Raw genomic sequence first — 72,089 nt, forward strand, 5'->3', positions numbered from 1 at the left:
CAAATTCAGGTTAATATTACAATCATTCCAACAGAGGCTAGAACCCCCAGCCCTACCGTCCCCACTAGCAAAGAAAATATTAGAGAACCTTTTAGACAATAACACATTAAGCCTTCTATCAAGGCTAGCTCTAGGAACAACAATGCAAAAAACATCTAACTAACAGAGACAACAAAGAAAATTAAATTGCAAGGAAAAATCAGGCATGCCCTAACCCCTACGGTTCCACAGCAACGACTTCATTAATCAACATCTTCTAAATTGTTGCTCGGACCCTCTCCACCTTTACCTTCACTTCTCACCCTCTTCCTGTTACCTCCAGCTTCAATCTGCTCAAAGTCGTCATCCTCAGTTTCCATAAACACCTCATCCATGTCCAGATCAGTAACTTCCTTAACTCCCTTTTCCTTTATTCTCATTGTCCGTAGCCTTCTCAGAAACCTCACACCTTTCTACAATAACTCCAGAACCGAATCCCCTATCCGCATGATGACCCCACCTAGAAACTAGGTCAGCCTTTGACACCTAAGTTCTATTACCGCAAACCATATTTTCATAGCTTCTATCATCCCTACGCCCAGAGTTCATGCCTCTGCTAGCACTTTTTCTCCTTCTAGCTAGGACAGTGTTCCATACCTCTTCATCCTCAATTTGCTTTTGGACCATCTCACCCTTCACCAGTGTTTCGCCCTCAGCAAAACCCATCTCATCAACAAGGGTAGGCTGGGGAAATAATAGCATTACCCCCTCATAAAGCTCACTCTTTGTTTCGTCGCTCACTGGGAAGTTTGCAGGGCACACCAAAGGTTCATCCTCAAATATTCTGTCCACAAGAAGACACCTATCATTGTCAAAATCAGCAAGGCACGAATGCTTATTACTCATTTTCCTCCCACAATAAAAACAAACTTAAAACAACTTCTCATAGCTCAGCAACAAAGGGCATTCTTCATCATCATTCACCACTAGGATTCTCTTTAGGGGTAATCTCAGGTCAACTTCCAGCAGAACTCTAACAAACAAGCCATTAAGCCCCAAAATAGTAGTTTCATCCGCACGAATAAAATTACCCACAGGTTGAGTGATAACCTCCAAAATCTCAGCATCCCGCTATTGGACTGGGACTCTAGGAATTCTAATCCATACCCTCAAATTAGAGATGAAGTATGTGTCTCTGAAATGAACATTCCACTTCTCCATATGGAAAATTTGACCCCACACATACCAAGGCCTATTATCTAATGCAAACTCTAGCTCTTCTTCATTAGTAAACTCAATAGCATACCACCTATGCCCAAAGTGGTCCAATTAGAAAGGATTCTTAACTCTAGAACCCCAAGTTAACCCCAACTTCCATTTGATAGTCCTAGCATCCAATTGCTTTCCCACTAACTTACCCATGATCACCCTACTCTCCATGTACTCAACATTCAGATTTGAATGAAGGCTAGTCAACACTTTAGTAATGCCATTCTCTATGGTGAAAGTAAAGAAACTGAGAGAGAAAATATCTTTCTGAAATATTACACTTTCATTACTTACTGAAATAATTACATAAAGTGGTATTTATAGGCATAACAACAATAACAACTCTAACTAACTTGTACACATAGCACATTACAATTAGGTGATTAAAAACAGAAGTTATGTCATGATTTGGCATCCTCATCTTTACACCCCCTCAAGCTGAGCTTGGAAGAAGTTGGAGTTCCAAGAGAGAGCTTGGATTGAAGAAGAAGGAACCGGTTCTTGGTCAAAGACTTAGTATGAATATCAGCAATTTGATCCTCAGAACACACATACTGAACTTGCAGCAGATTAGCAAGAACTAACTCTCGAATGTAATGATAATCAATCTCAACATGCTTTGTACGAGCCTGAAAGACAGGATTGGAGGCAAGAGAGATAGCAGAAATGTTATCACACCAGATTGTAGGTTTGGAAGATAAGGGAAAACCAAAATCATGAAACACCTTACAGATCCATGGAAGTTCAGCTGCAGTATGGGCCAGAGATCGATATTCAGCTTCAGTGGAGGATCGAGCCACTGTAGGCTGCTTCTTAGCACTCCAGCTGATTAAGTTGGTTCCAAGATAGACACAAAAGCCGCTGGTGGAACGACGATCGAATAAACAACCAGCCCAATCGGCATCAGAAAAAGCAGAAAGATGAAGAGAACTTTTCTGAAACCATGAACCATGATCAGAGGTGCCTTTGAGGAAACGTAGAATCCGTTTTGCAGCTTGCAGATGAATATCAGTGGGTTGATGCATGAACTGGCATACTTGATTGACAGCAAAAGAGATATCAGGCCTAGTCCAAGTCAAATACTGCAAGGCACCAACCAGGGATCTATATTAAGTAGGATTGGAGAGAGGAATGCCACTGTGATCCAGTTTAGTAGTGCCAAGAGGAGTACAACATGGCTTGGCACCGTCCATTTTGGTTTTCTGAAGCAAATCTAGAAGATATTTGCTTTGATGAAGAAATAATCCCTTGGATGAGCGTTGAACTTCCAAACCCAAGAAAAAATGAAGAGGACCTAAGTCCTTGACAGGAAACAGAGATCCAATTTTCTGAATAACCTGCTGGCACACTGCCGGATCAGAACCACTGACCAATATGTCATCCACATAAACCAATACAATAACGAGGACAAGAACTTTGATGACAAAGAGAGAGGCATCAGAGCAGGATTGAGTGAAACCAAAGGACTTGAGAGCTTGAAAGAGTTTATCAAACCATGCCCGAGGAGCCTGTTTGAGGCCATAGAGAGACTTGTGGAGTTTACAGACATGATTTGGCAGAGTAGAATCAATAAAACCAGGAGGTTGTTGCATAAACACCTCTTCGTGTAAGTCACCATGAAGAAATGCATTACTGATGTCAATCTGATTGAGAAACCAATTAAACTGAACTGCAACAGTTAACAGAATCCGAATAGTGACTGGTTTAGCGACAGGGCTAAACGTTTCTTGATAGTCGAGACCGTATTGTTGGTGAAAACCCTTGGTAACCAATCTGGCCTTGTAACGTTCAACAGAACCATCAGGCCGTTTCTTAATTCGAAACACCCATTTGCAACCAACCACATTTTGAGAAGGGGAAGAAGGAACTAAGGACCAAGTGCCAGTAGATTGAAGAGCATTGAACTCATGTTGCATAGCTAGGCGCCAGTCACTGTGCTTGGAAGCTTGATTATAAGTAGTGGGAATAGAATCAAGAGTGGATGGTAAATGGTGTTTAGTAGCAGAGTAAGCTTTAGGGCGGAAAACACCATTTTTTGATCGAGTAACCATGGGATGATGGTTAGAAATGGCTACAGAAGGGGAAGGAGCAAGAGAGGGACCAGGAGACGGAGAAGGGGAGGGTGAGGATATATGGGAAACAGCATGAGGAGGAGATAGAGGAGCAGGAGAAGGAGAAGAGGAAGAAAGAGGAAAGTGAAGATCAACAATGGGAGGAGCAGGATCAGGTGATGATAAGCCTGGGGAAATAGGAGGGTGTGAGAAGGGAAAGACTGTCTCATTAAACAGTACATGCCGGGATATGTAAACTCGGTTGGTGAGAGGATCCAAGCATCTGTAGCCCTTGTGTTGTAGACTGTAGCCAAGGAAAACACATTCCTTACTTTTACCATCCAACTTAGAAGAGACATATGGCTTCAACCAAGGATAGCAACGGCAGCCAAAGATCTTAAGTCGAGTATAATCTGGTGCAGTGTGAAACAACAATTCCCACGGAGAACAAAGAAGACCAGATATAGGCAAGTGATTGATCAAATAGAGAGCAGTAGAGATAGCCTCAACCCAATATTTGTGAGGAACATGAGATGTAACTAAGAGAGTTCGAGCTGTCTCTACAAGATGCCTGTGTTTCCGTTCGACACAACCATTTTGCTCAGGAGTATGTGGGCAACTAAGTTGATGAGAAATGCCATGTAATTGAAGAAATGCTTGCAAAGAAGAATTGACAAATTCACCCCCTGAATCTGAACGAATAGCCTTGATTTTATTGCCAACAGTATTTTCTACATATGATTTGAAGGCGACAAATGTAGAGTACACCTCAGATTTTGCTTTCAATGGAAAAAACCAGCTATACTTAGTATGATCATCTACTATCAACAGATAATATCGAAAACTACTAACTGAAAGGACAGGAGCAGGGCCCCAAACATCACAGTGAAGTAAGGCCAAGCTGTGAGATGCAGAGGAACTGGCAGCTTTGAAGGGAAGCTTATGGTGTTTAGCAATAGCACAATCTGAGCAGAAAAAGGCAACCGAAGAAGTACCATGTACAGCAAGTTTATTCCGAGCTAAAACCTTGCGAAAAATTGGAGAAGAAGGATGGCCTAACCGACTGTGCCATATCTTGATTGGAGCTTTAATACTGACAAGAGCTGAGGCAGAGAGTGAAGGAGAACCTTGACCAGAGAAAGAACAATTAGAAGACTGCAGAGGATAGAAACCGTCTTCAACGGAACCTCGCAAAAGCGTCTTCCCCGTAGAACGATCCTTAACAACAGATCCATTAGAATCAAGAGTTAATGAACAAGAATTGTCACGGAGAAATTGAAAAGCAGACAACAAATTATGCTTCATGTGAGGTACATGAAGGACATTGTTCAGTTTAAAGGAAGTAGCAGGGGTACGGAATGTAGAGGGGCCAACATGAGAAATGGACAAACCTTGACCATCACCTATGTATACTTTGTCTTCACCAGTGTAGAGAGTAGGAGAGTGAATATTGGAGATGTCATTGGTGATGTGCGAGGTAGCTCCAGAATCAATCAACCAAGTAGGAGAGGACTTGGCACTGTGACGAGCACACATCGCTTGGAGCTTGGAAGGAGGAATTCGACCAGAAATCTCCGAATTCATACGGTCATAGCAATCAAGAGCTTCATGACTGGAATTGCCACAGATTTGACAAGGGGCGCGAGGACTAGAAGAAGAGCCTCGAGAGTGAGCAGCAGTATTGGTGCGATTGAAGTTACTGGTGAAATTGTTACCACGATAATTGCCCCGATGACCACGATTATGGGAGAAGCGATTGGACTTTCCACGATTCGAATTATACCGAAAAGAGTGCTGCAGTGGTTGATTCTGAAGAACATACGCCTGAGGCGGTGTGGGAAGTAATGGTGGTTGAGTGTTGACCGATAAGGCATGAAAGGGTTCAGTAAGAGTGGAGGAGGTAGCTTTCTTGCGACGAAGCATAGAGAGTTCTTTGGTGAGTAACAGGTCGTGCAATTCATCCAAAGATGTGGTGGATAAGCGAAGCATGATGGAATCCGTAAAGGACTCAAAATCATCAGGAAGACCAGCAAGAGTGGCGGCGATGAGATCGCGATCAGAGATTGGGGCTCCAGCAGCAGTGAGAGAATCTGAGATCTCTTTGAGCTCTTGCAGGTAATCAGACATGGATTGTGATCCTTTTTGAATGCTTTGAAGACGCGATCGAAGCTGATGAACATGCACATCAGAAATACCCCCAAATCGTTGCTCGAGTTTGAGCCAGAGATCACGAGATGACGAAACACCAACGGTGAACGGAATGACCTCTTCAGATAATGTGGAATTGAACCAGATCAAGAGGTTTTGATCTTTCTCATACCAAACTTCAAACTCCGGATTCAGAGAGCGATCAGGCATAAGAGGTGACGGACAGGGTTCGGTACCATCAACGATACCAAGAAGACGATAGCGCCGAAGAATTGGAGCAAAAAGAGCACACCATGGGAGGTAATTGGACCGCTTGAGCTTGATTGGCACCATGCTACCAATATTTTGGATCGTGAGAGAGGTATAAGGAGAAGAATTAGGGTTTGAAAAGGGATTAGGGTTTGAAGAGGCATTTGGAATTGGAACCGACTCAGAAGGAGAGGCAGTCGCAGACGGAGATGCCATTGAAAAGCAAGAAAACAGAACGAGGATCGAAGATTCAGCAAGAAATGTGATCGAATCAGAGAGAGATCAGAGAAAAAGAGCGGAAGAGAAGAGGATCGAGAGAAGCCGTGAGGCGATCGGCGATGAAACCATAAAGAAACTGAGAGAGAAAATATCTTTCTGAAATATTACACTTTCATTACTTACTGAAATAATTACATAAAGTGGTATTTATAGGCATAACAACAATAACAACTCTAACTAACTTGTACACATAGCACATTACAATTAGGTGATTAAAAACAGAAGTTATGTCATGATTTGGCATCCTCATCTTTAGAAAGTGCCACGAGCACCCTCAACCACAACAGGGGGTGACCAGATAGTGGATTGGCAAATTTGTTAGCCCAAACAAGGATTCTAAGGCTAGTGGGAATTCTAGCATGTCTGGAAGAGGAAGCCTCAAGTTGGAAAATGACAGTCATGGTTAAGGTACACAAGCTCTAGAGGGTAATACTAAGCCTAACCAACCCACTCCTATAAATACTAAGGGTCGAGCTTCTAAAAATGTTCCTGGAAGACGAAGAGGGCAATCCTAGAAGCTCAAGGGACACACACAAGCTCTTAGCAATAATTAACACCCTATTGGTCCTAAAACTAGCCCAGACAGTGGAGACGACATGCAAGAACTCGAAAAACGAAATAAATGGGAACCAATACACTCCAAACCAATAGCTAAGATTTAAGCAATCATAATTAAGCGTAGAGATTAAAATCACCATCAAATCAAAGCGGCTGTTTAGCTTCCTGCAGGTGTTATAATTATCTTCGCCCAAAAAAACCAATGATAATCAAACCATACCTTGCACGCTCTGATTAGTAGGTTATTAATTATACAATAGCATATGACAACTCGCGTCATCACCCAACTCACCCACCTTGGGTAAATCCCCAGAATTTTGAACTTCTCATTGAGCATGCACTCACCACACACACCTTCTTTAGCATAATGATTATAATTACCTCCCCGAGACAAAGATTCATCTAAACAAGCAAGCTCAACAGCCTTATCGGAATGACTAAACCCCAACTTCTCTTGGAAACCTGCCTTATTTGAAATTCCCTCTCCTCTCTTATCCAACTAGTTAACCAATCGATTACAACCCAGCAAAAATTTGCAGAACTCAACTGATTAGCCAAGTGTGGATTAATTGCACCAGGATGAGCCCTAACCCTAATCCTAGAAATTTCCCCCTTTTTCCCCTCTCGACTCTCATCCCTCTTTGCACAAGTTTGATGGACTGTTTAGAGTTCAATTTTTGTCAATACTACTATATTTAGCCTATTTTTTCAACATATTAATGTAGATAATAATATTTATTAAAAAAAAAATGTTACGCATGGAAACTGGATTTACATAATAAGCGAAGGTAGCGACCACGAAAGTGACGGTCCACTGGTTCGAGAAGATGACCTCATCTTCAAAGTGATGTCCGCTACACGTCGTTCACTTGAAAAGAAAAATAATAACGTCCCAATTTAACTTTTTTTTTTTATGCAATTGGAGTTTTAACTTTTTTTCATTTGATTGTTGTCTGTAACAGTTCGTAACGGCGCATCACCGCCTCCTGTCCAGTCCATGTGCTGTGATCATGGAGAGAGACTTTTTTTTTTTTTTTTCTTTTTTTGAGAGAGATTCACTGTTTTCGTCGGTTTTTTTTAATTTTTTTTCAGAAACCGGAATTTTGGAGCAAAAGTGAAGAGTACACCGAAAGCCCAGGAAGGACTAGCAATAAGTATACAATAAAATAAATCAGACACTTTTTATGATCTCATATTACTAGCACAAAACGTCATATAAATTATTATAATAACGATGACTTCATTCAACTATGTCTTCCTCACAATTGTGAAGAAAAGTAATGAAAGGTTCTGGACAACAAATATAAAGTCATATATAAAACCCTTTTCCTCGTAACTCTTTTTTTTTTTTTTGGAAACTACGTGATTTTGTATTAGTGAAAAGTAAATGCCACAATTGCATAAACTCATTTTACTGAAGTCTTTATCGTGGTTAGTCATTCAGTACTACAGTCTGGTGATATTTTTTTTCACTTGTAAATGAGAGGTTTTAAGTTCAAATCTCGTGAATTCAATACCTAATTAAGCTGCCAATTATATGGCTCAACCGAACTTTTTCTTTTTTAAGTGTAAAATATATCGATGTACTCATAAATCTCTATCGTGATTGTGAAGTGGAAGCAATAGAGAGAAGCTTGAGCTCCACCAGATGTTCGACACGTGCCCTCATTTTATAGCCGTGATTCGCACTAGCTTACGTTGTAATAGTTGCACACCATGCATCTATATCTCCCTCGTACTTTTTTTTCTCTTTAAGCAATTTTGCAATTTTGGATGGGAAGCATTGTACTTGATCCCACGACATTACATATTTGTTGGAGTGTGAGTAATATGCTGCAGTACGATTTGATGGAGTATGGGACTGAGATAAGTTAAATTAAACTTGTGTATAGAATACACACACACACACATATATACATATACATATATATATATATATATTTATATATATAATAAGATATTATATGTCTACAATAGCATAAGATATTATTTGCTAAAAAAACATTACATTTGAATTTGCAACTGGTAGATTGATATTGTGGTTAGGGTCTAACTCTGCATCCGGAGTTCACTGTCTCCATCTCCCTATAATTGTATTTAGTATAGTAATATCACTTGAACTCACCAAAGATTATTATCCAAATAAGAGAAATTACTTATTACATTTGGCTATTTTGCATTTTAATTATTTATTATATATGGAACCAAGCACTCTCTATTCATGTGTATGGAAAAATATTGAAGTACCATACTCGTATGTCATCATTATGAAATTGAAAAGAAAAAAAAAACACTATTATTGTCATCTTAATCATTCATATATTGAAGTTTATAAAAACTATTGTGTTTCTTTATTAATTTTGCCACAACTTCTTGTGAGGATATTCTTTCCATGAGGACCTAAATAGTGACCGCTTTGTACCATATGACTAGACTGTGGTCGAAAATATTGTATTAAGTTACATAGCAATTTGTATACTTAATGGCTTTTTTTTTTTTTTTGGTCATATGGTAGGTTTTGTTAGATTAGTCACCGACATGGTTCTAACCCACGTTGTCATGCAAAAGCTCAACTCATTTTCACCATTGTGGTAAAGGGCCACTTACTTGTATACTTAATGGTTCGTGTATGTAAATGAAAATAAACAAGTTAAATGTCATTATTAATAATTTTTAATCATGTGGTTCACGCAATATAGCACCCAAATAAAAATAATTTGATAAAGGTCGATCGTGTTTGGAAACACATATGTCTAGAAGATAACAAGTTTGAAGTCTTCGAATTGCTTAGAATGTTTCTCAATGTTTAAGGAGGGTCTTGCAAATTGGCTTACCTAAACGTTTGCTAGCAGCAACGTTGCCCCACGAGTTCCCCACCCGTGCGGTCAAACCCTTAAAATCTTAAGAATGTACAAACGCTTATGATTATATTAGCATTGGCTTTGCCACTTTTAAGTTTGATATGTGTTTTAAATTGCACACTGTCACCCCAAAATGGGGCAACTTAGCTGCTAATTAAAAGCCTAAGAGTGATTAACTAGTCAACACACTTCATAAAGAAGGAGAGTTCAATAAACTATTTCATTGAAGTGCAAAAGAATTAAAGTAGTCAAAAAAATTTGGACCAGACTAATCATGAAACTATTATTATCAAGCTTTTAGAGTGTATGTTCGTCAAACCATAAAAGGGCCTGTATTGTTGACTAATTTTCTAATTATTGTTTAGGACTAATGATGCTGTAACTTGCGTGTTATGCTAATGTAATACAGTTGGACAGATGTATAAATCTTTCATATCTTAAAACTTCAGAGTATAAACTTGTAGGTTGTAGGCTTGTGCGGCAATAGGGGCAGGTCTCCTTTGACTATGCTTTCGACGAGGGAGCAGATATTCTAAACCCTAATTCATCACAACTGTCCTACTCTTTCATGATTCAATTCATATAATGAGAAAATAGTATTGGTTTTTTTGACTTTTTTTCTCAATTGAAGGTTTGGTCCTTCAATTAAAAATCGCGGAGTATCGATTCATTAACTTGTCATATTGTGTCCTTTTGAATAATACAATTAGTGATCATTGGTATACAAACAAATATTGACGGTTTTTTAGTTGAGGAACCAAAACTCCAATTCAACTAAAATATAAAGACAAAAGGCCTAGCTTTCTCTCATATAATGCTCAATCTGGGATTTTCATACACTAGTAGTATACTCTATATAGAGAGAGGTTTGGCTCCTTAAGATATTTTATAATCAATTTACGAAACTTTGTGCTTATGATCTGATTCGTTCATATTATAAATTACTTTGCAAAGATCATTTATGCAAAATAATAATAATAATAATAATAATTAAAAATAGGATCATTTAGTCAATTAATTGTAGCAAATAGATAGACACTTCGCAATTCTTTATCAAATTCGTCCACCTGTATTTATATAGTTCAATGACTAAACGATCTCATATTTTATTAATTTTTCATATATAATCTTTACAAAATAATTTATAATATGAACGATTCCAATCATAAATATGAAATTCGTAAATCAGTCACGTAATAAATTAAGGAGGAACTCATCCTCATTCATTGAGTAGTCAAGTTATAATTCCATCTATATATAAAATCAAGTTCCTTTCTTAATTGTTGACTTGTCCTTGTCCGGATCATCTTTTGTTGGTTTGCTCTGTAATCCAGCCCAGAATTCGTGGATTGTATAAGAATGCATATATCAAGATTAATTAATTCACATATAATATATATATATATATATATATATCGATCATATAAACAGTGGTGGCAGCTTATTATTTTGTCATACATCGCCTTAATTCATGTTACTTTCAAACTGTTATTTTCAAACCACGTTTAAATATCAACTTAATCAAAGTCACGCGTTTTATCTAATTACCTCGAGTTATCATACCTCAGTTTGATACTAAACGGAAAATTTATAGGGTAAAGCTAATTAGCAATGATCTTAAGGAGATTAGAGAAAATGAGTTTGCATAACTTGAGTTCATCTCGGTTTGCACAAACAAAATAAAGTTTGAGGGAGACACAAATAAGATCTAACGGACAGAAATAAAAAGTGTATGATGGGGAAGAAAATAAGAGGTTCTCAAATACCCTACAAATTCAAACATTTGAACTCTGTGATTTTCTAGTAAATTAGCGGAGTATAGTGGAATACCATATATTTTGGTAAAAATACTTTTACCCTTTTAATTTAAAAGCATCGACTTTCTTTCTTTCTTTCTTTGTGTTTGTGTGTGAGTGTGTGTGTGTGTGTGTGTGTGTAGTACGTGTACATTCTAATACGATATATATTGCTAGATAATCTATGCATATGCTTGAGTCTCTCCACACATTATTGGTTGATAGGATCCGCAGCTCAAATTTAAGCCATGAAACAAGTAGTTGGCAAATCAAAATTGGAATTGGCACAATTTGCAGAATTAGAAGCCTTTACACAATTCGCTTCTGATGTCAATAATAGTTGGATTTTCACATTCTAATGTTGGATAATTCAAATTATTCTTTACTGTATCTTCTAAAAAGTCATGTTCTCCTAGATTTTAGTGCGCAAGAAATTGTCGTCACTCACTATTTAATTTTAATTCAATTATAAGTGATCAATTATTTTTTGTTGTTGTATTTTCTCCTCCATCATTGAATTAATGGGGCGTTTACATAACCGTAATGAAAATAAGGAGAATTGAATTGAGAAGTAGTAGGAATGAAGAGAAGTCAGAATCAGATTCCTATTGAAGCTGTTTACTTAAATGTTCTGGAATCAAAATAAAAATGACACTTATTCCATAAAGTTGTTTACTAATTCAAAATAATCGGAATATAAATCAGTATGATTACTAAAATGCCCTTATCCCAAAAGAAATATTTATATACTTTTTTTAATAAAATTTGATATAATATATAATAGTAAAAAAATTAAATTGTTTTTTATTTCATAGACACACTAAAATGCTTTTGTTTATTTTTTATTTTTTATAAATTTAAGTAATTACTTTAATATTTAAATTTTCTCGCTCAAATTGTAGTTTCTTCTCTTCGGCATATGCATGGAGTTGTGCATAATGTGTATGAGCATGAAGTTGTGCATAATGTGAATAAGCATGGAAATAAAAATAATAATAAAAATTAAGGAGTTGTGCATAATTAAAATGGGTTTATAAATGATAGTACTGGAAATAGAAAAAGTAAGTGAGGGCATAAAGGGAACAAAAGTGTTATTCCGATTGCCCAAACAACCAGGAATCCAAATACCATGTTAATCTAAGGAATCCAAATCCTCCAAATTTTGGAATTCAATTCCAAAATTTTGTGTGAGTCCCACCTTTTGTTTTACTTCCCAAGTTTAGTAAACAAAGGTATACCAATAATTAGAATTTAATTTCGTTTTTTGATTCCGATAACGGTTACGTAAACGTGCCCTAAAGGGTTTAGGAGGAAGGGACTTATCTTTTACAATATCAAATGAAATAAAAATTTAACTAGGGTTTATTAACTTTATTGGTACAGTAAATTAAGCCCAATAACCAAAGGCAAGTTGGCAATCATATAAACGTAGTATAATAACAGATCAGATCACGGATCCTAGATTTGAATAGGAAAGTAAGTGACACAGTAAACAAATAAATATACTACTGCTAGGGTTTTAAGGGACAGGAAATGGATCTCGCCGAATCCTTTTCTTAAGGATCTTAGGAATTTTGTAATCGTTATTATTTATCGTACATTGTACGATAAAAAATTATTTTAAATTTTAAATTTTAAAATTAAACATAAATAGTATATAATAAAAAAATAATCGTATGATGTATAATAAACAGTCACGATCACAAAATTTCTAAATATTCTAAAAAAATATCTGGCGAGAATCCTTGTCCTGAAGGACACACACGATGAACAGTGTACCGAATGACATACGGGCCTCCTGGCTCCTGTTTGGAGATAGGGAAGGGTGTTCGTACCAGAGTTGAAGCGAGGACTGATGAGATGAGGACAAGTGGCAGTTGGTACCAATATATGTTCTAGTGCTCTTACGTCAACAACTTTGAATTGCACTGCATGGTTTTCTGTGTTGCAAAATAAACCATTGGGATGACAGCAGAGTCAGTGTCTTGTGCTTGACTGATGACTAAAATGACGAATGACAGATTTTACCGAATCACTCACTCACTAGGCTGTTGTACATGTCATGCACGTCCACCTCACCATCAATGAGTTTCACTTCTTTATTTTTGCTCGAGGAAACATATTCATTAAAACAGGAGGGAAACCTCCAAAGAAGAAACACATAACAAACAGAAGGGTAAAGCACAGGGAGCTAAACCCAAACCGCAGAGCATGAAAGTTTTAAAAAATAAAAAATAAAAAAAAATAAACGAGCAGGAACGCGAAATGGTTATGGGGAAGAGGACCTTAAAAAGGGGTCAAGGAAAACAAACACAGTACTAAGGGGATTCCCTGCCTATAACCATAATAAACACCTAATGTGGACATGGCAGACCATTTTTTGATAGGATATGAACTAGAACGGAAGGAAGGTTTGGCCCTCTAGATTTCCAGGCACGTCCCTCCTTTAAAATGCGACGCAACCCAGTCGGCCACAAAATTCTCTTGGTGGGGAATTAACCAAAATGTGATACATATAACATTCTTGATGATGATAGCTAGTAGTCATCTCATCTCGCAGGGTTGATATGAGCAACTCCTCTCACTTGTCAAAATATACATGGACCACGTATACAGGTGCACTGGTAGAATAGTAATACAATTCGTAAGGTGAATGGTAGAGACCTGCACATCATATCTGAATACAGTATTTAAACTTATGCAAGTAGCTAAGCTGATAACCGCCTTGTTTGTTTGCTTAACGCAAACTACTCCACTTCTTCTCTGCTTGACGTGATTTTAAAGTTTAAACCAAATATATATATATATATATATATATATATATATATCAAGCCCCTCCTCCCACCTCCACTCGCACAAACGAACGCACCACCCTCTATCCCCCTCTCTCACTCAAACACGTGGGAGTATTGAATATATGCCACCCAGAATATTATCTAAATTAAAGCATGCTTATATTCAATGTATTACTTAATTTTAGCGCTGAAGTATGTCCGATTGCAAGTCATTCAAGCCAAGTTTGAAAAAGTGGGACTCTAGTAATACAAGGATATCATATTTTATAGCTAACATATATAATGATAACAATCCTCTCATCCTAAGGTCAAGTATTCTGACTAACTCAGGTCGCGCTAGTTAAGAAAATTACGCTGATAATCTTGTTGTGTTGTGGCATGTTATGCTTAAGCTCATGTCAGGCATTAATCAACTCAAATTCGTGAGTTTTAGGCTTAGTTTGATCCATCCTTTTCTTTCGAAGATTTAAACGAGAGAAAAGATCATTAAAATTGAAAATTGAGTCCCTATTTGACACTCAGTTGACCAAATTTACTTTGTTCTCAGATGACTAAACTATGTTCAAAAATCAGAAATGACATTTACTGTGTTCTTAGATGACAAAATTGTAGTTACATTGTTCTTAGGAATTTTGGCCCCACAGTCATCTGTCTCTATAAACACATTTAAATATGGACAATTGGATATCAGTAGCTAGTGGATGTTTATCTTCAAAGTGATCATTTCCACTTTGCCAGACTTTGGTACCTGTGATAAGTTGTTTGGATAGTGAAATTATATTCTAAAACAAGTTTAATAGGTGATTTATGCCGTATTAAGTTAGCTACAACGTGTTTTTGGAAACTTCTGATATGAATATGTTACTGGCTCTGGCTTATATCATCACTAACTCATCATACAAAATATTGACGTGAAAGTTGTGTTTGTTTTGTTTTACTTGGCTGCACAGCAAAAATATAACTGCTGGAAATTAAAAGGATTATGCTTGAATCGGAGATGAGCTTACTCTCTCATTTACAAATAACGTATTTTTATCATAAAAATATAATCGGAACCATTCAAATACTTAATCTTCATTTAAAGACCATCTTGACAAAAAATCATTCGATTTAGATATCATCGAGTCATCCAAATGTATTAAATAAACTAACAGTGTAGATACCCAAATAGCATATTCATAATGAACCGTTGATTTATTTCATACATTTAGATGACTAAATAATATGCGATTCGCATGATTTTTCGTAGAAATTTTTTGTAAGGATGATCTTCAAACTAAAATTAAGAAATTGAACGGTTCTGATTATGAAATTTTTACGATAAAAGTACATACATTATTTGCAATTAGTAAAATGAACTCATCCCCAATAAAGAACGCAAGCATTATCCAAATAAAAATGGAACCACCAGTCCTTTCTAGTGACCCACCAGCCACCACCAAAGCTTCCACGGTTTCTATCAATAAATGAATGTAGAAATCAAACCCAACCCCCTCTCACTCTCTTCTGAATACTTGCATCTCTCTCTCTCATCCTCTTTATATATTATCTCCCAGACCCCACAGACTAATTAAACTTGCCTGAGAAGAAGCAGCAGCTAATTAATCTATAGCGCGAGAGAGAGAGGGAGAGAGAGAGAGGGAGGGAGAGGAGAGAAATGAGTGGATCATCATCAAATGGAAACAATGATAATGGAGGAGGAGGCGGTCCTTGTGGTGCTTGCAAGTTCCTGAGGAGAAAGTGCATAAAAGGGTGCATATTTGCGCCGTACTTCGACGCAGAGCAAGGCACGGCGCACTTTGCTGCGGTGCACAAAGTGTTTGGTGCGAGCAACGCCTCAAAGCTTCTGTTGCGCATACCACCACACAAGCGGCTCGATGCTGTCGTCACCCTTTGCTATGAGGCTCTTGCTAGGGTTAGAGACCCTGTCTATGGCTGTGCTTCTCACATCTTCACTCTCCAACAGCAGGTGATCCTATTAACTATAATCACCTAATTACGCACTCAAATCCTTGACTTGTTTCTTTAATTTCTTTGACCTCTTTAAGCTCAAATTTGTTGACCATTTTCTGAGTTTAATTTTTCATGCTTCTTACGTAGATCAATTTTAATTTAAATTATAGGTTTTTCAAGAAACTGGTTAGAACGAGCAAACTTATCAGTTCTCACTGATTTTCTTGAGATTGATTGCCTGCATTTTAGCTTCTAGTTCACCTAGCCACGAGCACAAGGCTAGAATTGTAACACATTTGCTAAATATAATCATGTCAACGGTGTACACCTTATACACTTAATAACCTACAACTAGTATTGAGGTCTAAAGTGAATAAGTATGTGGTTCGGAGTATCAAAAACTAAATAATTAAAGAGTAAGGCTACTAGCAGTACTCTTCTTTTGTGGGAAATTGGCAATTGCTAGCTCTCTGTCGAGTGCAGGTTAGTGAATATTTGTACTAGCATGCGCCTGGTGTGTATTTCCATCTAGCTGTCATTTTTTGGACAAGTATGACTGGATGTGATTTTAGACGTTTGTCAAGTTTTCCGATTTGTAAGACTACTAGATCAAGACTGCGTGTTTCATAAGTTTTCGAGACATCCATTCCATGCTATATCTAACGTGCGCCATGAGTTGCTTGTTTTCTGGGCATAATCACTTGCAATTTTTTACTTTTTTGTTTTCTAGGTTTTGCTTTATTTTCTGGGAGTGTTATTCGTCTTAGATTTTCAATTAAATTTGCTTGAAATCCATGCTAACTTGCACTTGTTATAGGGTAATGTTAGAAAGACTAAATTGATAGACTAAATTTGGTAAACTAAATGATGTGGAAGTTGATGATTAGATTTTTAGTGTTGATTAACGTGCTTATTTCTTATTGATGACATATTTGTTTGCAAATTTAGTCTACCTAGCATATATGGAGAAATTGTAAAGGTTTTTCTTCTGGTATTATTAATTGGTCTTTCTTTTCCAATACAAAGTTATGAAACTCGTAATGTATATAAACATGAGTTTCTACTTTTTTTAACCTTCTAAATTTTCCCATAGAAAAGAGAGAGAGAGAGAGAGAGAGAGGTGGCGGCTATGGTGTATTGGGTGGATGACTTTGGGGGTTCCTGTTGCTTGCCGGAGCTACCAAGCAAACATATTTAGTGATTCGAGATATATTTAATACACCTGTTTTTGACTTTGTTAACCATTCTCACATTATTGGTATCCTAATTATATATATATATATATATATATATATATATATGTTTTGCATTTATATCAGCAAGATGATTATTATTGTTTCTCACGTATGAGAATTAAGGACCCTAACAGAACTATGCGAGTTTTAAGATTTACTGTATACCTACACTTTCTTCCTTAATCACAAAGAATAATGGCTTGATTTGTTAGTGTGAGATATACATACACACACACACACACACACATACAATATGGTATCTATTTTCATGATTTTTTTGCCTTATATATAACATATTTTGCTTTGACGTGGTGACAACCGTTTGCTTGTACGTAGGAATGGTACACTATAAAGTCTTATTCAGCTTGATGAGTATAAGTATTAATTAGATTTTTCTGAAAGGGTATTAGTTAGATGTTATTTATTATATATGGTAACTATATATGTTTAATGGTATGCAAGTGTGTGTGTGTGTGTGTGTGTGTGTGTGTGTATCAAGTTGTCCATATAAAAATTCTACAATACAAAAATCAGATTTCTAGTTTCCACACGTCAAGGCCATTTCTAGCTAGCTTTGTAATCTTTAGCTTTTGGGTTTGGTAGAATTCCTTAAACCTCTACTGTTGGGTAAGGTTGACTACACATGAAAGCACTGTTATAAAAATCCCCATCTAGACGCTAGGCGGCTGGTCACCGTCCCAAATAATGCCTAGGAGTTCAAAAATTAAGAAAGGGTGCCTAGACCAGTCCACATAAACCACTTAGGCACCCGCCTGACCCACCCAGACCTGCCTAGGCACCTGCCTATATAGCGCCTCACTTAGACAAAAAATAGATAACTTTCAATTTGCATTTAATTTTTTTCAATAAATTGTAAGAGACTTGTTGAATACTTAAATAAGCACACACTATATGCTTGTTTCCCATGTTTTCATTATGTTCCAATACTTCATAATACATATGTCATTCTATTTTGTAGTTTATGATGAAATTATATATATTTTAAGTATAAACAGACACTGATTTACACGAAATATAAAGGATTTACTTAAATCCGTCTAGTCTGCCTAGGCGCCCGCCTAGACCCCACCTAGCCGCCTAGGCACTAGGCTCCAGCCTGCTGCTCGACTAGCGTCTAGCGTCTTTTAGAACCTTGCATGAAATGGATGAAATTAGAGCTGTAAAGGCATAGTTTATATACATATCAATCATATAACCTGTTCTTATGTTATAATAATGATGGATGACGAGTTTATGCTTCAGTGTATACATTGTATAATAGTACTAAGCAATTCAATCGTGGGTTGCAACATAAAAAAATAATCGTTACCACTGACAATGTTTCAACATCACACAATTCTAATTAAGATATAAATATATCAAACACGTAACCTTTGCACCTTGACCTAGCTAATATCATCATATATCTGTTTTTACATATATAATTACAAAAGAAAAATTAACAAATTTTGCTTCATTATTATATGGCATAGACTAGCTATCTATCTCATACTAATAACGTTTGCATTTTTCTATTTATGTAACAATTACCATGAAAGAAGAAACTATACTTAATCTCTCGTATTTATGGTTGGTAGGTAGTGAATTTGCAAGCAGAGTTAGCCTATGTTCAAGCCCGTCTTGGCACCTTGCAGCGTTTTCCGCTGCCGCCACAACCACCTCAGCTCGAAATCCCTCCGCCCACCAGAAGCCTTCAGTATTCCTCGTCCAATATTAATGTGACATCGTCATCGTCCTCAGATATGGTACCAACTCCCAACATATTGACGCATTGTGATCCTCTCCAAGCACCAAATACATCATCTGAAATGTCAAGCCTCTTCAACACAGAGGATCAAGAACTCATTGATGGTGAAAATCTGCAAGCACTGGCTCGAGAGTTCGTCTGCCGGTACTTGCCAGGAGTAAGGTTGAACAAGTCTTCCGGTTCTCATCATCAAAATTTCTAACTCTTTCCAACTGGTCACATCTGATCAATTTTCTTGTCCATTGTACTTGCGTTATGGCTGGCTTTTGCAAGCAAAGATTTTGTGGCTCCTGACGTATCAAATGAATTGTACTGTTTTGGAGATTTAAAAATGCCAACCCCGTGCACGCACACATTACTTTGTTCTGTAGCTTTCTTGCAACAAACCAGGCATGGGTTTCAGTTAATTGATTTCATTGCGATTCGTGCTTCACGTATTTTGGCAAGTGGATGTTTGTGTTAGTCCACGTTAAAAGTTTGGCCACAAACTTAACAGATTGTAGGGAATTTGTATGTGACTACCACTTCTAAATGCTTATTTTAACATGTCACATTATCACCATATTGGTACTGCTCTAGGGCCGCTGGTGCAAGGAGGAATATTCTTAATCGTGTTACGAGCTTCTTTCAAATTCTATTGTTCAGTATTTAAATGGAGCTCAAGTTCCCCTTTGTCAAGTAACCATCTTAATTTATAACTATCAATTGTCAACATGCTGTGCATCTGCTTATTGAAACTTTAAAAATAAAATTTACAAAGAGAGAATATAAAATGGTTGCTAAAGGTTTTTGGTGACGAACTTCAAACGATTTCGTCCCTGAATAGATTGTTCATACCTTTAACAATTGTTTCTGGATAACTATTTCATCACTACTGTTGAATTATAAATGTTGAAATGATTTCTGTTTAATACCTTGGCTTATATGCAAGGTAGAAAAATGTTTGTTATGTTTTAGTTTGTTAAATGGAGCTGCCAGATGTCTAAAGCTCATAGGCTGATTAGATAAATGATTAGGATTGAAAGTTGTAAAATGAGAGATTCTCTCTCTACAACTCTCTGAAATTCTATTCTCATTCATGCAGCTTCTTCATTTTGTCATCATTTACTTGATTCTGTGTACCTAAATCTCTGTAAAACTCCATTTTCTTTTTTGCTTTCTTAACCTTTGTCATTTTGTACTACGATCTAATGATAATCTTCTTCACTTGTAAGTGAGAGATCTTAAGTTCGATTCTCGTTAAAGACGAACTTGAACCACATTATTTTAACCCATTGTGGGGCTTAACACACTCTTCCACACCCTTAGTATAAATAATATCATTTGTTCAAAAAAAAAAAAAAAAAAAAAAACACAACAACCAAAAGTTTTTTTTTTTTTTTTGGAAAAAAAAACGTGGAAGAAAAAATTAGGGTAATGATATGATTTTTTGCTATGAGGCTTTGAAAAAAAATAGTAAAATTATTTTACAATCAGGAAAGAAAACAATTTTATCTATAAACATGTTAAAATAATTTCATTCGTTTGTTGGGTTAATAATATAATTAGCCTTCCTGCATGCGCGAAAAGGCTTTTTTTTAATCATGGGCGCTATGCGCCCCTATAGATCTTGTACATATACCTTTTTTTGTGTTCAACAGGGTTCGATAATAGGCAAGGCAACGGTTTGAACCTTATAGTCGCCACGATTCATTTATTAATTGTCCCTTTTGTCTCTGATGGGCGCTACTTGTACATATACATTTTTCATGTTCAACTGAGTTTGATAATAGGCAAGGGCACGGGTTGAACCTTGTAGTTGATGCGATTCATTTATTAATTGTTGTTTTTGTCTTTGACGGGCGCTATACGCCCCTATAGATCTTGTACATATACATTTTCTGTGTTCAATTGGGTTTGATAATAGGTAAGGCGACGGGTTGAACCTTGTAGTCGTTGTGATTCGTTTATTAATTGTCACTTTTGTCTCTGTTTATCACTCGTACAACACTCTCTTTTTTTTCTTCTAAAGAATGCAAAATGTTTGTTTGTCCCAATGGAGATTGGTCATTGTCGGCCTCTATCAATAAACTGCAAAAGAGAAGAATAAAAATCAGATTAGATTCACAACAAAGATGCAATTGCAAAGGTAGATAAGAGTCTTGGTAGTCCATCAAACTAAAAGCAGGCAGTTTGGTTTTTTTTTTTTTTTGGTACCGTGATAACAAACAACCTTTTGGCCAAAATCATGAAGAAAAATGTACAACCACTGCAGAATCAAATGCAATCTCGTATGAGATTTGATTTCGGATATAATAGCCAAGTTGCCATTACTTTTAAGTTTCACTGGATGAATTGCATTCATTTTTTATTTTGAATACAATCCTAGGAAGTTTTGTTGAGAGGAACCTTAGAGAGAGCTCGTTTAGGTTAAAATTAATTGTGACTATTGGAGATTAAAAGTATTGGCTGGATTAATAACTTGGCTATTACACAGAGCACCTAATCTTATAGTATTTTGCATTTGCTGAAAGAAATAAGATAAAGCAAAAGGAAACTAACATGAAATGGGTTTTCCTGCAATAGAAAACTAACACGAAGAGGACTTTCTTGTCGTCCTTCTTTTTTCTTTGTTCCTGCATTTGAATATCTGAAAAATCAATCATAATTGTGTGGATATTAATAGAAAGAGGGAAAACTGCATAAAAGCAAAAATATAAACGGCGCACATAAAAAATGGCTCGGATGTTGATTTCGGCGAAGATCATGAGGGAATCCAGAGGATCGAGGCCAGTTGACCTGAGGTTTGTACTACCATGTCCATTTCTATCTCTCTTCTGTGAATTTCTTGAAAACGTTGTACGTAAAATATGGTTTTGAATTTCTGCAGGAGGAGAGACTAAACCGTAGGAAAATGATCAAACAAACTTACTCAGAAGAAAAATGATGAATCAAAACTTTCCCTCTTCCTTCTTGTTTATTCTGCATTTGTATTAAGAAGCAACAACCAAAAAAAACAACTTTGGAAATGACTATCTGACAACGAAATGGCAATGAACCCAATTTCTTCAAACCTATAAGCAATTTTTCCCTTTTGGAATATATTCCATGCATACAATTAAATAAGCACAAGAGATCAAATTCATTGGAGTAAACCATTACGGAAAAATGTGACTCACATCTTGTAGTAAAAAACAGCGGCCTCGCAAATGTTTGAGATTTCCTCTGCCTTCACCGGTAACCCTTGATCAGTTTGACATATACTCATTTCCGTTAGCCTTTTCCTTTCTCTGAATGGAAGACATGATGCGCCAAGAAGGCTGTCGAGCACCTATGGCATTTTTGTATCCCACAGAAAGAAGATTCCTCTCCTCTACAGTCAGCTCAAGGTCAAGTTTCGCAACTTGCTTCATACACTCAACAGTTTTCTGCATCATCGAGTAAACATAACAATTCAGAGAGCAACTCAAATTGACATACAGCAAGTGACTCATTGTCACTCATTTCAACAATATGCATTAAATGTTGAAATGATTTCTGTTTAATACCTTGGCTTATATGCAAGGTAGAAAAATGTTTGTTATGTTTTAGTTTGTTAAATGGAGCTGCCAGATGTCTAAAGCTCATAGGCTGATTAGATAAATGGTTAGCATTGAAAGTTGTAAAATGAGAGATTCTCTCTCTACAACTCTCTGAAATTCTATTCTCAATCATGCAGCTTCTTCATTTTGTCATCATTTACTTGATTCTGTGTACCTAAATCTCTGTAAAACTCCATTTTCTTTTTTGCTTTCTTAACCTTTGTCATTTTATACTACGGTCTAATGATAATCCTCTTCACTTATAAGTGAGAGGTCTTAAGTTCGATTCTCACTAAAGACGAACTTGAACCACATTATTGTTAACTCATTGTGAGGCTTAACACACTCTTCCACACCCTTAGTATAAATAATATCATTTGTTCAAAAAAAAATTTTTAAAAAAAACATAACAACCAAAAGTTTTTTTTTTTTTTTTTTTTTTTTTTTGAAAAAAAAAACGTGGAAGAAAAAATTAGGGCAATGATATGATTTTTGGCTATAAGGCTTTGAAAAAAAATAGTAAAATTATTTTACAATCAGGAAAGAAAACAATTTTATCTATGAACATGTTAAAATAATTTCATTAGTTTGTAGGGTTAATAATATAACTAACTTTCCTGCATGCACAAAAAGGCTTTTTTTTAATTACGGGCGCTACGCTCCCCTATAGATCTTGTACGTATACCTTTTTTTGTGTTCAACAGGGTTCGATAATAGGCAAGGCGACGGGTTGAATCTTATTGTAACATCACACATCGCCCAGGGGAGTGATCCTTAAATGTATATTCCCATCCTTACCTAGCACGAGGCATTTTGGGAGCTCACTGGCTTCTGATTCCATGGGAACTCCGAAGTTAAGCGAGTAGCGCGCGAGAGCACTCCCAGGATGGGTGACCCATTGGGAAGTTCTCGTGTGAGTTCCCAGAAACAAAACCGTAAGGACGTGGTAAGGGCCCAAAGCGGACAATATTGTGCTACGGTGGTGGAGCGGGCCCGGGAAGTGATCCGCCCCGAGCTGGGATGTGACAATTTGGTATCAGAGCCTAACCCTGGCCGTGGTGTGCCGACGAGGATGTCGAGCCCCTAAGGGGGGTGGATTGTAACATCCCACATCGCCTAGGGGAGTGATCCTTAAATGTATATTCCCATCTCTACCTAGCACGAGGCTTTTTGGGAGCTCACTGGCTTCGGGTTCCATGGGAACTCCAAAGTTAAGTGAGTAGCGCGCGAGAGCACTCCCAGGATGGGTGACCCATTGGGAAGTTTTCGTGTGAGTTCCCAGAAACAAAACCGTGAGGGCGTGGTCGAGACCCAAAGCGGACAATATCGTGCTATGGTGGTGGAGCGGGCACGGGAAGTGGTCCCCCCCAGGCCGGGATGTGACATTATAGTCGCTATGATTCATTTATTAATTGTTCGCTTTTGTCTCTGATGGGCGCTACTTGTACATATACATTTTTCATGTTCAACTAAGTTTGATAATAGGCAAGGGCACGGGTTGAACCTTATAGTCGCTGCGATTCATTTATTAATTGTTGTTTTTGTCTCTGACGGGCGCTACACGCCCCTATAGATCTTGTACATATAAATTTTCCGTGTTCAACTAGGTTTGATAATAGGCAAGGCGACGGGTTGAACCTTGTAGTCGTTGTGATTCATTTATTAATTGCCGCGTTTGTCTCAGTTTATCACTCGTACAACACTTTTTTTTTTCTTCTAAAGAATGCAAAATGTTTGTTTGTCCCAATGGAGATTAGTCATTGTCGGCCTCTATCAATAAACTGCAAAAGAGAAGAATAAAAATCAGATTAGATTCACAACAAAGATGCAATTGCAAAGGTAGATAAGAGTCTTGGTAGTCCATCAAACTAAAAGCAGGCAGTTTGGTTTTTTTTTTTGGGGTACCGTGATAACAAACAACCTTTTGGCCAAAATCATGAAGAAAAATGTACAACCACTGCAGAACCAAATGCATTCTCGTATGAGATTTGATTTCGGATATAATAGCCAAGTTGCCATTACTTTTAAGTTTCACTGGATGAATTGCATTCATTATTGATTTTGAATACAATCCCAGGAAGTTTTGTTGAGAGGAACCTTAGAGAGAGCTCGTTTAGGTTAAAATTAATTGTGACTATTGGAGATTAAAAGTAATGGCTGGATTAATAACTTGGCTATTACACAGAGCACCTAATCTTATAGGATTTTGCATTTGCTGAAAGAAATAATATAAAGCAAAAGGAAACTAACATGAAATGGGTTTTCCTGCAATAGAAAACTAACACGAAGAGGACTTTCTTGTCGTCCTTCTTTTTTCTTTGTTCCTGCATTTGAATATCTGAAAAATCAATCATAATTGTGTGGATATTAATAGAAAGAGAGAAAACTGCATAAAACCAAAAATATAAACGGCGCACATAAAAAATGGCTCCGATGTTGATTTCGGCGAAGATCATAAGGGAATCCAGAGGATCGGGGCCAGTTGACCTGAGGTTTGTACTACCATGTCCATTTCTATCTCTCTTCTGTGAATTTTTCTTGAAAACGTTGTACGTAAAATATGGCTTTGAATTTCTGCAGGAGGAGAGACTAAACCGTAGGAAAATGATCAAACAAACTTACTCAGAAGAAAAATGATGAATCAAAACTTTCCCTCTTCCTTCTTGTTTATTCTGCATTTGTATTAAGAAGCAACAACGAAAAAAAAACAACTTTGGAAATGACTATCTGACAACGAAATGGCAATGAACCCAATTTCTTCAAACCTATATGCAATTTTTCCCTTTTGGAATATATTCCATGCATACAATTAAACAAGCACAAGAGATCAAATTCATTGGAGTAAACCATTAGGGAAAGATGTGACTTACATCTTGTAGTAAAAAACAGCGGCCTCGCAAATGTTTGAGATTTCCTCTGCCTTCACCGGTAACCCTTGATCAGTTTGACATATGCTCATTTCCGTTGGACTCTTCTTTTCTCTGAATGGAAGACATGATGCGCCAAGAAGGCTGTCGAGCACCTATGGCATTTTTGTATCCCACGGAAAGAAGATTCCTCTCCTCTACAGTCAGCTCAAGGTCAAGTTTCGCAACTTGCTTCATACACTCAACAGTTTTCTGCATCATCGAGTAAACATAACATTTCAGAGAGCAACTCAAATTGACATACAGCTAGTGACTCATTTTCACTCATTTCAACAATATGCATTAAAGTGTATACATTTGATTCTCCCTATATTCTGAAAAAATGGACAGTAGGAAAATCGAAAAGGGACGAAGATATGTAGCCCAAAACAGAAAAGGATGACTCAACCGTATTTGTCTTCCCTCCTTTTTTGCTATTTATCTTCCTTCTTCTTTCGTATTTTCCCTGTGAAACCAACTTCAAAACTAATTATACAAATAACAAAGCTTCAAACTTTTAATTACCCAAAAACCAAAAATGAAAATTTGTACTAAATTAATTAAAATAAACTCATGGACAGGAGGAACATAGACAACCTTTTGAATTAATCTAAAGATATAAAAACCAAAAATATTAGTATGACAGGAGGAAAAAGATTGAGATTGAGAATTGAGAATAAAAGATGTAGATTGAGAGTTAAGCATCTTCAAAAGAGATATCAAATTGTCTAAATAAGCAATAACGGTAACAAAATACATCATTAATATTTTCCAACCGAGAAGCCAAATCTGATATGGGATGACATGAATTGACATCTCTCCCCTTGCTGCCAAATTTGATAGCACCTTCAGATTTTTTTTAATTAATTATTAAATGCTTTTTATTAATTTTTTTTAATGGTTTAAAGCATTATCCTTTTGTTTATTTTCATTCCCAATGAAAAGAAAATACATATGAATTATTATTTTATTTTAAAATTTGACATATCAATTGGAGAGCAAAAGTTTAAAATATGTCAAAGTGCCACGTAAGCCTTCAAATTTAAATTTTAGGTTTAAAATTTGACATTTCCTTTGAAGATGGTAAGAAGTTGTACCAAAGACTGTTTTATCCGCAGCAAAGACTGTTTTATCCGCAGCCTCGCCTTCATTCTCTTCTCCTGGTTTTGCTCTTTGTATACCCAAAACATTGAGATTGACAAATAAAAAAAATTAAGTTGTACCGTGGAAGACTCTTTGGCGATTTGTTTATCCCTCCGCCTCGCCCTCATTCTCCTGCTCATTGATTTTTGCACAACCACAAACAAACTGTCGATGTGCGGTTAATGACTGAGAAACTGGCGTGTGGGCAGTTGACGTCGAAAAAAGGTACTCGGTTTTTTCCCCTTTTTTCTATATTTTCCTATCTATTCCTGTTTTTTTACTGTTTTGCTTACAATTATAAATGGTGTTGGAGGTGAGATTTGTGAACTGCCAATGCAGAACGTGAATGAAGGAGAAGGACGATCATGGTGAAGCACGGTCTCGTTATGGTCGCAGGGCGTTGGGTGTTGGAGTGTTCTATGTTAACTGCCAAAGCACAATGGGGAATGAATATCTCCTCAGTCCAGCACGCCTTTCCTTTTTCTCTTTTAATAAAATGAATTTTAAATTTGACCTTTTTTACAGAATTGCCCTTGTATTTTTTCATGTATCAAATTCGATTAGTTTGAAATTTTTTGTTTTAGGGGCTTTTTAGTTCAATTATTTTTTGTGAAGCCTTGAAACACCGAAGTGTGTTTCTAGCTTTCTAATCTCTACTAATTAATTAATTAATTAAAGATTAAAGATTTGAAGCTATAATTATAATATAATCTTTCAATCAAAATTCTCCCGATAAATAACTAACATGTTAGTTGCCATCCACCACGGATTGGTTCAGCCACTTGCCAATACTCTCTTCGGCCCAATTTGAAATAAGACACTTGTTTCTCTTAGGAATATTCGCAGGCTCATGATTTTAGTTGCTTGTAGGTTGTAATTTGATAACCCACTAATTTGGTTTCGAATTAAGCCACATTTTTGTTTTGTTTTGATTAAGAATCGATTTAGATTTGACAAATGAGAAACACACATTTTTTTTCTCCTATATATCTATTTTTAATTATATTTGTTGTTTTTGTTTAATATATTTAATGATTAATTTCACTTTATTATTGTGAAGTTTCTTAATTTTCAGTATGGTAATGGAAGATTAATCCTATATTTGATATGATGTCTGAAAAAAATATATATATATATATATATGTTAGAAGGACGTGTGGAAACCAGCTCCCTTGGATTTCCAAAGTATAGCTCATATCTCAAATGCTATTGGATCTTCAATACATAGAAAGCAGCTGACTGCATATCCAACTTGGATGTTCTGGATTTAAAAATAAAAAAGTGAAGATGGATGAGCCAGTCCAAATTCAAATTTGAAGCGTTGTATCTATATTTATATTATTCTTGCAACTAATTCAATTTAATAATAGTATTATGACAACAACTATTATTTAAAAACTTTAATTCAAAATGATGTGGCAAGTAATATGCTAGTTCAACAAGAAAAAAATAACTAGTTAACTACTACAGGATGGTCCAGTGGTTTGAGATGAATTTTAGAGCTGTATTTTACATGGCACGTTCTGGGTTCGATTCTTGTTATTGGTAAATCACACGATCGTTGTTAGGGGAAGGCTGAAATACCTCCGTGAATCTTCCCGGCTTCCGAAAGGGTGAACTACCGTGGTGAAGCCACTAGCTGATCATTTTTAAAAATATAAGAAAAAAAAAACTAGCTTAATAGTATGACAGTGACATATTAGAGTAAAAATTGGGGTAGGTACCATTACGATTATTAATTGAAGTTTTGAAAAGACATACTCGTTTAGAAATGTTTTTCTAGAAAGAACTTTTGCTCATCAGCACGCTTATAAGAATCACTTTAACTACAGGCAAGTCCAAATTTTGTTTCAAATTTCGAGTGCTTTCTGAATAAAACAATCACTTGTGAGCTCTTCTATAACCCAAATAGACTACCAACTTTTTCTTTCATAGAAGTGTGTTGATTATATGAAAAAAAAAAAAAAAAAAAAAAAAACCGTAAATAAAATGCAAAATATGTTTGAGTTGAATTTGAAATGACTAAATACAGTATATCTAAGCTGGATATGAAACTCACTGCTCTAAAATTTCAATACCCTGTTGAATGATATTTTACCAAAACAGTATGGATTTGTTTCCAAACATATTTTATCCACAGAAACTTGATATTTTGAAAGCAATTTAAGTTTTATAGCAAACTTAGAAACTATGAACTTTGGATTTCCAAAAGGGCACCATATACCTGCCACATGTAAGAAGCCGTTCTAGTTTCCGACTCCGTATGCAAATCACAGTGTAATGCACGTGCAAAACTTACTAAAATGAAATAAAAAATTACATACATTGTCAAACTATAATTCACGTGCAAGTAGAAGTAACCTGTATAGTTGAAAAGCCATGTATTTTTCTTTCTAGAAAGAAGCTTCACACTCTAGAAGTCTAACAGGAATTTACTGGCATTGTGCAACATAGGGATGGGCAAACAGGTATAGGAACCATGGATCGGGGTGGGTACAAGTCGGTTTCTAATTTTGTAAAAACAGAAATGGGGTGGGATGGGGCAGGCCTTTGAAATTTTCGGTTCGGGCCAGTTCCTGAAGTATAGGAATCGCGGGTACCCGGACCGGCCCGTTTATAATTAGAATGGACAGACAAGATTGATCTCCATCCAATCTTAATCGTTGGTTTTAGGTTTCCTCGTCCTCGACCTATCGAATTCGACTCTGTCACTCGAGTTTCTCTCGCCATCTCGAGTGCGTCGTCCCCTTCCCTCTACCACCCCAACATCATGACGGCCCTAGCGACCACCATCTTCTCGATTTGTCACCTCTCTCTTGGCGTCTCAAGTGCATCATCCCCTCCCCTCCACCACCCTGACATCACGACGGCCCTGGCGACCACCACGATGGCCCACCAACTTTGACGACATCCCAGACTTACAGAACCCAGTCACCCCACCACCCATCTTCTTGATTTGTCACCTCTCTCTCAGTCTCATAGGTAAAAACCAACCTCTGTGTATATAATTGATCTGCATTTCGAGTTCTCTGCTTTATTTCAGGTGTTAAATTCCTAAATATTATGTGGATCAAGTTTGATTTAGTTGTTTTTCGGCATTTCATTGTAATTTGAATCACTTATTGTGTTTATTGTGCTAACTAATTACCAGATTAGGTCAATTTTATGTTATTAGTGCTAGCATTTTAAGGATCTAAATTTGATACTCAGTCTCACAGGTAAAAACCAAACCCTAATTTTCTTCTCTGCTTTATCAAATTTTGTTTTAAAATCAATTGATTTCAAGTTTTAATTAGGAATGTAAGCTGTTACCATTGTTATTCAACTTCTTGTTAGAAATGTAAGCTGTTAGGAATGTAAGCTGTTAAAAATGTAAGTTGTGCTATTTCTTGTTATTCAATATCTTTGTATTGGTTTGGGTGCCAACTGTGCTGTTTTTTTTCGTCCTTTTTTCTGGTAGTTTATTAGTCTTGGTTGACGATGCCTTGGGGCATCAACAGTATTATTTCATACACAAGTTTGCAACTTTAATGAAAAAAAAGTGCAAGAAAGACAGAACAAGGTGTCATCTTACTTAATAGTACCATAAGTCCACGTTGATTACAGTGAGTTTTTGACCATTCTTCTTATTATGGGTTTTTTCAGTTTGCCACAGCCTTAACATCAAATGATATTGATGAAATACAGAAGTTTCTTGATGCTGATGTGAGTTCAAGGTATTCACTCCATTCTTTTAACTTTTCAGGGGGCAAATGGATATGAATGTTATTTTGAATGTCTCGGATTTAATGTATCGAACGATGTTAGATGATGTAATGCTGTTAATCTATGAACTTGGATGTTGGACTTTGTATTTGGATTGGGTGTGATCTGTGGAGGGAGTAGTGCAAAATCTGCACTGTACTGCACTGATATCTAATAGTGAAATCTGTGTAAATGTGAACTGCTGGGAATGAATTTGAATCTGTACAAATGTTAGTTTATATATATAACCAAAAAAAAAAAAAAACCAAGGACTCGTGGACCCGACTTGATCCAGCTCGTTTCAACTGGACCGGGTTAGGTCCAGTTCCTATATTAGAATCTTTTATCCCCGACCCAACCCGTCTCCTTTGCACCCAGGTCCAGTCCAATCCCTCCAAAATTGGGTTCGGCCTGTGCCCACCCCTAGTGCAACATATTTAAGTTCAATAGGAAATTGGTTCCTATGATAATCCCAACTAAATTGAATACATACCTTTCTTAACATTGTAAGACCATCTCTAAAGGAGATGCCAAATTTTAAACACAAAATTGTAATCTAAAGACTTATGTGGCACATTGATCTTTTTATAAATCTGGTTCTCCACCCGATATGTTAAATTTAAACTATTATTGCATTATTTACTTTGAGAATTGTTATTAGCACTCCAAAAATCTCATTCTACACTCCTTATAAGTGTATTCTTCTTTCTAATTATAGAAAGTTTAGAGTGTCAAATGTGATTTTTGAAATACTAATAACAATTCCCTTTAGTTTTTATAATTGCAATTAGTAATTTTAAAACAAAAGATAATAACAAAAATTATAAAAAGCATTAATTATGCCCTAAAAATAAATTTGAAGCTGCTGTCAAATTTGACAGCAACTCCATCTGGTGCCATTCCATGTCATGCCACATAGAAATTGGCATTTCGGTTGGAAAACAATAGTGTTGTTTTTTCTAACCATCATTCCTTACAGTATCTCCAAATGACATGTCAAATTCAAAATATCAAATTTCAATTTGATGGTTGACTTGACAATCTGAAATATTGTCAATATTTTGCCAATCTAAAATATTGTCAATATTTTCTTTTCATCAGATATGTCAAAATTTATTGTTTCATTTATATTTTTTTTGAAACAAAAATAATAAAAGTAATCAAATAATATTGAAATATGCGAGTATTTATGCTAAGGCAATTGGAATGACCTTGAAAATAGCAAATCCTTATTTGACGCCTGTGTCAATTTTTGACATCTCCATGTCCACATCATCTCGTTTGAAGTAAATGACACATCATTTGTTACTGTTATATGTCTATATGACATTTTTGCCATCTCTTTGACCTCTCTTATTTAATTAAACTGTTGTTTGAAATTTTCACTAGAAACAAGACATTCAAGGGTCCTTTCAGAAGAATGAGGATCCTCTTTGTGAGGATCCTGGAGATTCTCAAATCGTATCCGTTTATCGTATATCGTGCGACCAAAAATCATTTTAAATTAAATATAAATAGTCATTGACGAAAACTGACCGAGACAAAGAGGATCCGGAGAGTATCCTCCTGGCTTCCAGAATACCATTGTTGACCAAATAGATACCAAATCTACTCATATTTTAGTCCACTCCACCAAAGAAGAAACACAGGAGCTTTTATTTTCCTCTTCAATCAGAAACTGAAGGCATAATCCATGGGCCACTTAGCAGACAGCAGTTATATGATGCAAGCCAAGGCAGTAATGATCAAGAACCATCCAGCACTAACAAGTAATTGAACATATTCAAACCATTAATCAAAATATATGAAAATTTCTATAACAACAGAAGCATGTAAGGTGACTGGATGTGGAGCTTTCAGATTCAGAGGACTATAAACACCACAAAAAGAGAGAGAGAGAGAGAGGCACACTGCAGAGAATGAAAAATTCTATAACAGAAGTCGAAAACGATTACATTGAGCATACAGAACTTCACGAAAAATTATCGATGTCCTACCCGATACGCACTATAAAACCAATCTGAAAATTATGAATACCCAGAACATGGTTAACAAATAGTTATGTGCAGAGAAGCCCAATCGGCAATACTTTACAGAACAACACAAAGTAAAGGAACCTACAATTCTGTCTGAGGCTCCAGTCTTCTGTATACATAAATGTACAAGTCACTTCCAGCTCGAGAAAGGGACAATATACACCCATAATTATGTTAGAAAGGATTAACCAGCTCTTCAAGGGACTAAACAATCTCCTCATTCCTGAACGTATTATCCCCACAATCGGCAGCTGGGTCCAACCCACAAGGAGAATCAAACCATTTCGAATTTGCTTGATAGAAGCTATCGACCTGTATACCAACAAGACCAACATCTGCCCCTATACCCTCATCATGTCGTAAGGACTTGGTTAGTTTCGTATCCTCGCAATCAAGCATGCTCTTCTCATCAAATTCACTGCACTTCAACCACTTTTCGGGCTTACAAGGGTCACCGATCAGATCTTTCGGACTCCTACAGTCTTCCCTCAGCTGCTCCCAAGGGACACCATCCCCATGAGTTCGCCCAAAACTGTCTTCATCATCCTCAATCAGATCAGTGTCCTTGCCATCTCCATATAAACGTTCGTGATGGTGATCACTCCAATGGGCCAAATCATTATCCCCAACCAAAATATCACCTGCAAGTGTCTTATCCCGTAGCAAATCCATTGGCTTTGAACTCTCCTCTCCTACTTGTCTAACTTTATTGACAAGATCAAACAAATCTCGGGACACTGAACCCAAAAGCTCTTGTGGCATTTTCACAATTTTCTCTTCTAAAAGCCCAACTTCAGCTCTCAATTCCTGCACCTGCTGCATGACTAACAACTGCATGTCCCCCTCATCCTTTCCGAACAATCCAAACCCATCATTGTCCAATTCCTCACTGACCCCATACACAGTATCCTGATCCATAAAAATCCCACCTTTGTGCCCCACAACCCGATGCATAATCCTCGCGTTCCCGTCCAATGGACCAGGCTCATGCCCTGAATGCACAGCATACAGCTTAAACACTGCCACCCCCTCTTCCTGATACACAAAAGTCTTGTCCTTCTCATTGTAATTTGTAATTGGAACAATGGCCCTAATCCGAAACCCACAGCCGCACCTCTTCGAAGCATATGGTTCCCTCTTCAAAATCTTGGACTTCTTAGCAGCGGGCTCCCCGGCCCTATGACAAGCATAGTCCTTAACCTCCGCCATAAAGGGCTTATACCTGATATACTTCTGCCTTATACAAAGAACCACCTTATGCTTAGCAGCCAACTGCTGAAGCCTAGTGGGCACCTCTTTGGCAGGCACATCAAAAGACTCAGTATACTCAAACCGCCGGCGTTTGCCCCTACCTGCGAGCCCCGAATTATCCGTGGAGCAAATGGTGCATGCAGCAACACAAACCCTAATGTAACTCTCAGGAATTCCATAAAACTTAGCACCTACAGTCCAAACCTGCTTAATCCTATCAATGGTTTCCTTCAACCCTAAGTGTTTCAAATCGGCATCGCTATGGAAACTCATAACAATGTCTTGCCACTGATTAATGTGAGAAACGAATTGCTGGTTATTGTTCTTGAAGCACAAGAATTCGTTACCGTTTTGGTCGACGTGGGCGGCGAGTTTGTCCTGGATGCGCTTCCAGGCGGTGACGTAGGCGGTGTCCTCGTTGCGGTCCTTCCAGACGGCGCGCCAGGACTTGAGGACGGGGCGGGGCGTGGCGGCGCGGATCTCGACCGGGGTGGCGAGGCGGGAGTCGAGGATGCACCTGATCATGAGGGAATGGGAATCCGGGTTGAAGGTGTAGAACTGGGAGGAGATGTGGGGCTCCGGGGAGATGTAGATGGGCTGGGATTTGGGTTCGGATTTGGGGTTAGGGTTTGAGACGTCGTCGTTTTCGTCGGAGGAGTGGGAGGGGGAGGAGGAGGGGGAGCGGAAGATGTCGATTTCCGGGGGGAGTGGGAAGACGACGTCGTCTGCAAGGAGTGAAATGGAGGGCGGGGATTCCATGATCTGGTGGGGAGGTGGGCCCAGATCATGGTGGCTGAGGTGGTGGTGGTGGTGGTGGAAGTGATGGTGGAAGAGATCTTCCGTTTTGTGAGGATTCATAGAAATCGAATTCAAAACCTTGCTTTCAAAAACTCTCTTGTTCAAGTAAATCCTCTTTTGCTCTATTGTTTTTGCTGCTTGCTGTTTTCTGATGTTTTTGCAGTTTTCTGCTGTTCTTGCTACTTGCCTTCTCTCTCTCTCTCTCCTCCTTTTTCCATTGTTTTTTCTCTTTTATTTTATTATTATTTTTTTTTTCAAGAAAACCAATAAAAATAATTTGAAAATTTTGAATTTTAAAGATAAGGATAAAATAAATAGTATCATGATTGATTTTTTTTAGTGTAAAAATGTTGTTTTTCGTTAAAGTGAACAGTACTGGGAACTTTTCGTTAAAGTTCCTTTTTTTTTTTTTTTGGGATTCATCTTGCTTTTGCTTTTTTTTTTTTTTTTTTTTTTTTTTTCTTTTTCATTTAAATTTTGAAATAATTTATAACTGCACGATGTACTATGAATGATCACAATCACAAAATCTCTTAGATCTTTAGGAAAATGATCATTTTCCAATGGGGAAAATGTTGTTTAATATTAGACTTTGTAGGGGTTTCTGCAATTGTTGATTTGATCCCTACTCATTTATGTGTTTTGATTCTAGTTTGATCCTACTTGATCATTGATATGTAGTCTTTTGACTTTTAAATCATTCCCAAATGGTCATTTGATTCATCATCCTGATTCACGAAGGTACAGTCTGATTGAGCCATGTCGTTGTTTTAATTTGGGGATCGGCTAACGCGGTGAAAGAGGGAACATACAGAATGATGATGGCGTTGGGGGTCCGATTGATAGGATTTGCATGGAATGTGAACATGGAAAATGTTTTGAATTTCCAATAAAAAGGCTTGGCTCCTTAAGATTGAGAAGGAGCTCCTTATCAAGATATTTTGTGACTGATTTAAAGAACTTTATTTTTATAATCAGAATATGTTCATATTATAAATCATTTTGTAAATATCATCTTTTCAAAAATCAATTTAAAACACAGTCATTAGTCAATCAACTATAGCAAATAGATACGCGGTTGCTAGTTCTTTTACCGGATTCATCCATGTTTTTATATAGTACGATGACAAAATGATTTCATATTTGCATAGATTATCTTTATAGAGTGATTAATGATATGAACTGTTTCGTTTGTGAGCCCGAATTTCCGTTAATCGATCATAAAGTACCCTAAGAATGAACTCGTCCTCAATCTTAAAAGACCCCAGTTAATTTCCTTTCCTCCAATGGATTTCCTTTTTTCTATTTTAAAACACTATCTGATTTATAATTGCAGGTCTGGTAGTATAACAGCCCCTTGCTAACATTGGGCGCATTTAGGCCCACCCAAGGGCATAAGCCTAAGGAAAGGCCAAAAAGACCAAGGCCCAAGGAGTTTGGAGAGGGCCCATCTGAGTGCTTAGGTCGACTGAGATGAAAGAAGAACTACTTGACCGAGAAGAACATATGGGCACGCTAACAACTTTATGGTACAAGTCTTCAAGAATAGAATTACTCAAGTGCTACTTAGACTATTCAACAACGTGCAGGCAATAACAAAGACATATGATGGGACATAAGGCCAGTCAAGGTAGTGCTTGACAAGGAGAGACAGAGTAATTGAAGTCTAAGTCGGACGCTCTGGCCACCTGGGCCTTAAAAGACTTGCCATCCGACTACTAGAACGTCACTTCCTTGACAAAGGCATGTCAGAGTAGGTGAAAAGCTCAGTAGGCCAGTACAAATGGTTGGCATATTTAATGTCCGTTTGAGAAGCCTCAAGGTGACGAGGCCTATATAAAGGGGTAGAGACCTCCATTATGGGGGTTAGATGAATTGGAGAGAGGAGGGTGAATGTATTAACGGAGCGCTATTTAGTCTTGAAATCAATATATTAAGAGTAACACAGTGAATGTAGCCCAGTTTTGAACGTTGAACCACTTACATCTTTGAGTCCATTTAATTTCAGCCCATATTGTGAGTCCATCTTATGTCATTTAATTAAGTTTGTTAACCTAACAATTTTAAACGTTAACGGTTAGGTGTCATCTATGGAAAACACATACTATTTGGTTGTGTTTTCTACCCTGCTGATCCAAGCACCCATTACGATTGAAGCAACCACACTCTGTCGAGCACCATGGCAGGAGGAGAAAAAGCAGCCCAACCCACCAAGGTCAAAGGATTCACCGGGCAAATAATACGATTGGTAGAGCCCATGATCCCCACTGAGCATCTGAAAGAGATATCACCCACCGATGGAAAGTTAGAAGCGCCCAATCCAAGGGGTGAAACAAGAACTACATTATTTTTATAAAAACTAAACAATAAGTAAATTATTTTCTTAAAATTAAATAATCGGTACATCGTAAAAATTTAAATTTGTTAATAATGCATTCAAATTATAGCATTAATGCTCTTATTTTCTTGCCACACAATATATATCAAGACATTTTTCTATTTGTTATTAATATGCATTGAATTTTATAAAATTAATTGTCATGATATAGATTGGTAAAGATCATTTTTAGACAAAAACCATGAGTAAGATCAAAATTTAATTTTAGTCCCTTGATACATTAATCACCTTTATTAATTATATTTTGATGTTTTACGAAACACCTCGATTCGAAATGTCCACCTGGACTCCAAATCCAGCTGTGCTGGTTGACACCATAAAGGTGACGAAGCCATAAAATGTAGTGATGTGGAAAATGTAAATAAATTTAAACCTAAAAGTGATTGATGCAAGAGTGTGCATGTGACCGAGATTGAACCCAATTCACACGTGATGTCAGAGCATAAGTAAAGTACAGTAAAGGTAGGATAAGAATTATACCATTAAAGGTAGTCTCCTAGCAACATTTGTCTGGAATCGTCGTTGACACAAAGCTTTGCCACTAAAACCTGGAGGGGCTAAAGTGGGTCTAAAAATAAAGCTTTGTAAAACCTTTCCAAAAATGTGTAACCCCTTGCCGTAAAACAAGTATACTTTCCAAATTTCACTGTTTTAAAAATCCCCGCCTAGGCACTAAGTGGTTGACCATTGCCCCGATTAATGCCTAGGCGTTTGAAAATTAAGAAAGTGTGCCTAGACCTGCTGAGGCGCCCTCCTAGACCACCTAGGCACCCTTCTAGCCCGCCCAGACCTGGCTAGGTGCCTGCCTAGGTTGCAACTCACTTAGACAGAAATGGATAAGGTTTCATTTTGTATTTTATTTTTTTCAATAAAATGTAAGAGACTTATTGAATACTTAAATGAACACACATTATATGCTTGTTCCCCATGTTTTTTTCCTTATATTCCAATACTTCATAATATACATGTCATTTCATTTTCTAGTTTATGATGAAATTATATATATTTTAAAGTATAAACAAACACTTATTTACACGAAATATAATATATCTACTTAAATCCGTCTAGCCGCCCACCTAGCTGCCTAGGCGTCGGTCTGACTAGTGTCTAGTGTCTATTAGAACTTTGATTACATATAGTATGAAAACACTTACCATAAACAGCAATATTTCAGAAATACGATAAATTACAATATTTCACCTATAAAACATATAAGGTTTTTATTTATTTATTTATTTATTTTAAATTTTATTTTTTATATCACAAATAGTCCTTGAAATTGACCCTCACCATCAAGATGGTTCCTGAAATTGAAAATCAATTAATGTAGTCCCTGAAAATAGGTGTTGCAAATCAATGTGGTTATTCCGTCACAATTTTGTTAAAAATTTCGTTAAGTGTTTATCTGGCATATAAATGGGTCCCACAAGATTTACGGGTTTTTATCACAATGGTCCTTGAAATTGACCCATACCATCAAGATAGTCCCAAAAATTGACCCACACAACCAAGATGGTCTCTAAAATTGAAAATCAATGAATGTAGTCTTTGAAGATAGGTGTCGCAAAATCAATATGATCCTTCCACCACAATTCTGTAAAAAAATTTGTTATGTGCTGATGTGGGTTTAATAATTAATTAAAAAATTTGTCTAAATACATTTTTGCACAATGATTTTTTTTCTTCTTATAGTAGGGCCTACTTCGAAGAGAGATCTCTTCCATAAATTCTCTAAGAGAGGGTTTGGAAATAGTTTTCAACCAACAATAGACGCACCTCGGTTATAACCTCATTATCTCAAAGTGGACCTCGCCGTTCTTTGAGTCACCAGACCACCAGGGAAGCGCTGAACAAGCTCTCCAAGATTAAGGTTGTGAGGATGTTCCTAAATCTTAACAATGATGTCCCAGAAGTTGTTATCAATTAGCCAAGCCATCACCAAAGGTGATCTCGATCTAGGTTCAATTTGATAAAGGGTGTTGAAGTGTGTAAAGATGGGTGCATTGAGATTTTTTTATAGAAAATAGATAGCGAAGGAGGTAGAGGAATGTGGATTGAGATCGGAGGTGATTGCATGAGTGGGTTTTTGGGTTGACAACTTTTTATTAACAATTAAATTATTAAACCTATTTGTACCTTTTTTAAAAATTTAATTAGACTTGTGTGACCCATTTATGTATCACATCAACACATAACATAATTTTTGATAGAATTGTAACATAATGGCTATATTGATTTGAGACACTTACTTGTAGGACTACATTGATTGACTTTCAATTTTAGGGACCATTTTGATGTCGCTGGTCAATTTTAAGGACCACTTGCGAGAAAAAAGACTTATCAGACCCATTTATGTGCCACATCAGCAATTAACATAACTTTAATAGAATTGTGACGGAATGACCACATTGATTTGCAACACCTATTTTCAAGGACGACATTGATTGATTTTCAATTTTAGGGACCATCTTGATGGTGAGGGTCAATTTCAAGGACCATTTGTGATAAAAACCCAACATATAACAACTGGTAATCACAATCTTTCACATAAACGAACATTTAATATCGAGTGCTCATTGACATCCGAGTTCATACAAAGATATTCTGACATGAACATAACTGGGTATAATAATGATTTATGCTTTAGTACTACAATCACGTGAAGATTGGCATTATTCGCATCACATACGAGTCCTAATTGCCTATAGTAATTTAGGACAGGACTGGCACCCACAATGGATCAAAAGTGAGCATATTGGTGCGGTGTGAACATACACGTGAAGACTGGCCCTTGCTCAAGCGAGTACTAACATCTAGGGATGGGCAAACAGGTCCCAGACTCGCGGGTTGGGGCGGGTACATGCGGTTTATGGGTGGGGCGGGTCTATGAAATTAGCGGGGTGGGACGGGTCTAAAAATAAGAAGGAACGGGCCCCCGGCCCGGCCCGTTTGTAGCATGGGATAATGGATTGTGGATTAAAGCGACGCCGTGCCCCTCGACTTACAAGATAGCCCACCAAATTGGATCAGATTTGGGAGGCCCCCAAGAAGGTCTCTGGAACCATCAAATCATTTAATTAAATCCAACTTTCCAGCATTCTCCCATTTTCCATTCCTTCACACTTGAGAGCTTGCGTCGAGTTCTCGACAGCAGTCACCTAAACCATCATCTCATGACCACCACGACTGCAATGCTCTCGAGCTCCTGCTAAAATCGTTGGACCATCAAATCTCGGCTGTTGACCACCCAATATGGTCCGACTCGGGCGATTTTGCGGCATTCTTGACTCGATCAACTACCTCATCGCCACGACCTAGGACTGGGATAGACTCCTATGGCCGCCGACTAGTCCGTCGCTATTGCGTATGTGGGTTTTTTATGGAGCAGGTCACTCTTCCTTTCCTTGACTTGTCTTATCCTCTCTCCTTGACTCGTCTTTTCTGGTTTTTTTTTATGGTTCTGATTTTCTGTTGGTTGGGGTTTTTTTATGGTTCTGATTTGTCGTCTTCTCTTCTCTTCCAAACGACTAAGGAAGACGACTTGAATGGTCCAAGCTGCATCTGGGTTGTAACGGAGGAAACGAGCTCGATGACTTGAATGACATCGTCCCTTTCTATGTTGACGAAAAGAAAAAAAATGTAACAGAAACCGTGGACCCACCCTGAACCGGGCCGTTTAAAATGGGCCAGGTTAGGTTCGGTTCTAAAAATCTAAAGCTCTCTACCCGGCTTGGCTAGCCTCATTACATTTTAAAATGGGTAGGTCCGGTTCCTTCAAATGTGGGCCCGGTCCATGCCCAGCCTTAACATCAGCGTACCATGCACGATGAACAGTAAATATAAATATGATCATGTAACTGTAAATCAATAATTTGATAATTCTAATCAATGAAATACTATTCATGATCGTAAATACAATTAAGGCATCTCCTAATAATACGCATACCTATGTATCATATAAGATGCAAAATAAATTCATAAATTCCGTCAATGTGCTAATTCTTATAAATGTTAATCTAATCTAGGCGTGACGTAGAAAATTCTTTATTAAATATATAAATGGAAACTAAATTAAAATATAATATTTCAAAGTAAATGTGACGACCTGTCCCTAATTTTCTATGTAATTCTATCCCCGAGTGTGTAAATTGACATTTATACCTTTGTTAGCAAAGTGACGTGGACGTACTTATTTGGCTTTTAATCAATTTTCTCGTTATCGTAATTAAATAGTACTCATTACAAACGCGTGCAGACTTGTAACGAAAAAGTTACGATTATTTAAAGTGCGTTAACAACAGGTAAAATTGTACACGCGTGTGCAACTTATCTAGTGTTGGAAACACTATTCTAGAGATTTTATAGATTTCTTGTAATTTTATATTGCATGAAATTTGATCCCTTTCCTTTTTAAAATTTAGATCCGAGACCTGTTTTCACCCACCAATCAGTCATTCTCCTTAATTCTTTCACCCAATCAGATTTTTCTTTTCCTCAGCCAATCAAAAAGCCTTCTCTATCCCTCTCATCTTCTTCTTCTCTCTCTATCCTGAGACCCCCTCCTCTCTGCACACACATACACCACCACCAAACTTCACAGATCGAGCATAAAATTACCACCATCTTGTTCCTCTTGTTCCCACGAACACATCTTAGCAACTGATCACGAAATGGATGAGTTTTGAGTGTTCAACTCAGAGCAACTCGGAAACTCGGACTCAGGGGTGATTTTGAGGCCACTAGCCTAGTTTTGAAGTGGGCCGACGAAGAAAACCACGGGTTTGAGACAACAAAAGTAAGGCCGAGAGTCTTGAGTCCATTTTGATCGTTTTCTCGTCCATTTTTAGACTTTTGGAAGGTACAACCTTATTCTCCTCTTCCTGAGCTTCATTTCCATGTAAAGTTTGTCAAAAATGGTTGAGAAATGAAAAAGATATGAAGGTTTGAAATTTTTCCAGAATTCGGCCTAATTCTCCATTTTCCAACGAACTAGACTGCGGCGCCGGTGGCGGCGAACGACAAAGACAGCAGCGGAGTTCCACCGGGGAAGAAGACAAAATATTCTGTCAGACTTAACGAAATATTTTGATACCATTAGGGTTGATGGAATATTCCGTCAAATCTGACAGAATATTCCTCTGTCAGTCTATCAAACGTGTTAGGCACATGGCCTATGCGTGTGGCTGTGACCTGGTGGCGCATAGCAGCGCGTGAGGGCTCGTTCGGCCACCAGCCGGCGTGTGCTTGACGTGTACTAGTCCGCGACGTCGAGTAGAACATTTTCGTATATTTAAACCTTTCGTTTAAGCAAGCTATGGTGAAATTTACCTAGCGTTTAGTATATGTCATATTAAATTAATTATTATTAGTTGTTTCACACTTGGGTGAGACTTATCCCGAGGACATATGAGGTCAAGCAAGGCTAAAAGGCTATGATCCATCGACGTATCAGTGAATGGGCATTTGTTTTCGTGTATATATATATATATGTATGTATATATATACTTTATAGTTTCCGCAAATGCTTTTGAATTGATTTATGCATATCATGCCATGATTAAATAACGTTATAAGAAATGTTGTACTGTTGTGAAATGCTAAAATAATCCTACGAGATGTGTTGGTAAGTTTATTATGTTAACTAGAATTATTGAATCGTTATGGCATGCTTATACTTATGTAGTCTGCTCATCATTGACGCACCCCGATGTTAGTGCTTACCCAGGGCCAGGGCCAGGGCCAGTCTTTCACGTGTATGTTCACATCCTGCACTGCACGCTCGCCTTGGATCCAAGTAGGTGCTAGTCATGTCGTACAGGTTGCAATAGGCAACTCCGACTCGTATGTGATCGTAAATAGCACCAGTCTTCACGTGATTGTAGCACTAGAGCGTGTATTATGATTACACCTAGTCTTGTCGTACATGTTGCATTAGGCAACTCTGACTTGTGTGCTAGCATAAATTGATGAGCATCAGTCCAGTCATATAGGTTGCGTTAGGTAACTCTGACTTATGTGCTAGAATAGATCGATGAACATCTGATTTTATTATGCTACTGTTGAGATATTGTGATTGACATATTTATGGAATTATTGTTGATTTGCATTTGATTTCATACTTATACATAGTATGATTTTCCAGAAACTATACATGTTTGATTTTCTAGAAACTATACATGTTCTACAGCGAGGGGTTAGTATGTTTAGAAAATAAAAATGTTTTATAAACCTTTGTTTTTGCCCACTCACCCTTCTATTTTTTGCCCCTCTAGGTCCTAGTTAGTTGATTTATTATGTGGCGTACGAGGAATATTCGATGGTTCTGACATATCCATAAATAATGTAGGGACTTTTCCCAGTTGTGTATTAAGTACTTAACTAGTTTCGACTGCACATTCTTTTGTCATTTATGCTTTGAATATTTGTATTGTATGGGTACTACCCACCACTGCGCACTTACATTATTAGTTTAAATAAGTTCTAGTTTCGATTTTAATTTATTCACATTTTCACATTACTTACACTTTTGGTTACGTCACCTTCGGGTAACGGCCAGCATGCCTCGACTCTAGTCGGGGTGTGTCAGTAAAGACCTACTTATAGTTATTTGCGATGTCACATCCGTTCGAGCTAGGAAAGCTGGAGTTTCCGATAATAATTGCAACTAAGCATAATATTGGGACCCATTAGCAAAACTCAACTGAAATGATTAAATTTGGAAAAACGGGCCGTAGATTTGGAATCAGGGCATCGAAATATGCTAAGTAAGGTCCCGGGTAAATTTTATAAAAGTCAACGAAAAGTCAATGGTCAACCAACAAATCAACCAAGCCGCCCTGATGGACAACTGCATTAAAACTTTGCAATTTTACTAAATGGATGCCAAAAGCGGACTCGGGGCATCGAAAGTAGCCAAGGAGGATTTTTGAGAAAATTCCAAAAAAAGTCAACAAAAGTCAACTAACAGTTAACGGTTAACTTTACCTAAATATTTCATCCTTAGACGAAATATTTTTTTCAAGTTAACTGGGAGTTAACGAAATATTCCAAGTGAATATTCCCTTTAGATCCCTAAATGGGTCCAGGTCGTATTCAGGTTTGGGCCTTTTTTGTATCAGGTTGGGTTGACCCGTTTGGGCTTGCGAGACCCAACAAAGAAGAAGGACAGATATGGGCTGGTTTGGCTGAAATACTTTCTGAGCTCTGTTCGAGCTCGATTCTTAACTATTTTCAATGAAATAAAAGTAAAAAATGAAGCTCAGGAGATCAGGAACAAGAGTATACCAAGATGGGGTTGAGCGATGGTCGGTGTTGGCCGAAAAATGGCCTACAAGTCTGAGGTTCCTCACTGAAAAACTGGGGAAAGTCTCCCCTCGTCGTTTATGTACCAAAACCTCCACCAAAAATCTTAGACAAGCTAGAAATACATACCAAAACAGGATCCAATAAGTTTTAGGTTGTTTTCGAGACTCACCATTGTCAGAGAAGATGGTGGACAGTGGCCATGACAGCCATTTTGTAGAGAAAAACCTTAGGTCCTGGGTGTTGTGAGTAAAATGAGGTGATACTTGCAATGGTCTGCCATGAAGCTAATGGGTGGTATGGCGATAGTTCGGTGGTGGTGCAACTTGTCGGAGTTGCGAGAGATGGTGGTTTGGTGTCGATGTTTGTTGAGGAAGGAGAGGGACAAGAGAGATGAGAGAGTGGTGAGGGCTATAGAGAGTAATGAGGTGATAGTAAGGGAGAGGGGGTCTGTGAGAAGGGGGGACACTGGACAGGTGCAATGAGGAGTCCCACATGGGTGGGTCACAGAAAAATCTCACAAGACAAATATTAAAATAATAAGGGCAATTTATCTGGAATAGTGAATTTACCAAAATGTTCTCGGTATTCTGTGTTTTGTAAAATCTTCATTGTAACTTCAATTTTGATTTTGCTTGCGCCCACCCGTTCGTAGCGACGAGTACTACATGAATACGGTAAAATAGTAGCTCTTACGCATCACGAAATGACGGTCAACAAAATCAACAATCTCATAAGGGCATTTTGGTCAATTCACAAATTTAAAATTAATAAAGCAGTAAAATTAGGGACGGGTTGTTACATTTTAATTATTTATCTTTTTCTTCCTAATTTTAATGTACTAATTATATTTCATTATAATTTTCATTTTCATTTCATTCATCGTAATATATTTTGTTGTGAACATTTAGATTAACTAACTTTTGTTATAAATATATTTCGATATAATTTTATTTTCTTCATTTAGGTACATTAAATTCATTATAATACATTTTGGTGCATACATTTAGGTACACACATTTCGATACATATATTTCGATACGAACATGTAGGTAGAGTAATTCAATAATGCATACATTTCGGTACACTCATTTAGGTACATTAATTTAATATAGTAAAGGGAGGCGATCCTCATTTTCATTCTAATTTGCTTTTTGGGTTTAATGGGAAAACCTCATTTTAAGGGTGTATTAATACTTTTATATTAACTTTTGGTCGTAATTATCATAAACTTAAAATTGAGGCTATAATTCTATATGGGTTCCAAGTTTTGATTATTTTTCTAAATGTCCCTATTACTAGTTTATATTTAATTATTTTATATGTATGTCCTAAACTAAAAGGGGGTTCCAAATTTTGATTGTTACTGCAAAGATATATACTATCAGATTTTTTTTTTTTAATTTTTTTTAAAAGGAGGACAATTGGTGATATGTCACGATTATCCTCTCATTTCGGGTCTGGAGAGACTATGGGGAACTTCACCCTGCCCCATGACCGCAGTCAAGCAGACTCACTAGCTCGGAGCATCAAACCCAGGACATTCAACATTTTTTTTGTTTTTATTGGGGAGCCACTATCTGCGCCCTTACCTCTGGGCCACTTGCTGTGGTTTATACTATCAGATTTGGCATTAAGGAAATCGGATAGTGTTTTAATGATTATTACCAAAACTTAAATATTCCAACAAAATCAAGAGCGTGTGATTTTGGAAAAAGGAAAATCCATGGAATGATTACCAAAATTTGAAATTCAAAACCTTTTCCTTTTACATTTGCGGTGCCTCATCCTCAGTTAGCTCTACGTCCTCTCTTTCGTCACGTCAGCCGATCCCAAACGCAAACGACGCCGTCTATAATCAAAACCGTACTATGTGCGATTCGCATTTCTCAATATAACGCTCCCCTCCTCTTTCCTTCCCTCGCACGCAAAACTCGCGCTCCCGACAAAAAAATCCAAGCGTTACGCAGAGAGAGATTCACACTTCACTTACACTCGCTAGGGTTTCTGAATTCGCGCTTGTCATTCTCTGATCGATCATCTGGAAAGCTCCGCAGCGATAAGGTCCGTTTTCTTCCTTATGCTTTGTTTGTTTCTGGGGAAAATATGCCCGGAAAATGTAGCGTTTTCGAGTGCAGTGATTTATTTGTAACTTTATTTCATTTCTGGAGTAAAATTGTCGTTTCGATTTCATTTGTTTATAATTTTGTAGTTTCTGCAGAAAGAATGGGATAATGAATGGAAGTTGGGGAAAATACATGTTCTGTTGTTCTTTGATTGTTATCATTTGTGCTTATTTGTTTACTGTTTGGAAGTGCTTTGAAGGTCATTGTTTATTTTTCGTCATAAAGTTTTATGTTTGATGAAAATATTGTAACATGATTGGAATTATAGTTATACTATGATGATTATACATTGGTGTAGAATGAGGATTTTTTGGTATATGATGAAGATAGATTGCTAAAGAAAAGTGTATCGGTTATGTATGTACGAAACACGAGTTTAATGAAGTATTTAGTTACTCATAATTTCTATAGAATCAAGTTAAGAAGCTTTAAAACAAACTACATAGTCTGCATTGGATTGAAATGTACAGATTGGATTGAATTACTCATAGTTTTCTATAGTTTCAATATGTCATTCGGTGTAATTGTGTAGGTTTTGAATCTAGAGACAATGTAATGTGCCCAAATTCATGGAGGCTGATGAAATTGGATTGGATTTTGACCATGTTAATCAAATGATAAAAATTGTATTTCTTCATCTGAAAGCCACCAAAAGACTCTCAAACAGGGCATATGTTTTGACACTGACTTTTTTTTTCTTCTTCTCATAACTGGAGGATTTGAAACTCTGCTTGTTTGGCTTAGAATTCTTCTCACAAGAATCTTACGGAGTTTGTTGCCATTTACAGTGTTTTAGGTACTTCACCATGTTCAGTCAGCAAGGCAGTAATCATTTTGCGCATATGGAAACAAAGTTTGAATCTTTGCTGCAGGAACTGCAGGTTATCCCCAAAAACCCTTTGACAATTTATTATAAATAGCCTTTTACTATTCTCTTTATTATTCCAGTTCTACTTGAGTAGACATTATATGGTATTCTGCATAGTTGAGTTTCTATTTTTGGGTATTTCTTCACTTTAGTATATTTGAAATCAGAAAATATGGGATGAAGTTGGAGTGCCTGATGTTGAAAGGGATGCAATGTTTCTAAAAATCGAACAAGAGTGTATGGAGGTATCTAGGAGAAAAGTTGACGAGGCGAAAAATTGTAAAGCTCAACTTCTGCAAGAAATTGCTAATCACAAAGTAGAGCTTGTAGACATATGTGCTGCATTGGGAGAGCAGCCACAACACGTAAGTCTTGACTGGATATAAGACATGAGCATGTGCATTTCTGCTCTAATGTCTCTGTTTCCATGATGAAATTTTAGTTGGTCGGAACCCCCTACATTATTTATTTATAATGTCCACAGCTTGATCAAAAGGCCAGTGGAAGTTTGAAGAAAGAGCTTGAAACCATTATCCAACAACTAGAGGACATGAAGATGCAGAAAATGGAAAGAAGGAATGAATTCTTTGTTGTCTTAGATCAATTAGAGAAAATTTCGAATGCAATAGGCAAATGCATGACAGACAGTCTGTACAAAATGGTAGTGGAAGAGACTGACTTGTCCTTGAAGAGACTTGAAGAATTGCGTAGACGGCTGCTTGAATATCAAGATGAGAAGGTATTGTTTTGCCTTTCAATTTCATTACACGCTCACTCTAGTTAATGATCGAAATAGCTTTGCATTTGGTTTCATCGAAACATTTAGTGAGACAACCAGTGTTAGGCTGAAATTAGTAGTACTTCAGGGAAAGTTAGGTGAGTTTGCTTTTGTGTGCGAGTATCGACTATCGAGGGACAGTAGAAACAATAAGAGGCATTTTATATTGATTTTGGTTTTGCAATACACCACAATTAGCTTCTTAAGTTTTGTGATGATACACTCAGATTTGATTGTATCTTTTCTCCTCCGCAATACAGTTGAGTGCATATTGACAATTTCATTTTTAATATTCATATCACCTGCAGAGAAGCCGTTTGAATCTGATAATGGACTACCTAAACATGATAAGCTCACTTTGCTTGGTTCTCGGTATGGATTTTAAGCAAACAATTCATGAAATCCACCCCACTTTGATTGATTCTGAGGGAGCAAAGGACATAAGCAACAATACAATTGATAGCTTGGATAACTCGTTACAAAGTTTGAGAAAGCTCAAGAATCAGAGGTGGCAGAGGGTGAGTATGCCCGTAAATCAGTTGTATTTTTCTTGTTGTGAAACCTGTAGTTTTAGTTTTACACTTTATTTTTAGCCTTATGACCATTACATTTGTAACAGCTCCAAGATCATGCAAGTGCTCTGTTTGAACTGTGGAATCTGATGGATACACCAATAGAGGAACAAAATAAATTTCAGAATGTAACTAGTCATATAACTGCTTTAGAATCTGAAATCACTGAGCCTAACATGCTGTCTACAGACGTTCTAAATCATGTGAGTATTTCAATTTGAATTTAGAGCTGGAAATATTTGTTGTGAATTCATTTCATCTGAAATATATTTTGCTGATTTTATAAACTTCCTTCTGCAGGTTGAGGCAGAAGTGTCAAGGTTGCAGCAGCTCAAATCAAGTAAGCTAAAAGAGATTAGTCAGAAAAAGAAGTTGGAACTGGAGGAGATATGCAAGCGGTCTCATATGGTTACAGAAACATTTAGTGCAATGGAACACTCAATTGATGCAGTAGAGTCTGGTAATTCTTTCCTTTGTTTTCATCCCTGATATTGCCTATCTATTCATTACTACAATTAATAGATGCCATCCAATTAATGGTAACATTATACTAAGAGACTTGAGAGCTTTATTGAGAGCTTGGTGATGTACGACATTGTAATAGTCATTTGATGGCACATTGACCAGTCATAGAAAATTCAAATGTCCCCTCATTAGCAGTTTTAACATTTTGCAGGAACTGCGGACACTGCATGCCTGTTGGAACAGATTGATCTCCAAATCACAAGGGCAAAAGAGGAAGCTTCAAGCAGGAAAGAGATACTAGAAAAGGTTGAGAAGTGGTTGGCTGCGCGTCAAGAAGAATGTTGGCTAGAGGAGTACAACAGGGTGAAATTTTATTCTTTCTGGAGCAAACTGTTTTTTTTTTTCCATCTATTATATTTATGTTGCCCTTTATTTCATTTTGTCAAAGTTATGTCCATATTAATCAGTCAAAGAATATCATTTCTAATTTTACCATATATTTCCGGTGCGGCAACTTCTTTTACATATATTTGAGGTTATAACTTTGCTAAAAGATTGAAGATAATATAGTGACTGTGAATGCATTACTTTGGTCTCTTGTCGCCTCATTTGCTTCAGTCTCCAACATATTGTGGGATTTCAGGATGAAAACCGCTATAATGCAGGGAGAGGAGCCCATCTTACATTGAAACGTGCAGAGAAAGCTCGTGCTTTGGTAAACAAAATTCCAGGTAAAAATTGTTTCAATGGCCTGGTGTAATTAGTTTGCTATCCTTTTAATTACACTATGCAGACAAGGAATGGTTATTTATTTGAGTTGATACATGCCACGCCTTACCATTTGTGAATAAAAAAATTTTCTGTTGTTTCCTGCCGCATGATCGTCTCACATAGCAATGTAGATGTGTGAGAATTATTTACATGTTGCTGTTAGATTTAATCTACTTTAAACTGGTAAGGAAGGATAGTTCAAGATATAAGCCTTATGGGTAATTAACTTATCGCAAATGTTAACCTACTATACCTTCCTTTTTTTTTTTTTTTTCTATTTCCATTTGATCTATTGATTATCAGGGATGTTGGAAGCATTGACTTCAAAAGCCACAGCTTGGGAAAGAGAAAGAGGAACTGAATTCTTGTATGATGGTGTAAGTTATTTCCAAGTCAAACTTTGATTTGGTGAAGTGTTTTACGTAAGTTTTGTCATAAGTTTATCGTATCCACATCTGTTCGTTATTTGTATAGGGCAAACTTCTTTCAATGCTCAATCAGTACAGCACCTTAAGGCAGGAGAACGAGCAAGAACAGCAGAGACAGAGAGTATGGACCTTTCTCCTATTTCGTATGTCTGAATTACAGTTTTCCATACACATAATATTTAAACAAGCTCCTCTTGAACCAGTTCATTATTGCTTTTGTATTTAGGATATGAAAAAATTTCAGGGGCAGGTGCTAGTTGAGCAGGAAGCATTTTATGGGTCAAAACGTAGTCCATCCAAGAGTGGAAAGAAGGCTTCCAATAGAAAAATGTCCCTAGGTGGAGCATTAATCCGAAGCCAAAAGAATGAAAAAGTTACTCCGCCTTTACACCCTACAAAGAAGGGTGACTTTCTCCATCGAAGTAGCTCTCGCCAGCAATACAGTGGAGTGGAAGCTCCATCCTTTGGTATGTTTTAACATGGTGCTAAAATAAATAAACTCACAACTTATTCGTATGCTTCATTTTCCGAGTCCTGGCGTAAATTTTATGCAGGAAGGAGAACCTCAGAGATCTATGGTCATTCAGTGAAGAAGCGCCCAACCAGTGCTGCAAAGGCTCTTGAAATGGAATCCCCATTGATCCGGAAACCGCTCTCTCCTGTCTATTCTGAAGTGTCATCTATGGCCAACATTGCAAATTACTTTGAAGGTCAGAAGAGACAACAGGAGACAAACATCCAAGCAAGCCACCTTTTAAGTGAAAAGCCAATCATGACTCCTTCCAAGCCGAAAAACGCGGTTGATGATGAAGAGAATAGAACCCCAAAGACGAAGCCAATTCCAGTACCTCCAACTCCTTCAACAATATCAATTCATATGCTGACGGCCATGACACCAGCCACACCTTTCACTTCTGGTGATTACAAGGTTGAGAAAGCTGATCAACGACTTAAGTACTCGTTCGAGGAGGTGAGAGCAATTAGATATGAACTTGGTAGCCAGTGAATCGACTTACACGTCTTGCCGATATAATGCACAATGTTGTCACTGTGTTTTGAAAGGCCGAGGGAAGGCTTCCTTTGATGAAATATTCTGTTTCTTTCGATATTTTGAAATTAAAACTGTGATATATTTCTCATAGAAAAAAAAAAAAGTTATATATGCATGTAGTACATTTGTGGTCAAAGTTTTCCCAAGGTCATACAATCATAACTACTACTGGATACGTTTGAATGTATTTATAACCAGCATCAATCTGAATGAAATTTATCAAAGAATAGATTGGAGCGGACCTCGTAGTTTGTGAAAGGTGGAATCACATTGTTATAAGCACTATTCTAAAAATCCTCGCCTAGCACCGCCTAAACCCCGCCTAGAAGCTAGGCAGTTAGCCACAACCCCGATTCATGTTTAGGCATTTGAAAATTAAGAAAGGGTATCTAGACTTGTTGAGGCACCCGCCTAGCCCGCCCAGACCAACCTAGACACCTGTCTAGGTTGCAATTCACTTAGATAGAAAATAGATAATTTTCATTTTGCATTTTATTGTTTCCAATAAATTGTAAGAGACTTAGTACTGGTTTGGTACTGAGGTGCTTTTATAAAAAGTGGGTATAAAAAAAAGCTGAGCTCAAAAAGGTGTTTGGTAAACACTTAAAAATAGCTTATTTTCATAGTTTTGGGTGAAAAAAAGCTGAAAACGTGAAGCAAAAATGAACTTATTCTTATAGCACAACAGAAGCAGTTTTTTGTCAAAGCACAGGAATACCAAACCAGATTGAACACTTAAATAAACACACATTATATGTTTGCTCCCCATGTTTTCATTATGTTCCAATACTTCATAATATATATGTCATTCTATTTTTTAGTTTATGATGAAATTATGTATATTTTAAGTATAAATAGACACTTATTTACACAAAATACAATATATTTACTTAAATCCGCCTAGTCCGTCTATGCGCCCGCTTAGCCGCCTAGGCTCTAGGCCCCAGCCCGCCGCCCGACTAGCACTTAATGTCTTTTAGAACCTTGGTTATAAGGCGCTGAAAAGTTGGGTTGAAACCTGTTATGCAATAACATTTTAATTAAATGAACGAATGTGGAAATGAGCTGGGTAAAGTATATTCATTTGTTATATTATTGTTTTTTGTTTTTGTATAACTTTAGATTTTTTAGCTGAATACAGGTTACATAATGTTTGTTAAAGTTAGTTACACCAGAGACATGCAGATAATGAGGAGTGGCAGCATACCTTGTAATTTTTGGAAGCGAGAGATGTAGAATGTCAACAGTGACATAAATTTACTGTAAGAGATTTGAAAACTATAGGAAAAGTTATAATCATACGATACCGTAATTAAATGAGAGAAATCCATTGTGTGCAAAGAAGGAAATAAAAAAATTGCACACAGCAAGTTGTTAAAAAAACTCATCGGTTAAGAATGGGAAATGACCAAAAAATGCAAATTATCAATGGGAATCAGGGCAAAATCTTGGTCATGCAAGGTAAGGAGATGGGTTTTGGAGGAGCCATGGTTGTTTAACATTGGTCTAAAGTTGTTTCAAAACAGAAAAAATGTAGAGGGGTATAAATGTAACAGAAAAGTAACCAAACTGAGCAGCATTATTTACAATGGACTGAAAATGCGAGAACATGCTGCAAAAAGCCATGCAAGTGAATCATGTTCTTTTTCAATTGTAAGAATGGTAACAAAAGATGTTCAGAGATGGATCAGATATGTCTTATTTAGTGTTTTTGTAGTATGCGGAGATATAAATCAGTGAGTTGTTCGCGCTTTGATTTTTTGAGGCATTATCTTCATGTCCATTGATAGAAGCATATTCATGCGACTTAAATGGCTTGTTCTCGTGCATTTACGTTATGTTTCTTTAGTTATTTTAGTCCTTTATGCTTCTTTTGTGTGTTTTCAGGTTCTAAGGGCAAAGTATGCAAAATGATGTCTTTTGGAGCCTTTTGGAGCAAATTAGAGATTGGAATGGTTGCATATGCTTAAAACCAAGTAGATGGACGAAATTGAAAATCAAAGGAGACAATCCCCTTGTGCCGTGCATCCACCATCCCAGAAATCCACCCATGCCATCATCATTCACACAAACACAACCATTGCCGTGGCTCCCCCTCCACTTTCCAGCATTCCATTTCATTATTGCAACCATCATTCACTCTTGAATCCACATGCATTCATCCACAACCAACCTAGCTGTCATTGCACATGCATTCATTATTCATTCACTTTGCATACACTTTAATCATTCAACCACATTCACACATCACCCATTCACCTTTGTGCCGTGACTTCACCTTCATTCCAGCCATTCCACATGCATATTCAACCTAGTTGTTTTGCACATGCATTCCCACATGCATTTCCACCCACATGCACCCATAATCATTCAACCATTCAGCCATTGCAGAAAATCCCCCTTTGGCTGTGCATTACCCCCTTCATTCCAGCCAAGCACATGCACTCCCACTCTTCAATCATTCATCCTAGTTGGCAGCCACATGTTTTCCCATTTCAATATCATTCTCCCATAAACCATCAGCACATGCCCTCACCATTGCCGTGTATACCCTCACTCTTTAATCATTTCCAACCCACATGCACCCATAATCATTCATACCTATCAGCCACATGCATTCACTCTTCATAAATCAGCCACATGCATTCAATCATTCACTCCACACCCATTGCCGTGCACTCCCACTCCAGATTTCCAGCATCCCATAATCATTCACACCCCTTTAATCCACATGCAGCCACATATTCATTGCACATGCTTTCACATACAATTCCAGCACCAAACATCCCATGCCGTGCATTCCCTTTCATTTCTGTCAAAGCACATGCACTCCCACCCTTTAATCACATGCATAAATCAGCCACATGCATCTCCCATCACCATTCCAGCTTTCCACCAAGTTCCTAGCTGTCATGTTCCCTCTTTTTCACCTATAAATAAGCATCCATTGCAGCCACAAACCATTGACTCTTCCATTTCAGAAAATCATCCATACACACCAACTTGTGCCGTGAGTTCCCTACTAATCCAAACACCACCAGAAATTCAGCCATTCACCACTCACTATCCTACCACCCCACTCCATTCTACATCATCCATAATCCCAAAACTCACCTTAGACCTTGTGCTACAACAAAGAGGAAGAGAAGCGGGCCTAAACGTTCATACAATTCAAGTTTGAGTTGTTGGAATGTTTAGGTGTTTCTTTTCCTTTGAATTCAATGTTTAATTTCAATTCTCTTTGTTTTGTACGTATAAGGAACTAAACCCCCCTTGGCTAGGGGGGGATTCGAAATATATGTTTATGCTTGCATTTTGATTTGATTACTTCTAATTACGTTTCATAAGTTGTGGATTCAATTTGTTTAACCGTTTGATTGATAACTTATTTATGTATGTTTATTGAGAGTGCACGCTTAATTTTCATGCATGAATATGACGCTAGAATATAAGTGAGTTTCACCTAATAGTTATGAACTTATATTCACAAGTAGTGGAGGTTGCTTATAAACAATCGCGTTAAACGAATTCTTGGCATAAGTTTCATGCGTATTCCATAGTTATGAATGCCTAGTCGATGTTTATGATTTCCGTTGAACTTAATGATCTTTGTTGAATGTCTCTATCATGCGTATTCCATAGTTAGGGACTTTGATTAGGAATAATTTGGTTGTAATGCGTATTCCATTCAATCCAATGAATCTAGGGAAATCTAAAAGTTAATTTAAGCGGATCTAATTAACTTGGAGCATTGAGAATTCATGGTTTATTGAAATGCAATTGGAAATCTTTTTATTATGCAAGTGTAACATGTATGGAGATGAACCCCTTAGCTAGCTTCCCATCCATTCAATTCTATCACACATTCACATTTACATTTTGCTTTAATTTACAATCTGTTCATTTAGTTTAATTTCGTCAAAACCTAAATCCCCCTTTACTTTATTGTCCAATTTAATTAGAAAGTGTCTTAGTTTGTGTTTATAAGAGTTTTGATTAAATTTATTTACCAAATTCGTCCAAATTCACCAAAGTGCTCAAAACTGCCCAGAAAGTGTTTTTAAGGCAGTTTTGAGTGTTTTGGGTGATGTTTGAGTCTTTTGGTTTGTTTTAGTGTTTTAAAGTTTAGTTTTGCATTCTTTGAGTCTAGTATAGTGTTTTATATTGTGTTTTTACGTTTTTGAGTCAGTTTCCAAGTGATTTGCAATCCCTCCTAATCCCCAGTTAAGAATGATCCCTACTTATATCTATACTACAATTGTCAAAAAGAGGGTTTAATTTGTGTGCGTATAATTCACGCATCATCCATGTTTTCTTTTTAAAGGAACTGACTGTTATCAATATATAAATAAACAGTTTCTTCTTTTCACTTGTTGTAAACAGATGATAAATTACCTGGCTAGTCATTGATGGATTTAAGATGGACATCCCAAAGTATGAATTTAGATGTTTTAATCATAGATGTATTCCGTGAACATCCTTTGATTGGACAAAACAAGGCAATATGAATTGTACAATTATTTAACCTATCTAACTAATAATAAGAATGTTGGATAAATTACAAACCAAATACACAAAACAGCAAAAGCAAAATGTTTTTCCCCCCTCCATTTAAAGCAATGCATAACCGAAAAAAGCGAACATAAAAGTTTTTTTTTATCACAAAGCATATAGTCTAAAACCAAGTTATAACCTAAAGGAAACACACTTTGATCTAAAATTTAAACAACCTGCAAAAACCATGAATAATTTTTGGGTTGAACAATATTTTCTCAACCAAACACATTGATAAACAAAAGGTAACAAAACTTATATCAATTTAATTATTCATCTCAAAAAACGGCTAAACGATAAATATTTGTAATGATCTAATCAATCATTGAATTAAAGAATTAAAAGCAAAAATCAAACCATATAATATTGCACAATCCAAACGACCTCCATGAAACAACCATAGGTTAATATGAAACACCAAAACAGTTACACCAACGTTGACAAAGGTTCTTTCTCAGTATAAGCATGCCATCATAGGTCAAAACCCTTCATCACTTTCATGAGTGTGTGTATCAGGTCACATTCTCCACCAATAGAGATTTTAACATGTTCTTCTTCAGCCTTTAAAATTAAAACTATAAAATTAATGCATCACTTTGTTGAGTTAGAATCAGCACACAAATTTTTTAGCCAAATTTCAATGGTAATCAGGTCACATTCTCCATCAATTGAATATCATTAACCACGATTCAATTCCAATTAACAAACAAAGAAAAACAATCAATAACATCTTTTACACCTGTAACAAAGCGACGTATTCTAAAAGGGCGCTTGCTTGGGTTTGAAATAGGCACACCTTGCTTTCTAGTTGATTCTGTGGATTTTCTAGCTTTAAGTTGCAATGTATTTCATGTGTTCAATGTACAAGAGTTAAGGTATATATGAGAGAGGGAAAAAAGCAGAGATCCAGAGAGTTAGCTGCTGCAAGCAGATGACTAGGAGGGAAGAAAGAAAGTTGGCTACACACAGCCGACTAGAGCTAACCTACCACCTCCCTTGGATCAAGGAAAAGCTTAATCTACTTTACACCAATCAGTCACCTCCCTTAAATCAAGGAAAAGCTGATTTATAACAATATTGCCTTGAGATTACCCTAGAGATTCACACTTGCTAGTTGACCTTAAACCCATCGGGAGACACACTTCAACACTCCCCCTCAAGTTGGATTGAGGAGGTTAATTAAGCCAAGCTTGCCCAAAAAATGATGAAATGGAGCGGATGCCAGAGCCTTGGTAAATAGATTGCCAGTTGATCATGTCTTCATGTGAAGATGGTCCAGATGACTTGAGTTTAAACTTGATCTCTAATGAAATGACAGTCCACTTTGATATGTTTGGTTCTTTCATGGAACACAGGGTTAGCAGCAATGTGCATGGCTGCTTGATTGTCGCACATAAGGGACATAGGGGTATGAGTAGGAAACCCTAATTCTGAAAGAAGCCCTTTAAGCCAAATAAGTTCACAAGCAATGGCTGCCATGGCTCGATGTTCAGCCTATGCGCTAGAGCGAGCAATTACCTGTTGCTTTTTGCTCTTCCAAGTGACAAGATTTCCACCCACAAATGTACAATAGCCTATGGTAGATGTAAAGACGAAAATTCTATAACGAATGAAACGAGGACACGTGTACAAAGAGAATTTGTATTGATTTGAATTTGTAGAGTTACAATCTCTGTTTACAATTTTCCTCTAATTTAGTCTTTAAATTTGATGCAGATGCGTAGGTTGTTGGTCCAAGGGTCACGATGACTTGATCTCGAATGAACAATTGAATGATTGCTTCAAGTTGTAAGCTTAAAACAATGTTTGGATAGTCTTCACCTCAGGTTTAGGGCTACGGCAAAGATGGTGTAGATGTGAGATTTCATTGATTCAAGGGCCTTGACGACAATTGATCTTAATCAAACGTCGTTACAAGTTTTGAGCTTACAACAAAGTCTTGAAAGAATCAGCACAAGTGCTTGTTGATTCTTCAAGGGAATGCTTCAGCTTTTGGTCGAAAGAATGCTTCGGCTTTGGTTGTGAGTTCTTTGAAGAGAGCTTTGGTAGCGTATTAGTCTTCAAAGATTTGTGCAAAGGTTCTTCTGAATGTAGGATTTTCAGCCCCTTTGTGTGTCTTGGATCCTTGTATTTATAGACTTCCAAAGCCATGCCTTTGGATGAATTTGCCTTGATTTGTGTCTTGATTCGTCCATGGGAGAATTTAGGCATGTTTTGTATCTTAATTTCAGCCACCTTCCTCATATTGGCCAAAATTTATAGGCCTTGCTGCCTATTTGTGAGCAATCCTCAATTCTTGCTTGTTTTGTGAAGATGCTTTAGCTTTCTTTTCGGTTTTGAGAGCAATTTGGGCCTCTTGCCGATTTTAAGGAGAGATTCCCCCATTTTGCCAAATTTTGGGGAAGTTTTATTCTTCCTTTGCTTGATTTGTGCCACATGTCATTGGTGACTTGTCCATTTGTGATGAGTCATACGTCACGTGGAGCTTTGTGATGCATTATTTGTATGTAATGAATTTTACATGTCTACAAATGCCCCCACTTTAAGGCGCGTTGTAGGCATGTGCTTGTCACATGTAGGAAACGTGTTTTGAAGTCATGCAATGTGAATGTTCTAACTCAAGGGTCGTTGAGACTTGATCTTGAATTAGTTTGCTTCTTCAAGGGCCGTAGAGGCGTATTTCTTGAATTGACATGATGAATTGTGTCAAGGGCTGTTGAGGCGTATTTCTTGAACGAAACATTTCTTCAAGGGCCGTTGAGGCTTGGTCTTGAATAAATGAATACTTTCTTCAAAGGCCGTAGAGACTTGATCTTGAAAGAAATGAAAATTTTCTTCAAGGGCCGTAAAGGCTTGATCTTGAAAGAAATTCTGGAAATGGATAAATTGGCACATACTTATTGTGCTTATTGATTTTCCATAATTTGACAAAATACATTTGGTGTATTTTGAATTTTTTTTCTTGTAGTTGTAGGAGAAAATGTTTTTCCTTCCTTAGGTAGAAATCTCCTTCAACTTTAATGAGGGTGATTTCCTTCAAAGTATTGGAAAGCTTTGGTGATTTCCTTCAAAGTTTTGAAAAGATTTAATGCTTGTCCTTGGGTAAGTAGGATGTACATTTTTTTCCACGGCAAGGAAGGTGTTTTTCCTTTCCCCTTTTGTTTTCCACTGCAAGGAGGGACTCTTTCCTTTCTCCTTTTGTTTTTCACGGCAAGGAGGGGTTCTTTCCTTTGTTGTTTTGGAAATTTTGAAGCCCTTTCCTTATTTTTTTATTTATTTTGTTTCTTTTTCTTCTCTTTGTTGATTTTTGTTGCAAAAACAGCATGTATTTCCCTTGTTGGTTTGGGAAACATGTCATCTGATTTGCATGCCAAGTTTGAGGTCGATTTCTCTTCTGGAAAATTCTTTAAAAATATGGAAAACGTAGCTTTATCTCTTATATTTACAGGAATATATCGCACACCACTAGAAAAAATCGGGAAAGCCTTCAACTCATCATTTTCCCATAGCTGCGCAGTTCTGACGGGAAAACAACTTCTGAGGGATTAACTTTGAAATCTGGAATGTTTGGCTTTAGGGAAAATTATGAAATTTTGATACAACAATCATCAGCCTCTTAGCTTCCTTCTCTAATTGGCCTTGCATCAAAACTCCTCCAGAAAGTCAAATTATCACCAAAGACATCCTACTTGCGCAGCTTGGTTGAAACTTGCCATTTTTTGCTTGGAATTTGCTTCCTTCTTTTGGTTGGATTGTGCTTCCTTGTTTTGATTTTCCTTTTGCTATTTGGGTATGTATTTCCCTTATATCATTAGGAAGCAATTGACCCCTATTTATTGGACAATTGGGTGTGTATTTTCTTTTTCACAATTCACATCCTTGCCGTGTGCTTGCTGATGTGCTTTGTCGTGGGTTTTGCTACTTGCTTGCCATGGGTTTTGCTACTTGCTTGCCGTGGGTTTTGTTGCTTGGAGCTTGTTACAGTGCGTCACTTTTTACCTTATGGTGTTGTGCAAAAGACTGCAGCGGTGTTATGTTGTGTAGTGCCTTTTGGTCACAGTTTTCCCTCGATGGTGACGTTGCTGTGCAGTGCAAGAAACTGCTTGCATAATCGTTGTTGGATTGCGTACTATTTTGGTTTTCTTTGCAATTGTAGTGTGCTTTGAAGGACCGTCTTGTAGCTACCCTATTTGCCGTGCAGTGCAAGAAACTGCTTGCGCAATTGTTGTGGGGTTGCGTAGTGCGATTGCGTAGCATTTTGGTTTTCTTTGCTAGGTAGCGGCGTGCTTTGAAGGACCATTTTGTAGCTGGCCTCTTTGCTGTGCTTGCCCAAGCTTTGTGGTTGATTTCTTCTCATTGTTGTGACTTTGCCATCATCATTCTTCAACGCTCACGAGGTTTGTCTCTCATGTCTTTTGCTTTAGTGAAGCAATTTTTTCCTTTTTTTTTTCTTGCCGTCCCACCTTGTGCTTATGTTGTCTTTTTTTTTTTCGTTGTAGCCATGGTATTTTTCAAGTGCTTTAAAAGCAATACCATCACTATTCTTGCGAAGGAAGGCGATTTGCAGGATAAGGGAACGACGTTGAAGCTTTGTGCGCCATTGACTAGCCCTAAGGCACTTGCTGACAACTTGATGCATATCAAGTCATGGTCTTCTGAAGTATCTTAGGAGGTGACAGCTTTTGGTCGACCAACTATGAAGAAAAAGGCGTGTACGTCAAAGATCTTGAATACTTCGCACCATGTTCGTGACAATTCACCGGCTTCGTTGGAGCTGCTTGGCGATCGCGTCCGTAGCTGAGTTATGACATGGAATAATACTTTGCCGACTACTGGAAAAGCCGTCTTTGTTGACTTTTATTAAGCATGGCTTGAAGATGTCTTGAGCCGATCCAAAGATGTACTTACTAACGTGGACCTTTATCATGCTGTGTACGCATTTTTGTTTAGTTATTATTGCCATCCTTTCGTCCTTTGTGCGTTCTTTGAGCATTGGTGTTTAGTGACCAACACACTTTACACGTCACAAGGAGAGATGTCGATTTCACTTTGGGATCTCCACAAGATAGGTGGGTTGCCAATCCAGGGTAAGTTTTACGACGAGGTTGTTCTTAGCGTGGAGGAATTTTCTCATCGCAATAGCTAAGGATTGCCTGCGAGTTGCCGCTATTTGTTTTTGGGCGTATCATAAGCTTTCCTAGGAGGCTCAGGGTAAGTCAAGTGTGAAGATTTCTTCACCGATCCAATTTTGGTATTAGGATGCCATGAAGTACAAGAAGCTTTCGAAGAAAAGTGGTTGCAACAAGACCACTAAACCAAAGGGAGACTTAGACCCATCAGGTGTCATTGGTTCAACCAAGCGCTATTCCCCTACAGAGTTGAAAGTGTTTGAGGATCTTGGCATAACATTAGAACACATGGAAGAATCTTACCTAGCCGTTTTCTTAGCTTGTTGGCTTTGTAAGTTTGTTTTCTCCAAAGACAATGTCAACCTTATCTGTCCTGGAGTCTTCAAAGTGGCTTGCAAGATGGCTGCAGGTGAATATTTTAGCCTTGCTATTCTGGTCTTAGCCAATATGTACAATGGCTTGAGTATTGTTTCAAACTCAACGAGCATTGAAGATTGTGCTGCGGTACTTCCCTACCATTATGTGTATGGTTGGTTGGGTGAGTATTTTGGCACTCATTTTTCTTCGTCGACTTTAGACAAGTCGGGGCCTTTTTCCTCAACTTCAGCCAAGCTGGGGCCTTTGATGAAAAAGTACTCTGGCGTGCTTTTTGCAAAGAGCTTTGATGATTTGCAGGCACATGCATTTTTAGAAGTTGTGAAGGTTTGAGAATGGATCACTTAGCAAGGGTTGGCTCGCCGTGGCAGGGCCTCGTTGATGATTCACACCTTTGTTTCTCAGACTTGTCTTATATTCTCGAGGTATGTTTCTTTGCAGCAAGGAGATCGATGAATTGTTCAGCCATATAGCCCTTACCGTTTCAGTAGGCAATTTGGTTTTGTCCAACATGTGTTAGGCAAGTTGAAGGAAAACACACAGCTAGAATCCTTGCAAGCGGTGTATATGCATTGAGAGTCTTGTACCCGTTCATGCATAAATGCTTCTATCACCCTGCTGGCCAAGGAAGAGTTCAAGAATAATCCAGTGACCTGTGCCTACGCAAATTGGTGGTCAAAGGTACATCATGAAGACACGGGGATGGCAAGTGGTGCCAATTCTTCTACGGTTCCTACGCAGCTAGCACCTTTTGATTGTGCAAGTGTTGTTTCTTTGCAAGGTGAACTTGCTGAAGGAAATATGTGTGAGAACTAGTTTATTTGAGCAATATCTATACATGCTATTAACAATTAAAAGGTAGAATCATGCTTGTATGCACTAAAAAACAAAACTTAACCCATGAAATTCAAAGCCTAGTAGTTATGGTGAACCAAGACTCAACTCAAAACAAAGTGAGTTGAGAAAATTTATACCTTTGAAGCATCTCTTTGCTTAGCAAAGGTTAATCACCCATGTGAATGCCTTCTTTCCTTGTCACCTTGCTCCTTGACTCCCTGGATTTGGATGGAGGAACTTTGCTTCTTGGCTCCATGTCTTCTTGGATATGGATGGAAGAATTAGGTTCTCCAAAAGTCCCCAAAGTTGGAGACCTCTAAGTTTTAACACCAAGGATGTTTAAGGAAGAAGATGAGTGACCATGGAAGAATTAGATGCTAGTAAATTCCCCCATGGTGGCCGGCCTCCTAGAGAGAAAAATGAGAGCTTTTGTTTTCTCCAATTTCCTCAAGAAAACCCTAATGAAGAAAAGGTTGTAAAGTCACATTTATGCCTACCTTTATTAGAGTGGCAAACATGTAATAAGTCCAAAACCCACTTCCTTTCTAAGCATGGCCGACCTCCCTATTTTTAGTGGGTTAATTGCCCATTTTGTTTTAGTTGTCACATAACTTAAACCTTATGTGCCTTGTGGACCAAAACCATTTTGTGTCCTGAAACCCAAAACTAACTTAAGGCCTAAAACGAACCTTTCATTGTGGCATTGAAGTGGACCAATCAAAGATCAAGGCCATTCAAAACATGCCTGAGATAAGAAACCTGCATGAGCTAAAAAGTCTACAAGGACGACCAACTTTCATTAGATGCTTCATCTCCAACCTTGCAGGGCGTTGTCAACCATTTAGCTGACTCATGAAGAAGGATGTTCCGTTCGTATGGGACGAAGCATGCCGCAATGCTTTTGAAAGCATAAAAAAGTATTTATCAAGTCTACCTGTCCTGGGGGCGCCTGTGCCCGGGAAGCCGCTCATATTGTACATCGCCACTCAGGAAAGTTCAGTTGGAGCACTCTTGGTGCAAAAGAATGAATCCCAGAAAAAATGAGCGTTTTACTACCTCAGTCGAACTCTCACCGGCGTTGAGTTGAACCACTCCCCAATAGAAAAGATGTGCCTCACCTTGGTGTTCACCATTCAGAAGCTTAGACATTACATGAATGCTTACACCATCCACTTGGCTACTAAAGCTGACCCAATCAAATACGTCATGTCCAAACCAGTTTTGACAGGGCGACTAGCTAAATGGACGTTACTTCTCAATCAATATGAGATCATCTGCATCCCAGCTAAAGTCGTCAAGGGACAAGCGTTAGCAGACTTCCTCGCCGATCATCCGATCCCAACCGATTGGAAAATCTCAGACGACTTGCCCGACGAGGAGGTGTTCTACATCAACATCTTCTCGACATGGACGATATTCTTCGATGGATCCACACGAGAAGACGAAGCGAGGGCAAGAGTAGTATTCATGTCACCGCAAAGGCAAATACTACCTTACTCCTTCCAAATGAGTGAGTTATGCTCCAACAATGTCGCTGAGTACCAAGCGCTGATCATCGGGCTCCAAATGGTGACTCCAAGCTCATAATCAATCAACTCTTAACTGAATATGAGGTGAAGAAAGATGATCTCGTCCTATACTTCCGGCTAGCAACTCAACTACTGCAAAAGTTCGAGGTCGTGACACTAGAACATATACCAAGAAAGGAAAATCAAATGGCAAATGCTCTCGCCAATCTAGCCTTAAGTATAACACTGGGAAAAGATGAAGCTGCAGACGTGCCAGTTTGCCAAAGATAGGTGATCCCACGCGTTACTGAAATGCTATTGGATGATACAAACGTCATCTCGGTACTTCCAGTTGAAGCTGAAGAGTGGAGACAACCGCTGATCGACTACTTGAAGCACGGAAAACTTCTAGATGATCCTAGACACCGCTCGAAAATACGTTGACGAACACCCCGCTTCCTTTACTACAAAGGAACACTCTACCGACACTCTTTTGAAGGGATACTTCTAAGATGTCTAGGCGAGGAAGAAGCCAATCAAGCCATGGAAGAGGCACACTCAGGTGTGTGCAAAGCGCATCAATCTGGACCAAAGCTGCATTTCCAGCTTAAAATAATGGGTTACTACTGGCCAAACATGGTGAAGGATTGCCTGGAACATGCCAAAAGGTGCCAAGCCTGCCAATTCCACGCCAACTTCATACATCAACCGCCTGAACCATTACACCCTACAGCTGCTTCATGGCCATTCGACGCATAGGGATTGGACGTTGTAAGACCAATTACGCCAAAGTCATCTGCAGGAAAAGCTTACATCCTAGCTACAACAGATTACTTCTCCAAGTAGGCTGAAGCCATACCTCTGAGGGAAGTCAAGAAGGAAACTGTCGTCCATTTCATCAAAGAGCATATCATTCATCGATATGGTGTACCTCGCTATGTTATCACTAACAACGGAAAACTGTTCTCCAACTGACTCGTAGACGAGCTCTGCGAGAAATACAAGTTCAAACAGCACAAGTCTTCCATGTATCATGCTCCGGCCAACGGTCTTGCAAAAGCATTTAACTAGACGTTGTGCAACCTCCTGAAGAAGAAAATCGGCCGAACAAAAAGAGACTGGCATGAAAGAATAAGTGAAGCATTTTTGGCATATAGGACTACACATAGAACTCCTACCCAAGCTACACCTTATTCTCTTGTATATGGCGTGGAAGTTGTTTTACCGCTCGAAAGTCAAATCCCCTCACTAAGGTTGGCTATACAAGAAGGCTTGACTGATCAAGAAAATGCAAAGTTGCGCCTTTAAGAGCTGGAAGCGCTGGATGAAAGAAGGCTTGAAGCTCAACAACACTTGGAATGCTACCAAGCACGGCTATCCAAAACATTCAACAAGAAGGTCCGCCCAAGGTACTTCCAAACTGGAGATCTCGTCCTCGCATTGCGTAGGCCTATCATCATAACTCACAAGACAAAAAGCAAGTTCACATCAAAGTGGGATGGACCATACGTAATACAAGATGTCTACACCAATGGCGCCTACTTAATCATGGCATAAGATGGCCTGAAGATCGGCCCCATCAATGGCAGACTCTTGAAGCACTACTACCCCTAAAGCAAACGCACCACACTCCTGGCCCGCAAGAGCATAAACTGTGTACAGCAAAATTATCATCAAAACCATCACTCATTTGAACTACGTCATGACTTGATCCCTCCTCAACCGAGGGTACGTAGGCAACTTGAAATTTCAAAACTTCAAGTATAGTTACATCATCAACAAAAACACAAACACTTTGAAGAATAAAGAGCAGATTAAAAAATGAATGCTTTATTCTTTAAGGGAAAGATTTGGTTACAATGCCTCATTTCAAACAAAAAAAAAAAAAAATAATGACGCACTGCAACAAGCACCAGGCAAAGAGCACAGTTGCACGCCTGCTCACTCCGTCACTAATTGCAAATTCGCAAGAAGCTGCCACCAATTGTGAGCATGGGTAATCCGTCAAAACAGTAAGGAAATCCAGGAATGCAGAGAGCACCTATAATAATAATAATAATAATAATAATAATAACAAATAAAAAAAATAAAAAAAAGGGTAAGTGCCTTCTGGGGAAAATAAAAGCTTATTTATTTACTTCTCAGGAAAATTATAGAAATGTGGATGTGTACATGTACATGAGTTAAAAAATTAAAAAAAATTAAAAAAAATTAAAAAAATTAAAAAAAAGAAAAAAGAAAAAAGCCTTCATTGATCAGGTGAAGCCTCATCACTCGATAGAATTCCAGGAAGAAGAGGCACCGGAGGTTGATTGTTTGGAGCCTCAACACTCGGTAAAACTCCAGAGGTCGAAGGTAATAGGTGCCTCTGGAGTAAAGCCACAAACATCTGATGGTCACTCTGAATCTGACTTTCGGATTCCTGAAGCTGGTCAAGCTTTCTTTTCATGCCCGTTGAGTAACTATTGGCAAGCATGTGCAAGTCTCTATTTTCATGCTTAAGCCCTCTAATCTCTTGCTTAAGACTCGCCACCTCAGCCATAAGTGACTCAACTTGACGAGTTCGAGCAAGAAGGCATTAACCCATGTTCGATACAGAGCTCGCACACTGAACACTGAAAGCCAAAAAGTCTTGAACAACCAGCTCATCAGACTGCTTGGAAAGGATCCCGTTATACTTGGGGGTGAGAAGATTTCTAGCAACCACCGTAGCGGTTATGTCGTTCTTTATCACAGAGTCCCCAACTATAAGAGGACCGTTGGGGGATACGAAGGATGAGTGCCATAACAGTCTTGAGAATGCATGTCCGCATCTTCCTCAACATTCAAATCAAGACGACGATCAAACGGGCAAGCCATTTGTAGAAATAAGGAAGGAAGTAGAGGTCAGGTGAATCAAAATCTCAGAAATACAAAGAGGGTAGCTTCTACAGACAGCAACTCTCAAGCGTTCTTTTGAAACATAATTGTTGCCTCTATAAAAAAAAAGAAGGGGGAACAAAGTTGTTCATTCAGAAATCGAAGAGGTTCTTGCTCAGAAATTGAAGAAGCGTTTGTTCAGAAATCGGAGAGATGCTTGCTCAGAAATCAAAAAGGCGTTTGTTCAAGAATCAAAGAAGGATCGAAGAGTCATCACTCTCTGAATTTCAAAACAAGGCTTTTCCGGATTTATCATCACCTTTCACACGCAACCCCAGCTTTGCAGAAATCACGGGCAACTTTGTCAAAGATTTCTGACAACGTTGAAAACGCGTGAATCTTACTATTTCAATTACCTAACGGTTGCCGACAAGAGTAAAGGAATAGTGCCACTACTGGCTGTTGGGAAGTCTTTCATGGTAAGGCAGACCTGCAAAAAAATAAAAAATAAAAATATGCCTAATTATTCCTCACCTCCGAGAGCGCACTCCTAGCAGAGCCTCTCGAAATGTTCAGTTTTCTTCCTCTCCGGGAATACCCTTGCAAACAAATGACACCAAAGCAAAAGTATCACATATCATCAGGGTTGAAAGCAAAAGTATCTCATATCACGCTTTTTCCCTGTCTTTTCCTTTGCTTTTGCTCTTACCTGCAGGACAAGGGGAAAAAGAGTAATTAGTCGGAACCTGAAATCAAACTTCCGACCTGGAACTGATTGCCTGGAACCTTTGCCTGGTTACTTACCTTGCATTGCTCTCGAGTACTCATCGTCGCTGAAAAGTAGTGTTCTGAAGCACCATTTAAATGCAAAGGTTGCATTCAACTCCTGCATCAAGAATAAATACGACAAGAGATTGAAGCATAAAGATCAATGATGAGCTGGAACAGATCACTATAGCACGACGCCCTTCCCTGCAGAATGGCATAATCCAGATGGAGGAGTTTAAGTCAAAACCAAGCTCGGCATCGTTGCTCTAATCAAAGAGCTCGAAAAGCTTCAACAACCTTTCGTTGGCACCATCGCCGAAGAGCAAAGCCTCGCTGTGCAACTTGTCAAATCACCACCACTTCTTCGATAGCAAGAGTATCTCATATCATGCTTTTTCCCTATCTTTTTCTTTGTCCTTGTTCTTACCTGCACAATAAAGAGAAAGGGAGCAATCATTCGAAACTTGAAGTCAAACTTCCAGTCAGGAACCGATTGCTTAGAACTCTTCCCTGATTGCTTACCTAGCATCGCTCTACTGGGGAAATAGACAAGGCAGCAGAAGATACCACATCTGCCTGGAGAACAAATAAGGTAAGCGAAAATGATACATTGAAACATGTGGAGACAAGCACAACAAAACACGTGCCGATTCATCTCCTAACCCTCTTCAATATGAATTGGAAATATTGAACAAAGAAACAGGCCATCACCTCCACCTCGTGCTTGCCTGCCATGTGTCCAAAACGTGAAGCTCCTTGTGGTCCAATTTCATTCAAGAACAAGCCTCGACGACCCTTGAAGAAATCACAAGTCCAATTCAAGATCAAATGTCCACCACCTTTGAATCAAGTTCAGCTCCAGATAAAAGGAGTAAATTTAGACATTTGGAGCAACTCTAGCATAAGAAACCCCCCAGCCCAGTTCAAGAATAATCCTGTGGAAAGTCAACGATTAGAGGAAACCAGAAAATCCTCCAACCCAGTTCAAGATCAAAGCTGTGGAAAGTCAACAAGCGCAATAAAATACATGCTGATTCATCCACTACCAAAACCAAAGATCATCTACCACATGAAACTCTTTGTGGTCCAATTTCATTCAAGATCAAGCCTTGACGGCCCTTGAAGAAATTTCAAACAAAAGTCAAGATCAAGCCTCGAGGGCCCTTGAAGACATTTCAGGCCCAATTCAAGATCAAGCTTTGACGGCCCTTGGATCAACATCTACATCAAGAGACTTCAAAACTCATCTCCTACAAGTGACAAGTGCATGTATATGACGTGCCTTAAAGTGGGGGCATTTGTAGACATCAAAATTTTGGTAAAATAAATGTTGACCAATGCATTAAAATTACAACCTCCACTTATTTCACCTATATCATTCACTTACTTCACCTACAACCTCCACTCATTTCACCTACATCATCCACTTACTTCACCTACATCATCCACTTACTTCACCAAGAAAATTTGTGGTGGTGATTCATTCTCAAAGCCTATAAATAGGCTTCTCCATCAAGGTATCAAGGATCCAAAAAAAAAATAATCAATCAATTCACATTACACCAAAACCTTGAAGCCTTGAAACTCTAAAGCTCTCAAGCAAATCCCGAAGGATCAAGAAAACTCTCTTCGTTCTTTGTCAAATCCTCCTTCAAGATCAAGCCCCGACGGCCCTTGAAGAAAGTGTTCATCATTCATCCTAAGATCAAGCCCCAACGGCCCCTTGGATCAACAAACATCAACAAATCCACACATCCAACCATCTTTCAGGATCAAGCCCCGACGGCCCTTGAAGAACTTCCACCAACTCAAGATCAAGCCTCAACGACCCTTGAAGAAATCCGCACAACCATTATTCAAAGATCAAGCCCAGACGGCCCTTGAAGAAGCTCCCACCTGTTCATCCTAAGATCAAGCCCCAACAGCCCTTTGGATCAACAACTTCAAGATCAAGCCCCAACGGCCCTTGAAGAAACTTCCAACTGTTCATCCAAGATTAAGCCCCGACGGCCCTTGAAGAAACTTCCAACTATTCATCCAAGATCAAGCCTCAACTGCCCTTGGATCAACAACATGTCAACAAACCAACATCTTATGGAGATCGAATCAGAGGACCAAATTACAAAGACATTGTAACCCCAAAATCATTAATACAAAATATTACTTTGTACACGTGTTCTTGTCTCGTTCGTCGTCAGGAAAATTCGTGTTTACAAATTTGGCACGCCCAGTGGGACAATCTCTACCTCTCATCTCTATCCTCAAACCCGCAAAAAGCGCAAATGGCATCAAGAAAGGATTAAGCTGTTCCCGCAATCAAAGTGAAGAACAAAAACATCCTCGCCGCAAGTGGTGATATTTTGGGCATCACAACCCGAAGCAAGGCAAGAGCTCTTTCTGCCACCTCTTCCACCTATGCATCAACTTTGCTAAAGGAACAAGAACACCTGAGGCATGAGCCTGTGATCACCCTAGCCTCGTTAAGGGCGCCAAGGGAGGAAAGTCCAAGGAATGACTCCAAGTCCATGCCTTCTGATGTCGACTCAAACGGTAGCTCAGCCATGCAAGTCATGACCACCGAAGCAACTTCAATCGATGAGCAGCTGGCTCGAATGAATGAAGCGATCGCAAGGCTAACACGGATGGTGGAAGAAAAAGACTTGCAAATCACTGCACTCGTCAACCGACTAGAGACGTAGAATGACGAGAAACTCGACCCAAAGGTTAATCCACTGAAGAGAGGAACCTATATAGATATATTTGAACATGATTATCCAGTCTTAGAAGAAGGAACCTATATAGATATATTCCAATTAGATAGGTGTTTAGAAGAATTGTTACAATTAGAAGAACAAACTAGAATTAAGAGAAAATCATCAATTACATTGGAGTAGAAATAAAATTTTAGCCAAGTTACATATTATTAATTCATATTTGAATATTTTAGTAAAACCTGATTTAGAATCAGATTTTGACAAATTAGAAGGATTTTGGCAAATAAAATTAGCAGAAGAATCAATTGAATGGACAATTTTTACTTGTTCAGAAGGACATTTTGAGTGGCTTATTATGCAATTTGGACTTAAAAATGTTCCATTGATCTTTCAAAGAAAGATGGACCAAATTTTTAAGAAATATGACAATTTTTGTAGTGTTTATGTAGATGATATTTTAGTCCATAGTAAAAATAAAATGAACATAGGAAGCACTTAGAAATAGTTGACACACCTCGACTGGAGTTGAGGCATGTTGGCCGATACTTGAAAGTGACATAGGCAAAGTGTAGGTGACATGTAAAAAAAGTACGAATAAATTAACCAAAACAAGAATTTATTTAAACTCATAAAGAGAGTGCGTAGAAGTGGGAAGAACCCATATTACACAAGTAGTCAAAGCATAGATGATAGTCTGACATAAGTAGTCCAACCTAGATAAGATGATAAATACACAACAGTAAACAAACTCCTACATTTACTTGGGTGGATGTCAGAATCACCAGTGATCCCTCTTTCGCCAAGAAGATTAAGCTAACTAAGTCCTGGAGGGGCCAAAAATAGAAAGTGTGAGTGGGCAAAAATAAATATTTAAGAAATACGTTTATTTCATAACATACTAACCCCTCATTGTAAAACAAGTATAGTTTCCAGAAAATCATACTACATGTAAGTATGGATTAAAAACAGTTCAATGATAATGCAAGTAACACAACAAATCACAATATCTCAACAGTAGCACATAAAAATCCGATGCTCATCAATATATGCTAATGCTCGAGTTCATGCAAAGAAATTCCAACATGAACAAGACTGAGTGTAATTATAATATACACTCTAGTACTACAATCACGTGAAGACTGACGTTAAGCACATCACATACGAGTACTACACCGGTGCAAGCATGCCATGACAATTTATAAATCTCAACAATATAATAGCACTTTTAAAATGAAATAAAAACATGGCATGATAGGTATAATATTAAATCCAAATGAATTTGTGGAAACCATACAACTTTATATATAATATAATTAAAACAAATACCTACTCACTGATGTGTAGTCGAATCTTAGCCTCCTAGCCGTACTTGACCTTGAAGCTCCTCGGGATAATTCTCCCCTATATGTGAAAAAGGCTAGGAATTTCCTATTTAGTTTCCTCAAACAAAGGGTTTAAATATATGAGAACATTCTACACAATGTTCTGGACCCTCACATGTTAACCATGTGTCGCCACGAAGTAGGAGGAGTCCACACATGCCTTCACCCACCGCCTGTATGCAGACACACGTGCAAGACATGCGCTTGGACACGCTGGCAGAGGGCTAAAGAATATTCTGTCAAACTAACGGAATATTTCGTTAAATGTAACGGAAGAATCTAGTATATACCTTAACGGCATGAGAATATTTCGTCAAGCTTAACGAAATATTCTTTCTTCCTCACAATTCCAGTCACCGTCGCCTCTGTCTAGTTCGCCAGAAACTAGGGGGAAAATACCAGATTTTCTTAAAAACTTAAAACCTTCATAACTTCTTCATTTCTCTTCCATTTTCGAAATTCTTTATATGAAAACGAAGCTTGGAAGGAGGAGAATAAGGTTATACCTTTTAAGAGTCAAAAAAATAGATGGAGGTGGACTTAAAATGGCTCGAAAGACTTGGCCTTTTTTTTGATGTTTTGGAACTGCGTGTTTTCAAGTGGGCTTGGCTTTAAACTTAGGCTTAGGACCTCGGGGAGTTATGTGGTGGCTTCTAACTCTTCCAACACGTCAAAAATCAGACGGAAAATCGTCAGAGAAACTCCACTTGAGTTAGCGCTCCGAGTTGAAAACTCAAGACTTGGTTGTTTTCGAATCAGAGTGTACGGATGAGTTCGTGGTGAGGAGATGAGTGCGATGGTGGTGGTTTGGGTGTCGATCTACAA

General features: G+C 37.9%; 5 protein-coding genes across 5 annotated transcripts; 4 read left to right on the forward strand and 1 right to left on the reverse strand.

Annotated features, from left to right (window-relative positions):
- The first annotated feature begins 15,642 nt into the window (after nt 1–15,642).
- LOC137746622 (LOB domain-containing protein 19) lies at nt 15,643–19,177 on the forward strand. Its single transcript, XM_068486630.1, has 2 exons — nt 15,643–15,954; nt 18,772–19,177. Exons 1-2 carry the CDS (start codon nt 15,643–15,645, stop codon nt 19,141–19,143), a joined length of 684 nt encoding a protein of 227 aa, XP_068342731.1. The 3' UTR covers nt 19,144–19,177.
- A 13,028-nt stretch (nt 19,178–32,205) lies between these two features.
- Nucleotides 32,206–34,572, reverse strand: LOC137748389 (uncharacterized). The gene has a single exon (XM_068488536.1). It carries the CDS (start codon nt 34,437–34,439, stop codon nt 32,535–32,537), a length of 1,905 nt encoding a protein of 634 aa, XP_068344637.1. The 5' UTR covers nt 34,440–34,572; the 3' UTR covers nt 32,206–32,534.
- An 11,302-nt stretch (nt 34,573–45,874) lies between these two features.
- LOC137746574 (65-kDa microtubule-associated protein 4-like) lies at nt 45,875–51,148 on the forward strand. The gene is made up of 13 exons (XM_068486591.1): nt 45,875–46,143; nt 46,994–47,086; nt 47,241–47,438; nt 47,558–47,812; nt 48,160–48,369; nt 48,471–48,626; nt 48,724–48,883; nt 49,100–49,251; nt 49,532–49,619; nt 49,963–50,036; nt 50,134–50,208; nt 50,332–50,554; nt 50,642–51,148. The coding sequence occupies exons 2-13, from the start codon at nt 47,012–47,014 to the stop codon at nt 51,091–51,093; spliced, it is 2,118 nt and encodes a 705-aa protein (XP_068342692.1). The 5' UTR covers nt 45,875–46,143; nt 46,994–47,011; the 3' UTR covers nt 51,094–51,148.
- An 11,992-nt stretch (nt 51,149–63,140) lies between these two features.
- On the forward strand, nt 63,141–63,620 carry LOC137747906 (uncharacterized). The gene has a single exon (XM_068488033.1). It carries the CDS (start codon nt 63,141–63,143, stop codon nt 63,618–63,620), a length of 480 nt encoding a protein of 159 aa, XP_068344134.1.
- A 233-nt stretch (nt 63,621–63,853) lies between these two features.
- On the forward strand, nt 63,854–64,300 carry LOC137747907 (uncharacterized). Its single transcript, XM_068488034.1, has 2 exons — nt 63,854–63,980; nt 64,062–64,300. The coding sequence occupies exons 1-2, from the start codon at nt 63,854–63,856 to the stop codon at nt 64,298–64,300; spliced, it is 366 nt and encodes a 121-aa protein (XP_068344135.1).
- The last annotated feature ends 7,789 nt before the right edge of the window (nt 64,301–72,089 follow it).

Source organism: Pyrus communis, chromosome 10 (genome assembly GCF_963583255.1).
Source record: "Pyrus communis chromosome 10, drPyrComm1.1, whole genome shotgun sequence".
Taxonomy (NCBI): domain Eukaryota; kingdom Viridiplantae; phylum Streptophyta; class Magnoliopsida; order Rosales; family Rosaceae; genus Pyrus; species Pyrus communis.

What these genes read in the sequence shown, in the direction of transcription:
- LOC137746574 (XM_068486591.1), top strand. Translation starts at nt 47,012, where the DNA reads ATGTTCAGTCAGCAAGGCAGTAATCATTTTGCGCATATGGAAACAAAG. An exon ending in AGAATCAGAGGTGGCAGAGG is followed by an intron (nt 48,370 to 48,470) that starts GTGAGTATGCCC and finishes CATTTGTAACAG; the next exon opens with CTCCAAGATCATGCAAGTGC. An exon ending in AGTGGAAGCTCCATCCTTTG is followed by an intron (nt 50,555 to 50,641) that starts GTATGTTTTAAC and finishes AATTTTATGCAG; the next exon opens with GAAGGAGAACCTCAGAGATC.
- LOC137747906 (XM_068488033.1), top strand. Translation starts at nt 63,141, where the DNA reads ATGTGCCTCACCTTGGTGTTCACCATTCAGAAGCTTAGACATTACATG.
- LOC137746622 (XM_068486630.1), top strand. Translation starts at nt 15,643, where the DNA reads ATGAGTGGATCATCATCAAATGGAAACAATGATAATGGAGGAGGAGGC. An exon ending in TCTTCACTCTCCAACAGCAG is followed by an intron (nt 15,955 to 18,771) that starts GTGATCCTATTA and finishes TATGGTTGGTAG; the next exon opens with GTAGTGAATTTGCAAGCAGA.
- LOC137747907 (XM_068488034.1), top strand. Translation starts at nt 63,854, where the DNA reads ATGCTATTGGATGATACAAACGTCATCTCGGTACTTCCAGTTGAAGCT. An exon ending in TAGACACCGCTCGAAAATAC is followed by an intron (nt 63,981 to 64,061) that starts GTTGACGAACAC and finishes TAAGATGTCTAG; the next exon opens with GCGAGGAAGAAGCCAATCAA.
- LOC137748389 (XM_068488536.1), bottom strand. Translation starts at nt 34,439, where the DNA reads ATGAATCCTCACAAAACGGAAGATCTCTTCCACCATCACTTCCACCAC.